At 40.1% G+C, this 72089-nt stretch overlaps 1 protein-coding gene across 1 annotated transcript; it reads left to right on the plus strand.

Annotated features, from left to right (window-relative positions):
- Positions 1-1760: 1760 nt before the first annotated feature.
- Hdac2 (histone deacetylase 2) lies at positions 1761-35818 on the plus strand. Its single transcript, XM_057762663.1, has 14 exons — positions 1761-2020; positions 16749-16861; positions 20463-20580; positions 22790-22864; positions 24130-24268; positions 26659-26800; positions 27899-27991; positions 28066-28174; positions 31153-31293; positions 31558-31666; positions 32209-32339; positions 32677-32832; positions 34784-34841; positions 35453-35818. Exons 1-14 carry the CDS (start codon positions 1969-1971, stop codon positions 35481-35483), a joined length of 1467 nt encoding a protein of 488 aa, XP_057618646.1. The 5' UTR covers positions 1761-1968; the 3' UTR covers positions 35484-35818.
- The last annotated feature ends 36271 nt before the right edge of the window (positions 35819-72089 follow it).

Consider the following 72089-nt stretch of genomic DNA (forward strand, 5'->3'; position numbering starts at 1 on the left):
CCTATGATTACTCTTATGAAAATGGTCGTTACAACATGGAACAGCTGTTTGTGTGCTTCAAAAACAATTCCACGTGGATTATCTTAAGAAGCTTCCCCATAGTCATGTAAAAGTCGCTCATTTTATGGGTAAAACTATTTATACAGAAAATTCACGTGGCTTGCGGCAAATTCACAGGCACTAGAGAAATAATTATATCCAGGACAGGCTTGGCTTGTCCGCCTGTGAAACTGTATCCTACTGATACAAGCAGACACGTTATGAGCAACTGTAACAGATTAAGAGTAGCATGTACAAGGCACATGGTATTAAAAGCACAGAAAACAGACATGGGAGAAGGGAGGGTGCTAGAAATCTCCCTGAAGAAACCAGGTCTTATTTCACACTCCACCTGTTAGGTCCGGGGAAGAACATTCGTATCTACAAAAGGATCTCATTCTGTTTTCATCCTTGATTGACTTTGGAACTGAAAACAAAACTCAGTGAGCAACACTGTAGGGAACATTCACATCGAAGCTTGTGTTTCTCCACTGTGGTTCCTGAACCAACCCTGTTAGTCTCCCAGGGTCTTGTTAAAAATAGAGGCTTGGGAAAAGGGGGATTGACAAGGATACCCTGAACTAATTCTAAATCTCTTAGGGTAAAGTCTAGGAGATTGGTGTTTTAAGCATGAGAGTCCTGGGGATCTGAAAGTACAACAATATTTTTGTTAGTGGCGTAGTGTGGTCTCATTTTAATATCACCTCTTTAGGGAGGAGCCAGTGTATGCATGTAGAAAGAATTGTAAGTGATAACAGTTAAGAAATGCGAGTGTTGTATTAGACTGTCAGCTTCCATCCTTTGACTGCGCCTTGCAGGTTGGCTTAAGACAGGCACTCAATAAATGTCACGCTATTAATCATAGGGACTCAATTGTTCGAATCCTTTCTTTGGATTTCTGCTCTCCTCTTAGTGCCCAGGGAGTAGTGCATCCAGTCTGATGCAGCAGGTCAAACATTTGGAGTCTGGAAAAGTCCCACACCCCTCGGGTCCTTGCACCGTTACTTAGAGCTTGACAGCACTGCGCTCCTCCAGCTACCGACACCTACGAAGAACAAACGGACACGGCACGTGCTTCCCGGCACTTTCGACTGCTTTACAAATAGGCATCGGTGCTGACAGTCGTACTTATAGACGGCTATTAAATGCCTATTTAACCCAGGAGGTACATACAGCCTGCCATTACCGCCTCTAAGTCAGTCATCAAGAGTAGATATCAGGAGCTGAGCAGGGAAAAAAGAGTACACGCGATTCGGAAAGCGTGTGAATCTCCAACCATCACATAGACGAGGATCAGCATCTTCTGAATCCCCGGGGAGGGCTCCAGCGGGTTCCCCTCGGGGTCCCCGCAGCGGCAGGTGGCGGGCTGGGGCCGGAGCGTCGCGGCGGTGGGGGAGGGGAGCGGCGTGGGACCCGGCGGAGGGGTCCAGACAGCCCGGGATACGTTTGAGCAGGCTCCGAGTGCGCAAGCTCGGTCCAGGCGCAACCAGTGCGCGCAGTTAGGAGGGGGAGCCCGACGGCTGCGGGTCCCGGGCTCCGAGCGCGGGGCCGAGGCCGGTTCCTTGTACCTCTGGAGTGCAAGCGACACAAGTGTGGGTACACTGCTCCCGCCCCAGCCGCCGGCGTCCTCTGCGAACCGGCCGCTGCGTCCGCCCGCAGCCGCGCTCCTCCCCCTGCAGCACCGCAGTGGTAGCGCCCGCCTCCCAGCCCCGCCACCCTGGGCCTCCCCCGCCGAGTGTCGCGCGTCGGCGCCGCTGCCACCCCCGCTCCCAGCTCTCAGCATTCCCAGCTCCGGCTCCCGTCCCGCTCCGGGCTGCCCTTGTGCGCCCGCCGTCTCCCTCAGTCCCCGTTGTCTGGCCGCCGGGCCGCGGCGGGCGGGAGCAGCCGGAGGAGGAGCCGCAGCCGGGAAGGAGGCGGCGGCCCGAGCCCATGGCGTACAGTCAAGGAGGCGGCAAGAAGAAAGTGTGCTACTACTATGACGGTGGGTGGCCGGGGAGCCTGCGGCGGGGCGGCGAGGAGGGGGCGGCGGGGCGGACGCGCGGCTCGGGGTGCTTAGGGTGGCTGTCTGCGGGGACAGGGACACGGCCTACCCGGCTTCGCGGCCGTGCCCCGGGATCGTCCGCCCTCGCTCCTCTCGGGTCCTCCGCACAGACACGCGCAGGTTTGGGGTCCACTGCCTCGGACCGGCCCCCGAGGAACCCCAGTTGGCACCCCGGGCCTGACTGCACAAAGCCGGCGGCCTGGAGCTCCGCCCCACGTCCCTGTCCCCTCCCCCGCTCGCCGGGTCCCCCTTCTCGCCGGCATTCAGTCTGCGCCGCGCTTCCAGCCTCACCCGGGACCCCGCGGCTCGGGTGGGGCTGCAGAGGAGTTACTGCTGGCGGGGGGCCAAGTTCGCAGAGCGGCGCTGTCTCGCTCGTGTTTCGCGTGGACTCCCATCCGTCGCCTTTGTTCGTCGGGTTCTTTGAGCGCCACTTTCTCAGGGTTCATATGGAAGGGCTGCACTTCCTCGGTGACAATTAGGGGTTTTGAGTTGGCGCTAGGTAGGCCTGTGGGGAAGTGGTAAGAGGAGGGAGGCAAGCTTGGAGTTGTTCCCACTTGATGGGTCTTAGCTTGCCTCGGTGGGAGGTTGTTACCACCCCCTTCTTTGTTGCTCTTTGTTCGCGTTGCAGTTATACCCTGCTCTGGGGATTTAGGAGAGCATCAAACCCAGTGTGGTGGGGACTCTGCTGCAGGAAACTTTGAGTGGTGGACTAAATAATCTATACAGGTAGAAGGTGTACTAGGTGGTGGTGAGGATTCTGTGGTTTGGAATATGAGCAGTAGTAATAGTCCCCGACTTCTGTTGGCTGAGATGGTCTCAGTTACACTAAGTAGTGCCCTGTTGTAAAGGTTTCACCAAGACACTAGTAGGTAACTCTTGGGAGGAGGAGTAATTTGACGGACCTAGCCTCATTGACCCGAAAGACCTGATTTCTACAGAGAGACACAAAATTGGGAGCTGTTTGCTGTATTTGTTGTGTTGAAGTCACAGTATCTTAGAGTAGATTAGAGCCCAGACAACGAGGCCGAATCAAACTGACTTTAAGTGGAAAAAGTTAAATAGTTGTACGTTTTCTTGGCTTGGCAGAGATTTTTAATGCCTGTTTTTGTTGTTGTTGTTTTGTTTTGTTTTGTTTTTTGGGCCGGGAGGGGGGTGGTTCAAGACAGCTCTGTAGACCAGGCTGGCCTTGAACTTCCATAAATCTTCCTTCCTTTGCCTCCCAAGTGCCCAGATGCCAAAGTGCATGGACTACCATGCCCAGTTGAATGTCAAATTTAAGAGGACTACATATGTGCTGAATGAATTTATTTGAAATTACACCATCATGGAGGGCAGAGACGCCAATTTAAACATGAATTATATTGTGAAGTTGGATTCGTGGTGAACACTTGTCCAGTATCCTCTTATCCATTGGAAAGGATGTAACCCTATAAATTAATTTGAAAACTTATAATTATAGCCCCCTTTTTTGTTTTTTCGAGACAGAGTTTCTTTGTGTAACAGTCCTGGCTATGCCAGAGCTCACTTTGTAGACCAGGCCTCGAACTCAACTGAGATCCACCTGCCTCTGCCTCCCAAAGTGCTGGGATTAAAGGCGTGCGCCACCACCGCCCAGCCAAGAGTTAAGGGAGAGGTTTCACGGTCAGAACTGGTGCTCAGGTGATGGAGAACGATGCAGTACTCTTGTTGTTTGCTGAGCAGCAATTTGTCCCTGGGTCCTTGTGTGGGCGTGAGCCTTTTTTGAGCGACGGGATAGGCCCTCTATGACCTCACAGAGATGGGCAGGATGGAGGGATTTTTTTTTTTCAGTCATGTGATTTTTTTTTAGAACCATGCATTACTCTGGTTGTTTGCTGGGCAGCGAATTGTCCCTGGGTCCTTGTGTGGACGTGAGCCTTTTTTGAGGGGCGGGATAGGCCCTCTGTGACCTCACAGAGATGAGCAGGATGGAGGGATTTTTTTCGTCATGTGATTTTTGATGTATGTCCATACAAACTGCCTTATCTAGTTGTAAGCATGCATCTGTATAACATATGGTGGAAATCTGCTGGGTTTCCAGTCTCTTGTCCAGCTCTTTGTTGGCATGTCTTTAGAATGGACTTAACTTACATACGTTCTGAATATTTGCTAACAAAATTGCAGAGATTATTAAATTGATGTCGTGATTATGCTAATTAACATGGGATGTCATGCTAGACTACACAGAATATTCTCTACACTTCTATCTTCATTACCAAAACCCTGTTCTTGTTTGTGTATAAAAAATAGCAGTGATTTTTAGTTGTCTTTTAAAATGTGAATAGAGGATTCAAGTAAAGTAATTTTTGTACCAAAAAAGTGTATGTGACTTTTAGATGCACGAAGGGTTGGATTGACAAAGGGCAATGCCAATAGAAATGGGACTTAAGTAATGTAGTAGTTGAAGCTAGCTGGGGTTTTTTGAGACATTGTCGTCTTCGCTGTCTTAGAACTTGATCTATAGACCAGGCTGGCTACAAACAGAGATTTGCCTGCCTCTGCCTCCTAAATGCTGGGTTTAAAGGTGTGTGCCAGCTGCTCTAAGCTAGCTGGTTTTAACTTGGTTGGTAGAGGAAGGAGAGGGAAGAAAAAAGAAAAGGAGTGAAGAAGCAAATTCTGAAACCATGTGTGTCCATCTTGAGGTTTAATCGGGCCAGTAGGCACAGCCTCTTAACAACTCAGAGTGTTTACTGCTGGCTCTGTGTGCTTACTGAGGAATACTTCTGAAGATACCGTTTTCTCTGTATATTCTGTAGTCTACAGAAGTGTGCCCTTTAGATCACTGAGCCACTGATACTCAGTGAGCCTTGGGATGAGTATATGAGCTATCCCTGTACCGCAGAAGGAAAGTAGAGTTGTTCTTAGTGGGCTGTGCCTATTTACTCATCCATACTTTCCAGAAACACTTCTCTGAATGTTGGGCATTCTTTGTGTCTCTTCTGGAACCCACTCCATAGACCAGGTTGACCTTGAACTCACAGAGATCCTCCTGTCTCTGCCCCCACCACTGCCCAGCACCACCACTGCCTGACAGTCATTCTTTTATATACTAAAAGATCAATACTTTGTAAAATGATATGTAGCAAATTATAGCTAATTAGATAAATACTAAGATCCTTTCTCACCATAAACTGATGTTATTTTTCTCTACTTAAGCCTAATTTAGCAGACTGAGTTACATTTGGTTCTAATTGCAATGCTCACATTTTTAGTATTTTATCTGGAAATGTAAATTATGCCTTGTTTTGAGTGAAGCTTGGGATCAATCATGAAGTGCCTTCTGATGTATACAATAAAGAGACTTGAATGTATGCATAATTTATATAATTAAGCACCAATTGCTTTATGCTTTGTTTATTTTTTTTCTCTGATGGAGATAATCATAATCAGAATGTTTGGAGACATGGTCCAGAGAAAAACATCACACTTATCAAAGGCATGCTTCCCACTGTCCTCCTAACTGACTAACAAATACAAGGCTTTACAGAGCAGCCAGCTCTTCTCATATTTGTTTCACTTTTGTTTAAAATGGTGGCATCAGTGTCTTTTGCCAGGTAACTTTTAGTACAGCTGCATTAGCCTTTAGCTGCTGTATAAATCTTTACTGTCCATGAAATGGATAATTGTTTTTTTGGTTACAGACCCATGCTAATGAAGTCTTGCAGCAGTTTGTGAATATTGGTGTTTGTCACACACAACATTTAAATTTGATAGGTAACTCTAAAGACATTTTCTGTGATTTTGAATGCCATTCCCACAGAATTCTTGATCCCTGACCTCCCTCACATTTCACCCCCCTCCCCCAGAGAGGGTTTCATTAGTCCTCAATTGCCATTTTTGTTTTTCTGTCTGTCATTTCTATGGCTCAAGTTTTTTTCTTTTTCCACTAGAATAAAAGCTTCATGAGGACTGTGTGTAAACTTGAACTTTGAATTATTGATGAAGAAATGACTAGTGAGTCTTTATGAATAGTGTAGGTAGAACTCATTCACATCATACACAGTTTTTATTTTTAAAACAATTTTGATTTATATCTGTGAGCATTTTGCCTACATGATATGCTCCATGGTGCCCTTGAAGGTTAGAAGAGAGTGTTGGGTCCCCTGGAGCTGGAGAAAAAGGGGTGGTTCTGAGCTGCCATATAGATGCTGGAAACCAAACCTGGGTCTTGAAGAGTGGTAAGTGCTTAATCACTGGACCAGCTCTCCATCCTCACCATGTTCTTTAGCTTTTCAGTTACAGGCAGGAGGGTGATGGGTCTACCTCTCACAGGGGAAAGCAGGTGACTACTCCCTTAGACCACCACTTTCCTTTCCCACACTGGTTCTTGTTTTATTGTCTAAGGAAAGGTTAGCATCTGAAATTCAAAGTTTTTTTCATTTGTAGAGTTTTGTTCTGCTGTCTCCCAAAAATATACTAATTGTTTCTTTTCCTTAACAAAATTAAATGTTAAGCAACTTCTTTAAGCAATTGGTGTTGGTGAAGAAAAGTGAAATTGCTCATGCTCGCAGATGAAATGTGGCGCCCTTACATTAGTGTTCTACTCTTCCCATGGTCACAGTCAGCCTCACAGTTCTGGTGGTTTTTATTCCAGTGCAGGAAGCCATTTTGGGGGCTCAGAAACATGAGAATGTTTTAAGTCCCTACTGTGTGCCATGTAGACTGAGATCACTTACAAAGGAAATGGATGTTTGTCATAGAGTAAGAGAGGAAAGGTACCCTTGGTGGAGTGACAGACAAGCATCTCAAGGAAGAAAATATAGCAGCCTTTAAGACGTCCTCCCCACGACACTGCAAAGGCCAAGACTTTAGCGTGTCATACCAAAGATGTCGTACCAGAAGCTAACATGAGGAGCTAGGGGGTGCAGGGCTAAGCCATAAAGGGCCAGACCACAACAAACTTGATTGGCAAAGATTTTGACATACTTAGGGAGTGTCTTGAAGCTTTTAGAGTGGAAGCCTGTCTTAATTTGCAAGAGTAGGATGTAGGCTGAAAACAAGAATTAAATATGTTTGTCTACATAATTTTGGATAGAAATGGGTACATTTGAAGAATGATTTATAGAGGAAAACGTGAAAAATGTTGGTAGCTAGGACGTGGGGTTAGAGCTGGGGAGTAGAGCGTTTGGATAGAGAAGAGACTACACATTGAGGTTGTTTAGACTCTATGTTGGCTGTCATGTATTTGAGATCTTTATTTAGAGCAAATGAAAATACTTAGGAAAGTGACCTCTGTGAGCCTGAAACCTAGGGAGGAGAAGCTACTGAGATTGTATTTCCCAGCGGACAAGCTCATAAATCATTGAGGTGTTGAAGGAGATAATATGGAGAGACACAGCACCAAGAGCCATTTCTGAGAAAAAGCACAGGACAGAACGTCATTCCTAGAGTACTTGGGCACCTCACTTTGTGCCTGCCTGACCAGTAGCCGGCTCTTGTTTAATGGACAAACTTGGAAGAGTGTTGGAGGAAATGTGCTTAGGGAAGGAACTGGAGGGAAGCAGTATTGTGAAAACCCAAACCCAGGATGTTTTCCAGCAGAGGGCCAGCTGTGTTAGAACCTTTTATAAGACCAGTGCTGTATGGCTGACAAAAAATACATAGTAGCCTTTTTATTTGTTTTTTTCTTGATTACTTTGGACAGCTTATCTGTGTGCAGGGGTGAAAATACTTTTCAGTCCTGAAATTAAAATGATCTGAAAAGTACAAGTTTTATCCTGAATTAATATAATTCCATTTATTATCTTTACTTCACTTACTGTGATAGTTATATATTTTTGCTTCAGAAATACATTTGATTATAGAATGTTGCCCCAGTTTTAGTACATTATGTATTTTTATCTTGAGTTGAGTTTTTCTGGATATTCTTGATTGGTAAAATGTATTTAAGTATTTGAACAAAAAAAAATGGGATAAGATTTAAATATGCCCAAATTATCTGACAGAGACCATACAGGTCTATAAATTAAGAAAAGAGAAGGGGGCTAGATGGCTCAGCAGTTTAGGGCACTGCTGCTCTTTTAGAGGACCTGGGTTCAATTCCCAGCACCCACTTGGTGGCTCACGTCAGTACTCCAGTACCAGGGAGTCTGATGCCTTCTGCTCTCCACAGGCACTGGGCACAGACAAACACCCATACACATTAAATACATTTTTTAAAGGATCAGTTCAGTTAACATTTTCTTAAAAGGAAAGGAGCAGGACTTTAAGAAGTAAATTCTACAGGATAGCCATATACAAAATTGATACTGAGCAGGACAAGTTAGAAATTATTTTCCCTTCCCCTCACTCTTGCAAGAATTACCTGTCCTCTGCCACTGGAGTGTTGTTGTTAAAGGCATGAGCTGCCATGCCTACAAAATGGTTCTTTTATTTTTTTGACATTATATTGTGATTGCTTCATTTTCTTTTTCCCCTTCTCCCTCCAAACTTTCCTGTATAGTACCCCATTGCTGTCTTTCAAATTCATGACCTCTTGTAGTAAGAGCGGCGGGCTGCATTCCTGGCGTCCGACCGCCCGCATGGCTAGCTTTATACACGGAAATAATTACAAGGAAACTGTATTCTTTTAAACACTGCCTGGCCCATTAGTTCCAGCCTCTTATTGGCTAATTCTCACATCTTGCCTTAACCCATATTTAATAATCTGTGTAGCACCACGAGGTATGGCTTACCAGAAAAGATCTTAACCTGCATCTGTGTCGGGTGGGAGAATCATGGCGACTGACTGACTCGGCTTCTTTCTCCCAGCATTCTGTTCTATTTTCTCCACCTACCTAATTTTCTGTCCTATCAAAGGCCAAGTAGTTTTCTTTATTAATTAACCAATGAAACAACAGATAGAAAAATGACCCTCCTCCATCAACCTCTTTTCTTTAATTGTTGTGTGTTACATACATACACATACACACACACACATTCTCCTAAAAACATAAATACAACCTGTTCAGCCTGTATAATGTAGATGTTTTCAGGGTTGACCATTGGTACTGGATAACCAGTTGGTCTGCTCTTCCCTGGGGAAGACTATTTTTCCTGCCCTCATTACTTAGTTGCCTATAGTTCTTTGTCTGGGCTTGAGGCCTCATGAGCATTCCCTGATCTACATTAGCATGTCTATTAGTGTCCTTATTCAGGTCATGTTTAGACAGTCTCACAGCAGACTCCCTGTTCCTCTAGCTCTTACAGTCTTTCTGCTCCTCCTTCCCCTGTGATCCCTGAGCCTTAAGTGCAGGGGTTATATGGTAGTCCTACCAGTTGGTGCTGGGCTCCACAACTCTGCATTTTCAGTTGGTTGTAGTTTTCTGTAATGTGTAAGAAAAAATATGTAGAATGTAGATAGGGATGGTGCTGGTTTAGTAAAATGGCAATTGTAAGTTCTATTCCAAGATCAGCCCTGGGGAGTTGGCTAGGTTTTCAGTATGAGGCATGATTTCCCTCGTGCTGAATTTGTCTTATTTACAATTAGAAAGCTGTTGGTTACTGCAAAGGTATGCATGCCACTAGCACACTAATGATGCCATGGTGGTTGTTATTGGGATTCATAGGTGTCAGAACTGGGTGAGACTGTTGGGAACTCCTTTCTGTAACGCAAAGGGTAGACCTAGAGGAGGCTTTCAGATCAGGTCTAGCTTAGGGGCCTCTGGGCCCAGCTTCTGAAATGCATGGTGTCTTCAGCAATAAGCAGTTACCTTCCACCTCTAGGGGAGTTTAGACTCTATAGGCCAATATACTATAAAGTTTTGGGAATCTCTTGGTCAACCCTGACCAACAACTCAAAAGAGGGCTTTTCATGCCTAGTATCGAGGATTTTGATGGCTAATGGCTCTGGAGGGGACATTTGTATATTTATACACTGACTTATGTGGATTGTAGGTATTTTAGGCTGATAGTATGGTTACTTTTGGCTTCTTGAGACATCCTTACTGTTATTTTACCCTCCTCCTTCTTTGCTCTTTTTCTCCCTCCCCCTACCTACTTAGAGCCTCCTCCCTATGTTCCCCTTATATTTCTTCTTTATCTGCTCCTTTTCTCCTCTCCCTTTCCCTTCTGTGCTGAGGAGCTAAACCAAAGGCCTGCATATACTAGAGGAAGGTTCCACCTCTGATCCTAAGTCTATGGAGGGATTCTGAAAAATATAATCATCATCTGTGGCTTGACTGCACTTGGAAGTATATGTCTTTAGACTGAGTGAATATTCCTAGTGAGAATAAGGCCTCAAAATTAAGATAGAAGTTTGTTGAAAGCTCTATGTACAGTAATGTAAATTTGAGGCTCTTGTAGTTACAAGTTACTTTCATAAATTAGGTAGGTCATTTATTTTGTTCATATTCTGTAAGTAACAAAGATCATGCTTTGATTAAAAACATTTATACTATGTTCTTTTCTCATTAGCCCTGGTTCTGACTTTCTTGTGACCCTGTCATTGCTCTGCAGAGACAAGACAAAAGAGTATTCAATTTACTCCTCTCTGTATCTGAATGTGGCGCCTGTCAGCTAGTTGTGTAACTTTGGCTATGTCACCTAACATTTTCGGATGCTACTTCACAATTATAGAATAGTAGCACATCCATGAGTTAAAAAGGCAAAAAAACTATTATAAAGTAGTAGATGAATGTTCTTTATATCACTTTTTTCCTCTAAACACTAGGATTTAAGGTTGGGTGGATAGGGAGAGGATCTGGAAGGACTTTGCAGAGGGAAAGGTATGTTCAAAATATTTTTAAATTTAATATTGTTTTAGATAATAAAAATATGTAACAAGTATTTCTCTGTCCTGTGATCCAACTCACAAATAATGACACAGAAACTTACTGTTAATTATGAAAACTCAGCCTTAGGTTAGGCATGTCCCACTAGCTCTTCTATCTTAAATTAATCCATGTTTTTATTAATCTATGTTTTACCACATGGCCTTTACCTCTCTTTCATCTTGCACCTCCTGTTTCCTCTCTGTCTGTCTGGCTTCTCTGCCTCTCTTTCCAGAGCCCTCTCTGCCTGGAAGTCCCACCTATACTCCCTGCCTACTTTTTGGCCGTTTAACTCTTTATTAAAACAATCAGAAGGCACCTTGACAAAGACACATAGTCACTGTGAATAAAGGTGATTTACCTCTTTTTGTCTAAATAAAAAGGAAAGATTTTAACTCTTAATGTAAAACTATAGATAAGAACAATTATCAAGTGAGAATTATATTCACAATGTTTAGTCCATATGTGTTTGGCAAATTTGGAGAAAGTACTGTATTCTCTATCATATCTTAGTGAGTTCAGTGTTTTATATCTAAACCATTTTCTGTCATAACTCATATTACCATCCTAAAAATATCTTTTTAGACCATAAAACACTTAGATAAACAACTTTAAACTTTTATGTTTCTCATTGTTATAAATTTTGCATCTCTTATGTAAGTTTCTTTTCTGAATTTGGTAACAAGGAATACTGTAACTATAACTGGTCTTCAACCCATCAAAGACCCGAGAAGAATATAATATTACCCGATTAAACCAGAAGTGTAAAACAAACAGCTTTCAAAACTGTAGAAATAACAGAAGCAGCTGGCTGCCTGGACAGTCTCTTCAAGGTTCATCTGTAACTTCGGGGTATCCATCTTTGACCTACAGGCCTAGAATGTCTGACAGACTTTTCTGCAAATCAGGAATTTTGAAGGGCTGCCCTACCGTTTCTTGGCAAAGTTCAGCAGTTGCCTTCTTTTATGTCCTATTCATTCAATTTGGACAGCATATTGTCAGCAATCTAGGCAAGAGAAGTTTCTTACCCATTGGCTAACTTTGCCACAGCAAAAGAGAACTCCATATGAAGGTTATTTGATGCCCATCATCATTTTTTTAAATTAAATTACTGCTGCCAGGAGCAGATGTGTCTCACTGTCATGAAAAACCTTAGGTTATTAAAACATCTTAAATGCCATATCTGTAGGTTTCTGAGTGTTTGAAAGCCACGTATCTAAATTATATCTCTATTTAATCTTGAAAACATGCCTAATGCGACAACATGTTTGCTTATTATAGATGACTAGCTACTAACCTATATTTCTTAATTATATTTCTAATTGGCTGTATGGGTATAATACCTTAGACAAGAGTAAAACCATATATATGGTATAGCAAAAAATAACCTTAATTTTGTATCAGTATATAAAAATTTATGCTCAATATAAAATGTTTGAGACTAGTGGTTGTTCAAAACTAGACTCAACATCCACCCTTTTATCTCATTACTTCTGTGCTATGTGCCCCCGTTTTTCCTTCAGAAAGATATCCCTGAATCCAATCTCCTTTGTTCAGTTTTTTTCTGACCATGACCAGTGATAACTTGTAACCAACCCCACTAAATATTGATAAATATCCATAACCCACCGTAAGACCAAAAGCCAAACACCCTACTTCTTGAAAATGTGGGCATTGTGTTGTCTGGTGGCAAAGGCATCTTTAGGAGACTCAGAAAATTGGGATAATGGTCAAGTCCTGGGAGAGCTAGCTGTTTTCTGGTCTTGTGAGGTAAAGTGTAAGGTTTGTCTGATGTCTAGGCTGGATATTCAGTGAGACTGGACCATCTCAGATAGTAGCTTTGAAGTTGTTCAAAGATTTTTGTAACATTTTGTAAGATTTTGAGGAAACTGCAACAGAGACATGCTGAGAGCCTGCATCATCTGGGCCACTTACCTTTATTGGTGTCTGGTCTGTTTTGTTTACAACATATAAACTTTTTAAAGGTATCATATAAATCTTCATTAACACAAGTATGGAATGTACAGTGTACACAAGTCAGTTAAAGATGATTTTGTGTTTTATGTTTGAGCAAATAAAAGACATCTCTCAACTTTTTAAGTTCGTTTGGACTGTATAACCAAGCTATAATATAAATCTCTGTATATGTCATATGAAAGGATGACACGCAATAATATTAGTCATGAGGATTCTCTAGCCAACAAGATTTATCATCTCTCATCCAGTCTCAGAGCTGTTCCCGTGTCGAGAGATCAGCTTGTACATCACCTATCTTGTAGTCTTTCTTGGCTTTTTTCCATATTGTCTGCAGCCAAGATCCTCAGGGCGTCTCCTCTGGTCAAATCTAATCTCCGTTAACTTTGAAGTAATCCATAGCTTTGCATTTCCTGTGGAAACAAAAGCATAACCTCTCCCCCCGCGTAACACATGGTTGGACTCCACTTTGAAGCCAAGACATCTCTAAAGTAGGTAGGCTGATTTAATTTAGCAGTCCCTTCCACAGCCCAGTGTCGATCTCAGCAGTTGGCATTCCCTGTTCATTAGCATTCAAAACTTCAAAGTCAACAAAGTATCATACAGGTCCAGATGCCCTGTGTATTTCCTATCTTTACTTGGCTTTTTAAAAAATACCGTGTACTCTGTCTTTAAAGACTTTATTAAACTATTTTTTCTATGACTATCTACAGTCATTTTCTTTTTTTTTCTTTTTTTTATTGAAAAAAAAAATTTCCGCCTCCCATTTCCCTCCCCCTCCTCCCGCCCCTCTCCCCCTCCCCCCACTCCTCTTCTCCCTCTCCAGCCCCAAGAGCAGTCAGGGTTTCCTGTCCTGTGGAAAGTCCAAGGTCCTCCCCACTCCATCCAGGTCTAGGAAGGTGAACATCCAAACTGTCTAGGCTCCCACAAAGCCAGAACATGAAGTAGGATCAAAACCCCGTGCCATTCTCCTTGGCCTCTCATCAGCTCTCATTGTCCTCCATGTTCAGAGAGTCCGGTTTTATCCCATGCTTTTTCAGTCACAGTCCAGCTGGCCTTGGTGAGCTTCCAATAGATCAGACCCACTGTCTCAGTGGGTGGGTGCACCCCTCGTGGTCCTGCCTTAGACCCATATCTATCACCATGCACAAAAATCAAGTCCAAATGGATCAAAGACCTCAATATCAATCTGAACACACTGAACCTGATAGAAGAGAAAATGGGAAGTACCCTACAACACATGGGCACAGGAGATTGCTTCCTATGTATAACCCCAACAGCACAGACATTAAGGGCAACATTGAATAAATGGGACCTCCTGAAACTGAGAAGCTTCTGTAAAGCAAAGTCATTTTCTTAAGTATCTAAGCACATTTTTAAATGTAGTATACCTTTTTAGAGGTTTTCAAGCACCTTCAGTGTTCTCTGACCATGTGTGACAAATCTTAAACTGCCGTGTCAGCATATGTGCAGCTTAGCTTAGCACATGGCACTGGTACTGACTTCAGCCCGCAGGCATGTCTGTATGCCACCAAGCTCCAGTCTGCCTGACTAGGACTAGGAATTCATACCTGACTCCTTGTCCAGAACTCCTTTTTAACTTTCTCAGACCCTGTATTTGGATATTTGAGCCCCATATTGTGTGCCATAAATAATGAGTCTTTCTCTGTTCCGCCAGCTCCCAAATGATAAGTAAATAAACGTGGAGACTTGCTGTAAATTATGAAAGCCCAGCTTTAGCTTAGGCTTGTCCTACTAGCTCTTATAACTTAACCCATGTTATTACTCTGTGTTCTACCTACCATGTGACTGTTACCTCTCTTTGATCTTGCACCTCCTGTTTCTTCTCCATATCTGACTGGTTTCTCTGCCTCTCTTTCTAAGAGTCCTCTCTGGGCCTTGAAGTCCTGCCTATACCTCCTGCCTAACTACTAGACATTTAGCTCTTTATTAAAACAGCCAGAAGGTTCCTTTGCAAAAACACATCTTCACAGTGTACATAAAGATTATTCCACAACAGAAATATAATTTACAAAAAAGTAATTGTCTACTTAGACCAACGAGATGTGCTGTTCCTCACTCTGCAGTTTGGATTCATCTTTGAAAAGATGGCCAGCATTCTAAGTAGTCCTGTATTTGTAAATAGTCTGCAGAAGATCGCTTGTGTTGAAAATGAAATTAAATAAATTGGAGGTACTATACCAGCAAATTCAGTTATACTGTTAGGAGACAGGTTTTACAAAATGAATGTTCAGCTGGGGGTCATGACAAAAGTCTATGGTCTCTAAATCGAATCATGAATTCAATGCCTGCCTGGAATACATGGCTAGAATTTTATCTTAAGGGGAAAAAAGCAAATGTTTCCTGTATTGTCAACTAGATAGTATGAAACATCATAATCTTTGGTTTCCATTGTACAAATGGAACAGTATTATTAGGGGAGTTTCTGAAGGGGGTTGTTTTGTTTTTGAGAAAGGTTGTTACTATGTGACTCTTGCTGGCTTGGAATACTGTGTATAGATAGATCAGGTTGGCCTTGAAGTTACAGAGATCCGCCCTGCTGCTTTCCCAATTACTGGATGTACACCCCTGCTCTGAGCTTAAGCTCTATTGTTTTAATGGCAGCTAGGAGAGGTTTGGTGTCTATCTTTTAGTGTATAAACCTGTATTGAAACAGTCATATTTGCAGGCCGCTAAAATCAATTCAGCTGTCCTAACAAGTGTTTGAATATGTTATGTAAACTCTAATATTACTGTTAATTTCTCATTTCTTGCTTGATACTGCTGTTGTTAGAAAGTATCCCTTATGGGGCTGAAGAGATGGCTTATCAGTTAAAAACACTGGAGGTACCTGCTGAGGACCCAAGGTTCTGTTCTCAGCACACATATGGTGGCTTATAGCCATTGTAACTCCAGTTCCGGGTATCTGATACCTTCTGATCTCCATGGGCACCAGGCATGTATGTGGTCTGCTTATGTACATGCAGGTAGACACTCAGATGCATACAAAAGAAATAAACAAACACATTTTTTAAATGGAATCCCTTACCTTAGAAAAGACATACATATTTTTTTCTAAGTCTGTTCACTTTCTCATTGTCAATATTTTATGATAAGGTAAGTACAACCTTACCTAAAAGTATTTTGTTGATGAAAACCAGATTTTAACTTTAAGACATTGGGATCTAAGACACTTTAACAGACAGGCTACAACTGTCTAGTCGAGATGACAAAACTGTTCTTACTACCCTGAAAATGCCATGAATGTGTCACATAGCAAAAATTCCTTTAGACCCTAAATTTCAGTTACCAATCTCCCTTAATAGACACTAATTATATAAGCCCTCCCCTAACACCAGCTCAACTGTAAGAGATTTCTGTGGGGTACTAGAAAGTCATTCGAGAAGCCAATACTAGCTGAACAAATTAAATGTACCCCAAACTTGAAGAAATACATTTTATGTATCTAAATTTATAAAATAACAAAAAAAAAACCACTAAAAATGGGTTTCACTTTAAAATTGGAAAACTAAAAGCCAGAAAAATTTTCCTTCCCCTACAAAGAAATTGAGTCCTCGGCATGTATAAGATCTGCATAATATATTAGGTTGCTAGTAAAATTTGTATGTTACAAAAGTAATTTTTAAGGGATTTTTTTGCTATGTACGTGAGTGGTCTGTTTTCCAGCATGGCTGCATGGCAGAAGGCGGCATCAGATCCCATTATGAATGATTGTAAGCCACCATGTGGTTTTTTGGGAATTGAACTCTGGACCTCTGGAAGAGCAACCAGTGCTCTTAACAATTAAGCCATTCTTCAGCCCAAATAATCTAATTTTTAACAACTCTTTAAGTGATAATTGTTTTAAGGTTGAACACACAAACATAAATATCTGTGTTATCTAATAGCCATATTTTGTCTTTTAGGTGATATTGGAAATTATTATTATGGCCAGGGTCATCCCATGAAACCACATAGAATCCGGATGACTCATAACTTGCTGCTAAATTATGGTTTATACCGAAAGATGGAAATATATGTAAGTACTCCTTTGGCACTGTTTCTCTAAACTAGTATTTGAAAGCTTCTTTGTACACTACTGTGGGAGATGCATTTAGTAAATGAAAAGATCTGAGAGAAGATGGCTCTTTTGGTTTTATTCATCAGAGAAAGTCTACATAGGAGTGATAATCTCTTCCCTCCTTGATCATCTCAAACCACCACCTCAGTCCACCCTGGTCTTGGGCCGTGTTTCTGAAGAATAGCTTTGCCCAATATACCAAATATTTTTGTGACAATATTGTTGTGTTTCCTGTACTGCTAAAAAGAATTGACCTGATGTTGGTGAGATAACTTAATAGATAAAGAAAGGCACTTACCACTAAGCCTAATGACCTGAGTTTAGTTGCCAGAACTCTCACAGTGGAAGGAGAGATCTAATTCCCCCAAGTTGTCTTTAGATTCCACCTGGATGCAATGAAACACACATCTCCAAAAATAAGTAAATATAATGTAATTTTAAAAAGAAAGAATTGATCTGGACTATTGCAAGATTTATGGAAAATTAATCTTAATTTATTTGGTTATCACATACATGTATATGATATATGTAATATATAAATATATAATTATATATATATTATATTACTGTTAATGATAGCCAGGTAAATAAAAAAAGTGTAAGATAGAATGATGCTTAACTGCTCAAGGAGAAGAGGATTTGAAACAGTTTACTAAGTCTGTAAGCTAAGACCTTTCAGCTGGTCTTGTTCCATCAGACCACATTCGCCTGGAAGGAATCCATAGGTCTCATCTTCTATGGAAACAAAGCAGAACCTCTTTTCCAAAGTAACATATCCTTAGACTCAAATTTTGAAGTCAAGATACTTTTAAAATATATATGTATGTGTGTGTTGGTGTGTTGGTTTAGCTTAGCAACCCATGCAATGAAATGTCTCTCTGTAATTAGCTCATTCACAGTCAAAAAAGTCAAAGAAAACACAATAATATACATAATCTAGTATTTTCCGTCTTTATGTGACTTATTTTTTTACTCTATTACTTTTTAATATTTAATTATCTTTATGACTTTAATCTATGACTTCCTTAGTTTTTCTTCTTTCTCATAAGCCCATGTACATTTATCCAACACTGTGACCCATTTAGAGGTGTTTTTTTTTTTTATCTGAACCTGTTTTTATTACATATCTGTAATCATTTTCTGACCAGGAGCACTTTTTTTTTATGATAAGCAGGCACGGCTAGGGCCAACTCTAGTTCCACTTGGTCCAACATGGCGGAGGTTTGTTCACCTTTTCTGTGAGCCATGCTTACCTCCCCAGCTCCAGGGACGTAGCAGGTCTATGTCACCATTAAGCAGGTAATAGCACACTGCTCACAAAACCACATTTAAGTGTAGGACCTCCCAAAAGAACCAGACTTCGTGAGGCAAGCATGAACCAGGAATCTGCCATTTCTTAAAGAAGCTGTGCAGGTTTTGCTGCTAATACTGCGTCAGGAAGCCTTTTCTTAAAGGAGTGTTATCTCTGCCAGCAAACAGAGCCTATCTGAAAAAAATGCAGCTACCAAGAAGCTGTACTTGGCTCCCATTTTTTTGGGTCTAGAAGGCCCCCTTTTTTTCTTAAGCTTTTTTAGGTCTTATGTGGATCCATGCCAGACAGTGGTCACCATTTTGTAACCAGAGACTGCTTGTTAGTTTCCCTGCCACCCAGATCGAAATAATAACACAAGCTATATTAATTTTAACACTGTTAGACTGATTTCTCAGGCGTATTTCTAGCTAGCTCTTATATCTTAAATTAACCCATTTCTATTATTTTACATTTTACCACAAGGCTCATGGTCACCTCCTGCTTCTTGGGCAACTATATGACGTCTGCCTCCTTTGGCAGCTACGTGGCATATCCTTGACTCCACCTATTTTGTGCTCTGGTTGTGATGGTACATGCCGGTAGGATTTGCTGAGGGAGGTGTGAAATCCGAACAGAGATATATAGAGAGAGTAGGCAGTCTAGGAGACGCCATGTAGCTGCAGAAGGAGAAAGATGCCCAGAACCTTTACCGTGAGACATGTCTGCTTCTGCCAGCACCAATTACTTCAGAGAGGTTGATAGGCATTGAAGAAACTGGTTATGGAATTTGCCTTCATTGTGATGAGGCTAGCCATTTGGGCAAAAAACTGCTCTTGCCTGGACTGCTTGATGGTGTGCTATATGAACTGGACATGCAGGACCCACATAAAAGTGACTGCTGAACTTTCCAAAAGACAGGATGGTCCTTCAGGGTTCCTGCTTCACAGAAGAAACTGTCAGACATTCTCCAGGACACAGAAGAAAATGACCGAGAAACTGCTAATATAGGCAAAATGGCCTTTCAAATTTTCTGCTTTGTGGAAAAGTCTGCCAGATATTATGGGCCTGTAGGCTGAAGGTGGATGCCCCAATGGTACAGACGAACTTTGGGTGACTATCCTGGCAGCGAGATATGTTTGTCAATTATAGAGTTTTGGAAGTTGCTTACAAGGTACTTTCTGTTTACTTAGGTAATATTATATCCGTCTGAAGTCTTTGAAGAGTTTAAGACAGACAGAGATATAGTTTTCTTTAGTTATGATAAAGGATAAATTAGATATAAAACTTTGGACTCACAAAGATAAAGTAGATTATAGAGTATTTTTCTTAAATTGTCAAATGTAAATGTTACGACTAAATATTTTAACTATAATTATTGCTTCATAGCTGTTTTGTACATGTAATTTTATTATGTTAAAGTTAAAACCTTCCTTTTTAATTAGACAGAAAAGAGAAGATGATGTGGGATGTCCTTCTGTAAATATATTGGTTGATGAATAATAATAATAATAATAATAATGAATAAAGCTGTTTTGGCCAATGACTTCGCCGAGTAAAGCCAGTCTCGAAGAGATAGCGTAGGTGGAGTCAAGGAGACGTCACATAGCTGCCAAAGGAGGCAGACACCATATAGCTGCCCAAGAAGCAAGAGGTAACAAACAACAAGCCTCGTGCTAAAATATAAGATAATAGAAATGGGTTAATTTAAGATGGAAGAGCTAATCAGAAATATGCCTGAGACATTGGCCAAACAATGTTGTGATTAATATGGTTTCTGTGATTATTTGGGTCTGGGTGGCCGGGAAATGAGCGAACAGTCTCTGGTTACAACAGTCCTAAACAGTGCTATGGGAATCATTTCTTTAGGTACAGATAATTTAGAGACGTGGGAAGTCCTGTGGAAGAAGAATGTCATAAGTGAAATTGAGCTCTTCAGAATGAAAATTAGAATAAATGAAAGGTCAAAGTAGATCTTAAGCTGATCCAAGCAAACTTTGATGACAGTCAGTGGCTAGAGAGCAGTAGGGTGGGTGCAGATGAGAGTCTGAACGTGTGAACTTTTCTACCAAGCAGGAGTGGGTTTGGCTTTCAGAGGGGCTAACTTCGTCCTGGAAGACAAATGTATGAGTTTGGATTGCCTTCATAATTAATGTCACTCAGGTGGATCTAATTCACTTGAACAGACTGATTGTGGGCACTCATACATCTCACTTGAGAATTCTGTTTTAATAACTAATAATTTCAATATCTTGGTGTTTTTCTTTTCAGAGGCCCCATAAAGCCACTGCTGAAGAAATGACAAAATACCACAGTGATGAGTATATCAAATTTCTGCGATCAATAAGACCAGACAACATGTCTGAGTATAGTAAGCAGATGCAGAGATGTACGTTGTAAATGACATATTTTAGTAGTGCTGAATGTAAATGAACCTTTTTGTTGTTGTTATTATTTTGCTTTTTGAGACAGGGTTTTTCTGTATAGCCCTTACTGTCTAGGATCTTACTCTGTAGTACAAGCTGACCTTGAACTCACCTGCCTCTACCTCCCATTTTCTGGGATTAAAGGTGTGCACCACCATTGCCCATCCCAGAATAAATCTTTTCAGCCACTTAAGTGTAGAGTTGCCTGATTAGGTATTTTTTTCCTATTAGTTTAAAATATTAATATAATTTTTAATTCAGATCATTGGACCAATATTAATGTTGCTTTAGAAAACAAACTTTTTTGAATGTCAGTTTAGTCTTTTACTTTTTATTTTGTTCCCATAATAACTTTGGGATTGGTCAGAGCACACTGTCTTACAAAAAAGAAAAATATGCTTACTTCATCCTTTTGTTGTTTGTTGTTTGTTTGTTTTGGTTTTTCGAGACAGGGTTTCTTTGTAGCTTTGGTGCCTGTCCCAGAACTAGCTCTTGTAGACCAGGCTGGCCTCGAACTCCCAGAGATCCGCCTGCCTCTGCCTCCCAAGTGCTGGGATTAAAGGCATACGCCACCACCACCCGGCTGTTTTTTAAGGTTTTGAGACAGGCTTTCCCTTTCTAAGTCTGGCTCTCCTGAATCTTACTAATGCAGACTAGGCTGGCCTCAAACTCACAGATGTTGTATGGAGGAGCAGGCTGCGTCCCTCCGCCTGGCTAGCTTACCCCTGAAATAATTACACAAAAACTATGTCCAGTTAAACACTGCCTGGCCCATTTTATCTAGCCTCTTATTGGCTAACTCTCACATCTTGATTAACCTATTTCTATTAATCTGTGTATCGCCACTTGACTGTGGTTTACCGGCATGAGTCTAACCAGCATCTGTCTTGGGCAGGAGAATAATGGCGTCTGCCACACTTCCCTTCTTCCCAGCATTCTGTTCTGTCTACTCCACCCACCTAAGGGCTGCCCTATCAAAAGACCAAGGCAGTCTCTTTATTCAACCAATGAAAGCAACACACAAACAGAAGACCCTCCTACACCACACAGAGGTCCACCTGCCTCTGCCTCCCATATACTTCAGTGGTCACATGCCTGCAGTTTGTCTGCTATTTGTATGCACTGTAACATGAAGACCGTTTCTCCTTTGGTGGATGGTTAGTGAAGTAATCTCCTACATGTTCTTTCTTATGGCTTAGAGATTTTGTTATTAGAAACTATAGTGAATTGAAGAAATATTGCAGAATATCCTAAAATGTTTGGAATGCTATCTTTTGATGCTTAGTACTGGAATCAGTTTTCTCAATGAAAAATGGACTTTTGATGATGTACTTCAGTGAAGATTAGATTTTAGATTTAGTTTAGTTGCTAAGAATTTCCTAGGTTCATAGAACTTCAAATGTTTCTCTACAACAGACTATCCCATTTGATCGAATCAGAGCTGTAATAGGACGATATTGCTCATCTACAGGGTTTTTGTTGTTTTCATTCCAGCACAAAAGGAACCAAGCATGTCACGATAGTGTGACTTATGTATCTATATGAGTTATTCTCTTAAGTACCCTTTCTTCTGTATCTTTGTTCCATTAACTTCTAAAGTCAGTGTTAGCTGCAGGAAAAATAAAATATTTTAATTTTTTTATACTAAAATACATTTCAAAGTTAGGGATACTCAATGTTTCTAAGGAGTTCTAAAGATGACTTAGAAAGAAGTTGAAGCTACTTGATTTTTAAAATTGTGACTAACTTGCTTTCATTTAAGGAGAAAACCAGATTTATGTCTGTTTTACTATATATATATATATATATATATATATATATAGGCTTTTGATTTTGTTGTTGTTGTTTCTTGATTAGGCAGAGATACTTCACAGGTATTCTGATAAGATTTAGTAATGGGGGAGAGGAAGGGAAGGGAGCAGAGAAAAATATATACCTCAATAAAAGCAATTTTTAAAAAAAGATTTAGTAATGGTATTCCAGACAACAATTTAATTATCTTGACCAAAATAATGAATTATATTTTAAAATTGCATATTTTATATTATTACCATAAAAGGGGGGGATATGTTCTATGCCTGCCTGAAACAAAAAAAATATTAATAGTTTTTAAGAAAAAGCTTTCAATCATTTGCATAATGGGTTAAACTTAATGAAATTCATTTTCCACAGTTAATGTTGGCGAAGACTGTCCAGTATTTGATGGACTCTTTGAATTTTGCCAGCTTTCTACCGGTGGTTCGGTTGGTAAGTGTCCTGAGTCACTGAGATTTAAACGTGATCTGGAGGGCGCTATGGTGTCTTTGTAGTTTTTGTCTAAAGCAGACGTTTTAATGGTTGTAAGTTTGCTAGACTGTGCTACGCTGGTAGGCCTCAAACTCATAGTCCTCATGCAGCTTGCTCCTGAACGATGAGCTTACAGACATGCGCTATCATAACAACTTAACAGTGAGAGGTTTGTTGTTTTATCTTGTGAGACAGTCTCGCTGCAGTGTTGCAGCTGGCCTTGAGTTTGTGGAGTGCCTCCTGCCTCAGCCTCGCAAGCACTGGGATTGCAGGCGTGTGCTGCATACTACTGTTATCCCGTCCTCCATTGGTAACAAAGGTGTGACAACTCGTAGCTATTGAGTGGAGACCGTTTCAAGGTCAGACCTCCAGTGAACCAAAGCCAGATCTCACCTCTTCCCTCACTTCCAGTGACACCACAGTAGTGACTGAGTGTTTCATGTCATTCTGGGCTATGGTTCAAATTTTCTTGGGGCTCCCAAATAAAGACTTGGAGACTTAATTATGAATCCTTGGTTTTAACTTGGGCTTGTCCCGCTAACTCTTTCAATTTAACTTGTTTCTATTTCTTTACATTTTGCCTCAGGGCTTTTTACCTTTCATTCTGTATCTTCTTTCTTGCCTCCTCCTTGTCTGGCTGACTGGCCCCAGGAGTCTCCCTGTAGTTATTCCTCCTACTTATTCTTTCTGCCTGCCCCCCCCCCCCCCCATTATTCCTCTACTGCCTAGCTATTAACCGTTTAGTTTCTTATTAGACCAATCAGCTGCCTTAGGCAGACAAGGTGAAAACAGCAACAACGTCTTTCCATAGTTAAACAACAGATGCATCGTATCTTTACATAGTTATACAGATCCATAGTTAAACAACAAATGCATCGTATCTTTACATAGTTATACGAACAGAACACAGCTTTGCATAATTAAATATTCTGCAACACTGGGGAGGCATTTCAGGTTCAAAATAGCACGTGATTGTCTTTTAAACCCCTGTGCTTAACAATTAAGACTTTAAAACTCCTCTGTTTAACAATCAAGAAAACAGTTTTTAAGTTGTATTTGCTTAGAGATTTTTTTCTGCCATTTTTACTACAACTTTCCATGTATACTGCCATTTAATTGGATAAACTGCAGGAAAATAGTTACTCTATGGAAAATGTAATTCTAAGTTATAATCCTTAGTTTTTTAATGTCAAAACTTTTTGCTTACACATGTTTCTACTTCCTAGCTGGGGCTGTGAAGTTAAACCGACAACAAACTGATATGGCTGTCAACTGGGCTGGAGGATTACATCATGCTAAAAAGTCCGAAGCATCGGGATTCTGCTATGTTAATGATATTGTGCTTGCCATACTCGAATTACTAAAGTAAGTTCATTTATAACTTTCCCTGTGATCAAACCTCTTAATTAAAATAAGAAATTATTTGAAAGAATATGAAATAAATTATAATAGATTAATGCTGAATCAATATGGATTTATCACAAGCCAATGCAGAGGTATGAGAAAATAGCAATTTTCTTAGTGTTGCTTTCTGGGCCTTGAGAACATAATGGGTGTCAGCTTACATTGTATTTTAGCCCAGCCATGGCTTCTTTGCTGTTGAGGACCAGCCTTGACCAAAATATTTCTGGCCAGGATAGGGACATGGGAATTTTAGAAATATAAGTAAAGAATATGAAGACACATAAAAAATAACAGGACAGAAACCATAGAAAGTATTGGGAGGGGGGCTGGAGAAATGGCTCAGAGGTTAAGAGCATTGCCTGCTCTTCCAAAGGTCCTGAGTTCAATTCCTAGCAACCACATGGTGGCTCACAACCATCTGTAATGGGGACCGGTGCCCTCTTCTGGCCTGCAGGCATACACACAGACAGAATATTGTATACATAATAAATAAATATTTTTTAAAAAAAGTATTGGGAGGGCATTCCAGTAACTGAAATCACACACGTTAATTTTTCCACAGCTTTTATATTCATTGTAAATGGGGGGGGGCAAAAAAATGGATTTAATTAACATGATACAAAGGGTAACTCACACAGTAACTTTATCACTCTGAGACATCAGACCATCCTTAGCATTCTGTTGTCTAGGTAGCGAGAAACTACTCTAGATCAAGTATGAAGGCCACCCCTCCCCAGGTGACCTCATAGTTACAAAAGAAGGGGCAGAAGTATGTTTGCTTGTCTTGACCATCTATCAGGATTGAATGGGGCTAATGTCAAAAGAACCAAGGTCACATCCTGAGTTGGGACTTGCAACTCAGCTTGTCAACCTCCAGACTCTGACCATCCGACAAGGTGGAAATTAGGCTCACATTTTGGGCCTCCACACTTTGGATAATAAATAAACTGTTGTGAATCACCTGCAGTGACAAGACAATCATTTTACTACTTTAATAATAGTGAATTTAATTTTTTTATTTATTTTTTATGTTTATTGGTGCTTTGTCTGCATATATGTCAGTGCCCACAGAGGCCAGGAAAGGCCAATAGGCCCCCAGGAACTATAGTTACAGACAGTTATAAGCTGTCATGTGGATGCTGGGAATTGAACCTGGATCCTCTGGAAGAGCAACCAGTGCTCTTTTTTTTTTTTTAAATTATTTTTGTTGTTCTAACCACTAGACCAACTTTCTACAACAATGGCTTTTCTTTTTTTTTTTTTTTTAACACCGTGTTTTTTCTAGTGGCACTTTGATGTAGGTATGGAACTAATGCCATGTCATTCTCCAGAAGTGAATTTGAGATGTTGTGACTGATCTGTAGTGTCCCGAGTGTAAGTGAAGCGATGAGAGTGCTTGTGCGTGCTCATAGTTAGCAGCTATCGATGGGGCCAAATGCAATCATCCTTTAGTAAAATGTTTTTATGGAAGTGGAAATTTGAGGTCACATGTTATAAAATATTATTGGTTTGATTTTATTTTTGAGCCTGTGAAGACTGGGGAGTGGTATTGGCACGATGAGACGTTGGAAACTGGGGAGGAGTGGAGACATGGCACACACTTCCAGCACTTTACAGGCAGCCAGGTGTGAGGTCAGCCGGGATGAGAGCACAACCATCAAAAAACCAGAAAGGAGAAGGGAACGATGTAAAATTCCACTCATTTCAAAACTCTTTAAGGAAATGAAAAAGAGTAACTGGATTACTTAAACCACGGTTGCCATGGATTGTTTTATAATATAAAATTTTGTTTTAATGATTTATTCTTTATTTTCTGTTCATTGATGTTATATCTACATATATGTCTGTATGAGGCTTCAGATCCCCTGGAACTATAGTTACAGACAGTTTTGAACTGCCATGTGGTGTTGGGCACTGAGACGGGGTTCTCTGGAAGAGCAGCCAGGGCTTCCAAGCAGTGAGCTCTCTGCAGTCCCCATCTTTCCTTTTCTTGGTTTTAGTTTTGGTTTATCTGTGTAGCCCTGGCTGTCCTGGAACTTGCTCTATAGACCAGGCTGGCCTAGAACTCAGAGATTCACCTTCCCAGTACAGGAGTAAAGGCGTGCACCACCACACCTAGCAATGCTGAAATTTTCTAATGTTGCTCTGGCATAATCTTTGGGGGTGAATATATAGAAATATATAGCTGTCTTTAATGTGTATAGAAGAGGGTAGACCTCAGAAAGTCCTGGATTTTCTTGGTTGCCCAAAGGTCTGTATGCTCTCTTAGATTGGCAGCAAGATTAAGGGTTGAACATTGTAAGATCAAGAACAAGTTCCTGAATCCTAGCTTCCTTCTGCTTTACTTCCAGGTATCATCAGAGAGTCTTGTATATTGACATAGACATCCATCATGGTGACGGTGTTGAGGAAGCTTTTTATACAACAGATCGCGTGATGACGGTTTCATTCCATAAGTATGGGGAATACTTTCCCGGGACAGGAGACCTAAGGGTAAGACCAAATCTGTTCGAGTTTGAGATGAATTTAGGAGGTTGCTAATTTATGGAGGAGCCCTGTTGTCTTGTTTTTGTTTTGTTTCTTTGTTCCTGTATTTGTGATGGGATCTGGGCATCTGGAGTTTCTTGGTATAGATACATGGCCTTGATTAGTTTAGCAATTGTTTGGGTCATTGTTCACTGTTAGGATTTGTCAGGTTGTGGGCCAGCTGAATGGTGTGTGGTGTTTAGTTTTGACCACTTCATTTATGTAGGAATGGGGTGTAGAAAACAGTTTCAAGTCAGCTAGGCATAAGTGCCAATCTGAAAAAGTTCTGTGGTCTCTCCAGGTTCTGCAGGTTGTCCTTGGGTAGCAAGGACTGTTGTGCAGTGGGAATAGGAGTGAGGTGCAGGATATCACACTCTTCAGTGCTGGTGGATTGGGGAGACCAGACAGGGTCTTTATCCAGGATCAAGGGCACAGAGGACCACATGGTCCCAGGATGTGTAGGTGGTGTTTCCAGAAGACTGATTTGGGGTCCCTGCCTGGAGTTGTGGTCACAGAGCTCCATGTACTCACAGTGGCTCAGTGGATGTGGTGGCTGCAAGACAGTTGGAGGTGTTGACTCTGGAGATCCCTACCAATGGTTCCGGGTCATAGGACTTCTCTCAGTTCAGGAATGATGAAATAAGTGGGGTCTCTATTTACATCTTATATAAATGTTTCATGCCTATTCAGATTGAGGTTTGTTCGAATTTTTTATTTATTTGTGTGGGGGAGGGACAGTGAGTGTGCCATCTTAAAGGACACCATGCAAGAGTCCTGCCTTGTGGGTGGGTCCTGGAGATGAAACTCAAGGAGTCTAACTCAGTGAGCTTTCACCAGCCCAAGCTACAGGCTTGTGTTTGTATTAACTGTATGCTACTGTTAAGTTTCTTCTTTAAAATCTGCCTTAGAGCTTAGTAAGTACTTCTACAAACACTGGAATATGTACTTGTTTATTTTATATTATTTCCTTTTCAAAATTGTGTGTTACTTGGTCTTCTAATCATTTAAAAAATGACAGACTTTTTGATAAGAAATAATCTCTTAAGATATATTTCTGTGTTATAGGATATTGGTGCTGGAAAAGGAAAATACTATGCTGTCAATTTTCCCATGAGAGATGGCATAGATGACGAGTCGTATGGACAGATTTTTAAGCCTGTAAGTACTGCTTTCAGAAATAAAGTGGAGTTGTAAAATATCCTGAGATACTAATGTGTCTTATTTTGTGCTAGATAATCTCTAAAGTGATGGAGATGTACCAGCCCAGTGCTGTGGTGCTGCAGTGTGGTGCAGACTCACTGTCTGGTGATAGACTTGGCTGCTTCAATCTCACTGTCAAAGGTGAGCACTACTTCCCATGAAAGTTCTCGTTGTTAATTGCTGGAGAGATGGTTAAGAACACGCCTGTTCCTTTTGCAGAGGACCTGGGTTCAATTCCCAGCTCCCACATGGTGACTCAAAAACAAATGTAATTCTAGTTCCAGGGGATCTAGCACTCCTGATTTCCACTGCACCGGGCATTGTACATACACAGTATATATACTCATATATATATACTCATAAATATATACTCATATATTTCATATATATATTATATATATGAGGAAAAAATTCTTTTGTTATCTTTTGCTTGCCAACTTGATGTGAAACTTTGTACTTGTGTTTTCATGGATTTTTTTTTTCTTTTCTGGGAGTGGGGTATGTGGCTGACTGGTTAGTTAATCTTGTTTCTCAGCAAGTACTTTCCATGTCACCATATTTATGTATAATTATGCACTTATCCGTGAATAGTTTGTTGCCATCCTAGCTGGGGCAGGAGTAGCAGTAGTCAATGTTCTTATCACTTATATCAATTTTTCCAGAAAATCTGTCTTTGTTATCTGACTAAATTATTTATTTGCTGTTACAGAGGCAAGGATTTTTTCTGATCTGCATGCACCCTTCCCAAATCTGTTCTTAGTTGTATGAATGGGGCTGGGGAGGTCATTGCTTAACAGCAGCAGGGTTTTTTAGCTTAGCAGTTTTCCCTCTTGTACAAGTCATCTTTTTGCTGAGTTTTTGTTTGTTTGTTTGCTTGCTTGCTTGCTTGCTTGTTTCGTTTTCTCTTTGCTCATTTCTGAACTGAATTTCTAAATATATTATGCTCAGCTATATTGGGTGCTGTCGCTGATCTAAGAATGGTATTCTGATCTCCTGTTTGGACTAAGTGTCCTCACAGGTCTAGTGGGCATGGAACTCTGCTTCTGTTTATTGCTTCTCCCTGATCAGTGTGCCCTCCATTTCCTGCTTTGTTGTTACCTCACATTATGGTGGAACACTTTGTTTGTTTTTGTTTTTCAAGACAGGGTTTCTTTGTGTAGCTCTGGCTGTACCGGAATTTTCTTTCTTTATAGACCAGGCTGGCCTTGAACTCAGAGATCGGTGGGACTCTGCCTCCCAAGTGCTGGAATTAGAGGCATGTGCCACCCACGCCTGGCTTAGAATAAATATTTTTAAAGAATAAGCCTTCATTTATCGTTAATGTTTGGATTAGAAATGACTTACCATGCACATTGCATATATTATGGTAGCGTCTTTTTTTCCATGTGAATTTTGGGGTAGCAAGTAACTTTAAATGAAGACATCTTGTTTTGAATTCTTTTATAAGATATAAACAATTCTTAAATAGAACTTTTAACGTAACTAAATCTAGATACTAACAACTACTTAAGCTTGCACGCTGCAGACCAGTCTTAGGAATGTGGTATAGTCTGTTATTCTACTTTGTATTGAGTTGGGCAACACAAAATTAGTTGCTTGCTTTCTTGGTAGGTCAGTAATCAGTTAACAGCACTGTTATGATGTTGCCTCTCAAGTGTTATAAAAAACTGTCTAGTGTCAAAGCAGATATGAGTTTCCTGAAGTGACCAATCTGATGTACCCTTCTTTCTTGGTGCTAGGGACTTATACTCTATCAATGAGCAGTAATCCCAATTCTAGTGGACACTGTCAGTGTTTGCCGACGTGATGGAAATTTTCGGTGTTTGTATTTATTTAATACCTTTCATTATAAACTGCATTTGACTCACACAGTGTATCTTGTATTTCAGCAGGTAAGCAGTTCATTTGTGTAAAGCACGTAAGGATATTTGTAATTGCATTTTCAGAATTAGAATACAGTTTTCTGAGCTTCAACTACATACTCCCAGGCCTAGTGAAATCAGTCAGCCACTGATGTCCAACTCACCCCACCTTAATTGTGTTCTTTTCCATGCTTCCTCTTAGGGGTTCTAGCCTTCACTTTATAAAATAGTCGCCACCAGCCTGGGCTGGATGGTAGGAACGGATGCTGGGTGTTACCTGCTCTTTCCTGTAGACTGTAAAGTAACTTCTGTCCTTACTGTTGTCCACGTGGTTCTATCTGAAACACTTGTTCCAGCAGGAGAGGCGTGGTTGACAATTACATGAAGAAAACAGATAACTAAACATTAAAAATAAACTTCTTTAGATAATAGGGATTTTTATGCCATTTTAATTTTTTTCAATGTTTTAAACTTTGTTATAGAAAAATTGCAAAAACAAAACAGAAAAACCATCATACACTGAAATTAACCAGACCCAAAGACTATAACTTACTGATCATCTATGCCTAGAGTAGCCACCATCCAAGTACCAGGCAAAAGTCATGCAAAGGGATTTTTTTTTTTAATTAAGGCTAAAACCAATAAGGAGTGGGGAAAATATTCCTTAACAACCATGAATTTCTGTTGTCATCACTAAGGGGTTTTCTTTCTTTAATGATTGAGTTAACGTGCCTGAATGCTAATGGCCTCAGAAGTTACTGGTAACTCATAACTTGTGCCTATGTTAGGGTTGTAGTCTTGGGCAAGTTAAGAAAATGATCCCTAATACAGCACATAAAGACAGTCTGTAGTCACACTGTATGGTGTAACTTTCCATAATTCAGCCACACGTACTGGTGTGGGAGAGGGAAACAGTTCAGATTTGTCTCATGTTTCATTGCTATGATTTTTCTCTCCCTTATGCCATCTCTCAGGAATATTCTGTGCGCATGTTCTAGCACTAATGCAGTTATTTGTTGCATAGAGTCCTGTCATCACCCCCCTTCCCCCCACCTTGTAGCCAGACTGGCTTCCAACTTCTGATCCCCCTACCTCAGCCTCTAGATATGTTTTCACTGGCATGAGGCACTGTGCCTCGCTGTCTAGAAATCCTATTTTGGTTGAGTAAAATTTTGTTTGTTTTTATCATTTTAAGGTTATTTTTTAAGTTGCTACAAAATATATATTTTGTTGTTACACAAATCTTCTTTGTTTTAGGTCATGCTAAATGTGTAGAAGTAGTAAAAACTTTTAACTTGCCATTGCTGATGCTTGGTGGAGGTGGCTACACAATCCGAAATGTTGCTCGATGTTGGACGTATGAGACCGCAGTTGCCCTTGACTGTGAAATTCCCAATGGTAAGTGTTCAAGTTGTAGTGCCCACTAGAACATCCGGTATGTAGAAATCGAGGAATGGGAGCGTCTGCAGCCATACCCCAGGATGTGCAGTCTCCTCTGATGGATGAACGGTTAGGATGCAAATCTACGAGACAGCATTTCCTGTGTGTTCACTCTTAAGCTTTCCTATGGGAATAGCTCTCTATCTGGATCTGGATTGTGTTTGTTAGCTCACAGTAGAAACCAAGCTTTTGATATGTAACTTTTTTCATTGTTTTCAATAGAGTTGCCATATAATGATTACTTCGAGTATTTCGGACCGGACTTCAAACTGCATATTAGTCCATCAAACATGACAAACCAGAACACTCCAGAATATATGGAAAAGATAAAGTAAGAAGTCATTTCATGTTAATGAAAGTTTAGGAAACTTTAGAAGGTCAAATAGAGGATGTTATTTTAGGTGTGTGCATCAGTGTTTTAAAAGTATTTAAGAATATTGATGCTTTTGATCTACTGTATGAACACAAATGTACAACCTTTATAAATAAATATTTTTATTCAAATGCATTTCAAAATTGCCAAGGGCACTAAATTTTCCCCTTTCTTGCTTTGCTTGTATTATTTGAAATATTTTGTTAGAGCTTTGTCTCTAAAAAATGTAGAAACATACATCAGTATGGGCTGTGTCCTCTCTTCCCTAGACTAGTTGTATGAGAGTGGACATTTGTACTTGTTGCCTTATCACTAAATAAGTGAATTAGTATTTATCTCTTAGCCGTGGGTTCAGTTAGTGAGTATATGCAAAGAATTGATGTTTATTGTTCATTCAGTAGTTAACTAAATGAAAGGTGATGGTTTTTGTTTAATTTTCCACCTGTTTATAACAGGAACTTTACATAAAATGGTTTTGTGTAATAAATTGTGTCATTTAGACAGCGTTTATTTGAAAATCTTCGAATGTTACCACATGCACCTGGTGTTCAGATGCAAGCTATTCCAGAAGATGCTGTTCACGAAGAAAGTGGGGATGAGGATGGAGAAGACCCAGACAAGAGGATTTCTAGTAAGAAAACCCTTGATACCTATTTTTGCACTTTTTTGGTTCGTCATCATAAGACTTAGAACTGAAGGTACACAGGCATGTTTCACTAACACATGTTGTGATTGTCCTTTTCTCCATTTTAATTACATGAAGATTTAGTTTCCTGATATCTCAAAGCCGAGTTAATATTAACAATTTTATTGTGTGTGAATACACAGATATGGCTATGTTCAGAACTTCGGCACTTGGTATATTTGGAAAATATTCCATTTGCTCAGTGGGCTGACTTGAATGTTGTAACTGCTTATATATGTATAATGTATGGAATGATTGTTGAACCTGTGCTGTTGTTTATCAGTTCGTGCATCTGACAAGCGGATAGCTTGCGATGAAGAATTCTCAGATTCGGAGGATGAAGGCGAAGGAGGTCGTAGAAATGTTGCTGATCATAAGAAGGGAGCAAAGAAAGCTAGGATTGAAGAAGACAAGAAGGAGACAGAGGACAAAAAGACAGGTCAGTTTATAGTTTGGTGAATATTTCGTTGTCACTGCTTAAGAGTTGCACTATAGCTTTTAGGAGATCCCATAGTCACACAAGGGTCAGGGTGGATGCACTCATGAGGTACCTTCTCCATGTGTAAATGATGTTTACTTCTAATGTTTGCTGTCTATTGCTTTCAGAATTCTTTTTAAAGTTTTATCATGTGTGTGTGCTCATATTTTCTTTGTGATATAGAAACTTTTATCTCCTTGTTAACACAAACCCATGTCGCAGAATGGCGAATGCATGGGGTGAAGGGAAAGATGGAGTAGTTGTAAACATTGGTCCTCTGAGCAGAACTGCATCTTATTTTTTGTAGCTCAGGGTAGGCTTGAATTCACAGTGATCCTCCTGCCTCATTTTATGTTCTGGGATTAGAGGCATATGCCAGTACACCTGGTTCAGAGCAAAAATTCTAAGATAATTTTGAGCTATTCAAAGTTGTCTTAATGAAGCAAAGGTTAAGTTCCATTGTCTTTTAAAAAGTCACTTTAAACTTGGAAAACTCTTTAGGAACTGAAGAAGATAAAGCAAGAAATATAGGAAGGGACCAAGGAGCTGGGGTGCGGAGGACGGTTCTGATGTCTTCGTGTGTTCAATGTTTTACTTAGCATGCCATTATAGCACCTCCTTACGGGATATTCCTTCTCTGGTTACTGTGCAAAACTCTGCAGGGTTAAGGAGTGGGAAGGAGCCTCTTCAACGCGTTTCCTCATACTGACAGTGGTAATGAGTGCGAGGTGTGGGTGCCCTGTTGATCATCAGGGCTCAGCATGTAGGCCTGGCTGTCTGGTCACTTACTGTGCTAGCCTCAAACTCCCCCATTGCCCTTCCCCAGATTCCTGAGTGCTAGCATTACAGTTGTGTGCCACCACTTCCAACTCAGTTTCTCTATTTTAAAATATCTTCTGCATTTTCTCTTTCTTCCAAATAGGAAAGTGATAGGGTAAATTGTCTCTTACTATTTTAGACAAAATTAGTGTTATTTTAAACAAAAAAGAGACAAAAATGTATAAGCCAAAATCTAGAAGAACCTGCCATGGCTTTGGTACTAGGAGTAAAAGTTTAGTAGCCAAAATTAACCAAAAACTAAAATGTAGTAAAATTCTCTTTCAGCACTCACATGTGTATGAAAGTTGCATGAGCCCCCACATGGTGTCTGTAATACCTGAGATGCTGATGTCCCTACACCTTGTCCTTAGGCCATTGCTTCATAACTGTTGCCCGTAGAGAAAACACTCCACACATCTGGCAAAGTACTTTTATTACTATATTTTAACTTGGGAAATTCAATTTAGTGGTAGCTGAAAATTATAGGTCAGAACAATGGGATGTAGTTTTTGTGGGCCAGCAGGACAGTTCAGCAGAAGTGTTTGCTGCCAGCCAGGCTCTGACGTTGGAGGACGATAGCTGACTTCTGCAAGCTGTCTTCTCAGCCCTGTGCATGCCATGCACACCCTCTAAATAAACCAGTGTTTAAAACAGTGAGTTGGCTTCTGCTTGCCTTTAGGATCACGTGTCTTCTTACGGCAGACACATTCGTCTTCAACTCCTGCTGTCTTAACCACTGACTTCTTGCCTTCGGAAGATACACTGCACTCTTACCCATGGAGAGTTGTGCTTATCCTTTGAGATCTCATTTTAGTGTCCTTCCCTATTGGCAGCTCTCCTAACCAGTGCTCTACTCTACTCTGAAGGTCTTCACAGTACTTGCAATGCTGTGCTGCTTCAGAACCAGAAGTTAGAGTGGGTGCAAGCACATCATCCCTTTAACAGTGCCATCACTCAGCTCAGAACCTTAGGACACTTTCTAGTCATGGGATGCATGAGTAGGGAGCTTAGTGCAGCTGTTTATATTTTAATATAAAGTGAATATATTTTATGTATTTCAAATTAGGTTTTAATCTTTTCCTTCTGTCTTTAGATGTTAAGGAAGAAGACAAATCCAAGGACAGCAGTGGTGAAAAAGCAGATACCAAAGGGTGAGCGATGCCTCTTCCCTCAGAGACTATAGCGGGAATACGTGTGTTTGGGGGAGCCATGTATGCTTTACATGCTGGGATAACCCAGAGAACATCATCCTACAAGAGACCTTGTCTTCTGAGTGGGGGTATTGTGTCCTAGACTATTTTTCCTCAGCCTTTATGTTTGTGATCATGGTTTGCAGAGCGCTCAAATTCCTGTGCTTGGAAGATTTGGTGTTGGGAGATTTAACACGAAGCCTGCTGGAGAATTTCATTGTCAGAATGCATGATTGGCTAGGTGTGGAGGCTGAGGCTGGGGAATTGCCATGAATTTAAATCCAGACTAAGCTACATAGTGAATTTTAAAACATCAATCTAAGCTGAAGAGTGAGCTTCTGTGTCAAAAGCAAGCATGCATGCTTGCCCGCACATGTTTGCATGCTAAGTTTTAAGGATAACTTGGAATGCTTAGTTGTAAAGCTAAAAAAAGATTAGGAGATTGAGACTTCCGTAGCTCAGAAACAACACTAATGTACTTGCATAAATCTACAAGGCTTGATCAGCAGCTAGGTCAGTACTCTTAAACCAAGAGTGCTATTTTTAAAATTTTACATTACTTCTTTCGACAGAGCCAAGTCAGAACAACTCAGCAATCCTTGAATTTGACTCCCCAACTTAAGGATCCTCTTGAAAAGTGAGACGATACTGGGCTAAGAAACCTTTGCTGTTTGAGGACTCCTGGCTTAATTTTATACTGTTTTGGCATGGACTGTATTTATTTTCAAAATGGCTTGTTTTTGTTTTCCTTGGCAAGTTTTATTGTGAGTTTTTCTAATTATGAAGCAAAATTTCTTTTTTCCACCATGCTTTATGTGATTGTATTTAAATTGATGTGTTATGTCAAAACACGGGATCTATTAAACAAAAGCAATTGGTCTTTCTGAGCTGATTTTTCCATCTTTTGTAATTATCTTTATTAAAAAATTGTACTTGGATCGTCTTCTGTCTGTTCATTGCAAAGACTTGTTATAAAGCTAGTGACTTGATGTTGTTTGTAGGACTGGAATATACCAAAGGTGATTTCAGCTTGAGTGATGAACCTGGGTTGTCAAGGCACTCACTGGTTCACTCTAACAGACGTTTCTCACTACAGTAGAAGTAACACTGCTCAACCCTTGTCATGAAGATGAATTGCATAATTAACTCCAAAATTTATAACCTATGTAGCTGTGGTGAAGGAATCATTTTTAAACTGAACCCCAGACTCAAAAATTAGAAATGGAAATTGAGAATTGAAAGAGAAATAAGTCTCTGCCAAACCATCTCTAAGGGTTATTTCTTCCCGGACATACACCCTGCACATGTACATGAGGGCTATTTAATCAGAATGTCCTCGTGTTGTATTGTCTGTGTAAAATGAACTCTGCTAGCAAAATCTGGTTCGTGTCGTATAGATCACAGCCAGGGTTTCTAATCAGAGTAAGCAGCACAATTTGTCATTCAGCAGCTCTTCATTGAGGTCTACTCATTCTAAGATTTTGGGAATTTCTGCAGCTGAATCAAATTCAAAAAGTGCTTTCATTGTTCTGATCGAAGGCAAATCAATGAAGCAGTTTCTGTTCCATCACACAGAAGACGAAAACACATATCTTTAGGAATTTGACCAAGTTGGTGTAATCATCCTACTCAGTAGAACCAGGGTGCTTATTCTGAGATTAGGATAGGTTGGTAGGCAGTGTCGTGGAGAATGTACCACCACTGCTCTGATAATTGGAGGATTCACATCCATGATCTTGCTCCTCCCTCTCGTGGTGAGTTTTTGTCAACAGTCGATAAATTTTATGACATTAGGAACTAAGATGGCAGAGACAATTCAGTGTGTAGTGTTTATGCAACAAGGTGCATTACTTGGGACACATCTGGTATTGCCATCTGATGTGTAGCATAATAATCACCATGTATTAGGTTCTGTCCTATGAATCTACTGAAATCTTGAAGATACCACAGTGAATCTTGGGTACATCTGGGAGAGTTGTTTTCATATTTATAAGCCTGTAAAGCTAAAGCAGCTTCAGGACAGGTGACTTGGGAAAACATAAATATACTGATACCAGTAATTTAAACCACAGCCCACTTTCTTTGGAAGAGCAAAGACTGAATTTACCTAACAATAATCATGGTTTCTACAAATGTGTAAGACTGATTCTGTACATAATGAAGATCACTGTTAACAGTAGACTGTCAATACAAAGGCTAAAACTTCAACACTGAAGAAATAATGGTTAAAAATATTAAAGGTTAAAATAATTCAAAACAATGAATAATGAGAACCAAGTGAAGGGAGAATGAGTGCCATCACAAGAGTGAGATTTAAGTAGGAAAGTTGTAAAAGCCATGGAAAATTTACAAAGTGAAGGAAAAGCTTGACACCAAATCCCAAATAGGTTGGTTACACACTTAAAAGTTCTCCAGGCCAGCAAGCACACAAGTAAAATTATGTGTGGGGAGCATAACTCTGTCTTGTTCTGGTGGTGCAAGCCTAATCCCAGCACTCAGGCAGGCAGGTGGATCTCTCAACTTGAGGCCAGCCTGCTCTATAGAGTGTGAGTTCCAGGATAGCCAGGGCTCTCAAAAAAACAAAACAAAAACCCAACCAAACAAAAACTTGCTTTTAAAAATTAAATTGATTTTTTTTTCTAATTTTAATCTGGCAAGGGGCTCGAGAAATAATTTAGGGCTTAGAAGTATTTGCTGTTCTTACAGAGGATCTGAGTTTGATTACCAGCACCCACCTGGTAATCTTGAAGCCAGTTCCCAAGGATCTTAACACTCTTTTTCTGGTGTAGAGTACCAAGCACACACAAGTGCAAAGCATACATGTTAACTAAAAATAGTTTTAAAAATTTGACAGAAGTTTATGAAATCCATGAAAGTAGACTAATGGAATCCCTTGTGCTTAATTTGACATTATCAGGATTACTAATGGGATTCGGCACTTCATGGGTAGAAACTGAATTCCAAAGATATAGCATTAAAACAATTTAAATTTTCTGTAAAGGACAGTTAAATGATACTTGAGAAAGAAAACTGTGAATGCAGCCAAAGTGTATGAGGTAGTGGAATATTGTCAAGTTCATGTCAGCACCTGGAGAGTAGATGTGAATGAAACTCACCTTTAATACCCCCTCCCCCGCACAGGGGCAGAGGCAGATGGATCTTTGTGAGTTCAAGGTCAGCCTGGTCTATGTAGCAAACTCCAGGACAGCCAGAACTACATACATGAAAAAACCCTATCTCAAAAACAAAAGAGGGAAGACATGAGGCATATGACATACTTTTCTATAAAAACACTCCAGTTATTTGATTAAATTCCATCCTGGGAATGGGATTCAAGAAACACAGTACACTGACTACCTTCATGGGGATTTGAGCCATGTGGAGAAAAGTAGTTTCTGATAACGTACAGATAATCCCCAAACAGCAATGTTTTACACTCCTTTAGTGTTGATTGAGGTTTCTGTACTACCCAATCCCGCAGCCATTCAGTCCCAAAGAAACACACAGAGGTCCACATTAATAATAAACTGGCTGCCTGGCCTATTAGCTCAGACTTCTTATTAACTCTTACATCTTAAGTTAGCCCATAAATCTTGTCTGTGTTAGCTATGTGGCTTGGTACCTTTTATCAGCGAGGCATTCTCATCTTGCTTCCTCTGTGTCTGGGTTATGGCTGCAGACTGACCTTTCCTCTTTCCCAGAATTCTGTTCTGATTGCCCTGCCTATACTTCCTGCCTGCCTACTGCCCATTCAGCATTTTATTAAAGCAATACAACTGGCAAACCTTTACAGATTATAAGACCATTGATCCATAGCACTTTAGAACCATCCTACTCATATAATTCAGGAACCGTAGTTGATTAGTTTCATTTCTTTTTATAAGGCTAAAAGCCTCACTGCCAAGGACCAAGGATCATCTGGAAGAGTCATGTGGCAAGGAAAAGTCACAATCACCTATATCCTTGCCTCATTAAAAATTACATTTGACTCATTCAGAAATGGTTTTTAAAGCAAAAAAATAAAAAATAAAATAAATAAAAACAGCCTGCAAATCACAATTCCAGAGAACCTAGACAATGATGAGGACCCCAAGAGAGACATACATAGATCTAATCTACATGGGAAGTAGAAAAAGACAAGATCTCCTGAGTAAATTGAAAGCATGGGGACCATGGAAGAGGGTTGAAGGGGAGGGGAAAGGCAAGGAGGGGAGCAGAGAAAATCGTAGAGCTCAATAAGAATCAATAAAAAAAATTATATTTGAAGACAAGACTTCAGTTTGGAAATCCAATCATTTATGTAGATGTTACTGCTTTGCCCAAGTGTTTATCTTTTCTCCAGGGTATGCTGCCTAAATCAGCTTTGGTACTATTCAAGATAAGCTTGAAACCCTTTGTCCTAGCAAAGCCACCAGCATTCTCCTAGTAGCTAATCACAGTAAAATAGTTTCCGTATGAGTGTGTATATGCACACTTTTATGTACTTGGGCACACACACCTGTGCAAGTGTACATAGGTGTGCAGGCATACAATCATTTGTGTGCAGGTATACATTCATATGTGTGCAGGTACATGTGGAGACCAAAAGTTGACATTGAGTTTCTTGTTTGCTCTCCACTGTAGGTACTAACTGAGGCAAGCTCTCACTCTAACCCAGAGCTCACCAGTTTGACTGTAGATGGCAAGTTTACCTATCCCTGTCTCTTCTCCCCAAGTGGTTGAACTACAGGCAAACTACCATATCTGCCTAGTGTTTCCATGGGAACTGGGGATGTGATCTCTGATCCTAATGGTGGGTACTTTACTCACTGAGCCATCACCTCCTCAGCCCTGGGGCCCTTCAGTGTTCTCTCATGTGAATTGTCATCTTTGTGCCCAAATTTGTGTCATTTAAAAGGAGAAAAAAATAAAATGTTTCCTGTTGGATTCATTGTGAGTGAAGTTCCAGTAAGTGAATATGTAGTGTTGGCAATCACTGTAACAAGATAAAGGGCAGTGGAATGGTTCAGGAAGGAAGCTTTACACTGCCCCGTGTTTTTATAGATAACAGATGGGCTGCGTTTGAGTTGTTGTGATTTGATGCCTTCTCATTTCAAACCAATAGCTATTGGTAAATACAGAAGCAATCTTCCAAGACTTGGTTTCCTAGAGGAAAACTAATAAAATTCAGCAAAGTTCTAGGAATATTAATCTCTCCGTAATTCACTAAAATGTAACCCCAAGGAAAATGATGGCCAAATGGGTCGAAGCACAACTAGGGCTATTAGTACTGTTTACTGCCACAGTGATGTAAATGGAAAGCCACAGCATTTAGAAACTGTTCCATTGCTTTTTCGTGCCACAAGATGGCAGTGTCTCCATTCAAAAAGAAAATGGCATGTGTGTGAGCGTGTGTGTGTGTGTGTGTGTGTGGTGTGCATGTCCCTGCAGTTGATTGTTCTGTTTAACAAGCTGAAGACCCTTACTAACATATTCCTTCTTTTCTGAGTTTGAGGACCTAAACCCAGAGCTTGGCAGGCAAGTGCCTACCACTCAGCTAAATCCCCAAGTTCCAGATTCTTTTGAATGTAATATTGGGCTAAAATCTATTCAAATTAAATTAGAATTTGGAGATTGAGGTTTTCCTGTAAATAGAACAATTGTTATACTAATTTCGAAGCTTTATATCCATAAAATGCTGTATCTGATAGCAGTTGGTTATTGTGGTTTTTCTGGTTGGAAGTAGAATGGGGCTGAGTACTGCAGTCAGAATAATTTTATTTTGGCCGGATAGAGAGCTTGTTCATAATGTAATAGACATAAAGGAGAACCAAGAGTTTTTTCCAGGGATTCAAGTTAATCTGGTGAAACCGATATTGAAGGTTATTGGAATGTAGTCCCCCAGCTGCGGTTCCTCAGTCTTTGAGTAGAACTGAGAGTGAGATCGTCGTGTGGTAGAGTGCTTGCTCAAGGCCTGCTTTCTGTCTACAAAGTCTTGGCTGAGTAAATCAGAGTGGATTCCTCAATGACATTCTATTTGTTCATAATAAACTAAGGATATTTCATTATAAAATATCAAAAAGAAGTATATGTTGTCATGTTTTCTAAAAATAGAGCTATGAACAGGTGAGATGCTGTGGTTAGTTTACCTGGCATCCAGCAGTTCACATTGAGGAGGGAGGGGAACAGTTATGGCTGAAATCTAAGGCTATATTTTTAAGGTTGTGACATTTTGGGTCTATTGATAAGCTAGATGTTCCCAACCTCAGTCATCTTTTTCTTCCTCTAGAAATCAACATTTCAGGGGTTCTTTCCAGATGTGCGGTACTCAGTGCACTGAGATCAAACCCTCACTGTTCATTACACAGGCAAGAGCAGAGAGGCAACCATCGCCATCAAAACTAAACTGGATGTGGTGTCTCACACTTGTAGCCAGCGCTCAGGAGGTCGAGGCACCTAGGAAACAGACCTAACCCAAAACAAAACAAAGTAAAAAACTAAATAAATAAATAAATAAATAATGCACCCTGCTTCCACCTAACAAGACCAGCAAGGGGGTGCCACTGGGAGCCAGTGAAACAAGCCACGAATTTAAAGACATGAGAAGCTGTGTCTCGAACTCACGATCCTCCTGTCTCAGCCTCTTGCACTTCCACATCCAGCTCCTCTTTTCCTTTTAAAGGGCACTTAACGCTATGTCCTGTGTGAGAAGGTCAAGCTTAATACTCTAGCTGGAGCTGGCATGGAGCCTCAGGCCTTTAATCCCAGCACCTGGGAGGCAGAGAGGGTGGATCTCTATGAGTTCAAGGCCACCCTAGTCTACAGAGCCAGTTCCAGGCCAGCTAGAGATACATAGAGAGACCCCCATCTCGAAATCAATAAGCAAGTACATTAATTAATTAATTATTAATACAAAAGACTGGATTTCTCATTTCCATAGAATCTAATATGATATTTCCCACTAAATGTCTAAAGAAGGGATTTCAGACCCATAAGAGAAGAATGCCAGCTGTGAATCTATGACGTGGACTTACCATTTCTTCTATGGTGAAGTTTTGTGCTGCGCCAACTGGCAAAGTGGGAATAGTTAACAAGTTTAACTCTTAACATTGTAGCACAGACAATGAAGGATGCATTTCTAGTTGAAAGCAGTAAATGGACAACTGGACCGTTATCCTGTCCTACCTCCCAGCATCATTGCATTGAGGATGGAGTTTCTAAAGCATGGATTTTGGAGGCCATAGAATAAGATAACCCCTGTGCCTGTACAGTTGGCTAGACCCAAACCACCTTTGCATGCTCTCCACTCTGAGAAAGTCCTTCAACATTCTCAGCCACTGTCTCCACCTTCCTCTCTTACTCTCTTTTTGAACCTTTGCTCACAATCTTTCAGTAGAGATGTTTGTTTGTAAAGGGAGACTGGAATTCCAATAATGGAGCTGGGTGCTCCTGTAGTGCAATTAGTAAGAAGATGAGTTTGCTGCTTTTATCATAGAAAGAGGGAACTCTGAGATTGGGCTGTTTCAGGGCTAGTGAAATGTCTCTATAGATAAAGGCACCGGCTTCCAAATCTCACAACCTGAGTTCAGTACCCAGGATCCTCCTGATGGAAAGAGAGACCTGATTCCCACAAATTGTCTGCTGACCTCCACGTAAGCACTGTGACATATGCCTCCATACACACACACACACACACACACACAATAAATAAACAAAATGTAATCGAATAAAATGCTTGTTTCAGAACACTTGCTGAAGCCAACTGACATTAGAAAATATGTGTAACATTACATTTAATAACGCTACCTTGGCAGCATGTAGACCATTAATCTGGACTCTATCATGTACTGTCTCTGTCATGACATTGGACATATTTCCTAAGTCTAGGTCTAGTTTCCTTCTCCAAAAGTGGAAATAATACCAACTTCGTATAGACCAAGATTAAATGAGAGATTAATTTATCTCCAGGTCTTCCAAAAGCTCCATTAATACAGAAAAAAGATTTTTTTTTGTTAGAGAGATCCAAAGATAAAAAAAACAAATACCTCACAAAGAAAAAAGCAGATGATCATTCTGCAAAGTTACTGAGTGGTAACCGAAACCACCTGCAAGGTAGAAGCTTGGAAGGAATCCATATTTGTGCCTCCAGGATGGTTTAACATGATAGAGAACACTTTTTCCTTTAGCTAGGAAAGTATATACTTCCATAATCATTGTTTATAGTTGTATTGGAAGTTCCAACAACGCAATTTGGCCAGAAGAGAGAAGACAAGCAAACTGGGAAGAAATGAGAAAAAGAATTTGCAGATGAAATGATCCTACAGAGAAAATGTCAGAAAACACTACTAGAGGATTCCAAAGCCCCCCAAAACAATATAGCTATTGCCATTGGTCTTGGCTGCCCACGGGAACTTCATAGTAAAAACCCATGAAGACATTGCATGCCTTGGTAACAGGACACAGAAAAATCAAACCAGTATTGATCTAGAAGCTCCCTCCCTGTTGACCAACTCTCTTTGTACTAGAAGCTTTCATGAAGGCTCCTGGAGGGTCAGTCATCAATGGTCTTACCAAGAAGTAAACCCTGCAAGCTACAATAATCATTGGGTCGACGAGATAGACCCATTTGGTTCAATAATACCATGAATGTCATGGGAGTTGCCAATCACTTTCTGATTGGATTACGGCCTATCACACAGTAGAAAATGCACATCTGGTCCTATAAATCTGACCAAGAATCCATGACTGGGAATTCATAGGCTCTAGGGAAGAACTACTATTATGATCGACTAAATGAACACAGTATCAAGCTATCTTGTAACTACTTAACTAATAGCCACATATTAGCACAACTCTCACCTCGCATCGTAAACTCTTCTCTTTTGTAGTGGACATAAAGAGCCACAACTGGTCAAAGTGGGGAGAATAAGAGACTGAGGAATTCTCAGCCCTAAGTGGGACATCTGTATCAAGCCCCTACCCTCAAAGGCCCACGGATTCTCCCAGAAGAGGGGGCAGGAAGAGTGTAAGAACCAGAGGTGGGAGGACTATTGAGTAATGATGTGTTCTGGATAATACAGAGCTGTTGCACCATGAACTCACAACAGCCACAGCTGCTGTCACAAGGCCTGTACAAAACCAAGTCATCCAACATTCAAACATGAACAGAGCAGAGGTTCACAAAGACCCACCCTTAACTGAGGGATTATTGGCAGTTGATATTTTCTTTGGAATAGACAGACAGTTTTCTTCAGAGGTATGGCCCCAAAAATGTTGCTGCCTATCTCCATTGGGTTGGTCCTACACCCATGCACAGATCCAGAGAATGAAAATTGAACTAAACGGGGAATAAAAAAAAAAAAAGACAAAGAACAGGAAGTTGGGACATGTAGGCAGAGACCACTTGTTCATTCCTGGCCATACATACCCAGAACAATCACACAGAAATGAAATTTTGTTAATTAAAACACTGCTTGGCTTTAGCTTCTAATTAACTAACTCTTACATCTGGCCAACCAATAAAGTTCTGGCTGGGAACACATCTTTCCCCTTGGGCAAATACATGGCTTCTCTTTGACTCCACCTACTCTCTGCTCCTCTCTGTACTTGGAATTCCTGTCTTGCCCTATTCTGTGCAGTAATAGGCACAAAGCAGATTTGTTATTAACCAATAGTATTCACACCACACAGAGGGGAATCCACATCAGGACAGAGATGTAAGGGAATGGATTTAAAAGGAATAGGAGCAGGGAGAAACAGTGGATATGATCAAAACACATTTGTACACCTGTATAAATTTCCAGAAGAATAAATACATTAAGTATACTACTAGAGCTAATAAATGAACTGATTGTTGTACAGTAATCTATAAAACATGTTGACACAACAATTCCATATGCTATACATACAAAAATAAAATATTTACGATCAATTTGTAGATTTAGTCAAGGAAGTCAATGACATACTAAAACTATAAAAAAAAGTTGAAAGAAATTAGATAGACTGAAATAAATGGCAAAACTAAGAAGACCCTCTATTTGTGGACTAGAGGATATTAACCCTGCTACTACTCAAAGCAATCTGCAGATTCAGGACAATCCCTATAAATTAGGAAAGCCAACCATCAAATTTTATATCCACAGGGTCTTGATAGCTAAAAAATAAATAATCTTAGTGTTGAGGAGTTCTGATTTCAAAGCTAACTGCAATGCTACAACTGTCACAACGTGATACTTCCATAAGTTTAGATCAAATGAATAAAACCATCTACCAATAAATCATGCATCTCTGAGCAAAAAAAGTTTGTTAATTTGTTTCTTTCTCTCTTCTTTTCTTTCTTTCTTTCAGACACATGCATAGCCCTGGATGTCCTGGAGTTTCTAGTGTACACTAGGGTGGTCTCAAACTCACAGAGATCTTCCTGCATCTGCCTGAACAAGTGCTGGGGTTAGGTTTTAATAGGGAGCATATATTATATATAACAAAACATATAATTCCTCAAGTTTTTCAACATTTGCTTTGTCTTACTGAGAGAATGGTGGTGAAAAGTCATGAACCTTCCCTGTTTATCAGACCTGAGACAGAGTGACTAGGATGGGGGAAGCCGTCTCTTTTTTTTTTCTCATTTGACTATGAGTTTATGACAAAGTTGCTAACAAAGAAAAGAACCTTAAAATCTATTTAGCTCAGATTTAAGAAAAATTCTATTTAGACACAACAAATCTATTCACAAATATTCATCTTGTACTAAAGTTTAGACAGTGTTCAATTCAGATTTATGCCTGGGAGTTACAGTGTTTCCATATCACATCTGATTCTTGGACTATACAACCCCATTTCCCTGATAACAGGAAAGGTGTGTGTGTGTGTGTGTGAGAGAGAGGGGGGGGGGAGACAGAGTCGAGAGCTGATATTCTTTACTTGAGTAGTAAAACACTGAGAAAACGAGTTTTCTACATCCTATGCCCATTAGCAACCTTGTGATGTCCGTGATTAAAGGACCAGGCATGGTAACCAATAGCCCATGGAGGTCAGGACATCAGATCCTGATGTGGGATTCCCTTCTGTAAGCTGTGAATATGTTTTATTATCATTATTTAATAAAGAAGCAGCTTTGGCCTGTGGCATGGCAGAATAGAGCTAAGTGGAAAAACTAAACTGAATGCTGGGAGAAAAGAAGGCAGAGTCAGATAGACACCATGTAGCCGCTGAAGGAGATAGATACTGGAACCTTACCAGTAAACCACAAGCCTCATGGCAATTCATAGAATAATAAACATGGGTTAAATTAATATGTAAGAGCTAGCCAAGAGCTAATAGGCCAATCAGTGTTTTAATTAATACAGTTTCTGTGTGATTATTTTGGGTCTGGGTAGCCAGGAAAGAACAGTCTCCATCTACAATATCCCTTGGAACTGGAGTTAAAGATACTTGCGAGCTATTATGCAGGTGCTGGGAATAAAACCTAGGTCATCTAAAAGAGCAACAAATGTTTTCAACCACTGACCATCTCTCCAGCACCTTATTTTCATTTTAATTAAATAAAATTATTTTATTTTAGTAAACTAACAAATAAAAAACATCACACAGCAAGAGCAAGGTAGTCACTTAGAAAACAAAAACCAAAAAACCCTTGCCGAGTCTCAAATTCCTGGCATCTCAGTGACTTCTATACAATTGGAAGCCAGGAGCTTCACTCTGAGTTTTATACTTTTATTTTCAACTACATTTTAATGAACTTATCTACCACACACACACACACACACACACACACACACATACACACACACACACACACAAGACTGTTTGAGTCAAAACTACAATGAAAATAGCATGGCATCTTCTTTCGTGCCTCAGCATCCTATTAACTTCATTCCACTCATCCCCCTCACCTCACATTATCCTTTACTGCTTTCCTTTCTAAACATTACAACACTACAGCCATTCTTAATCTGTTTACATACATCCGCATGCACATTACAGGCTAGATTTCACATATGAGGAAGAACATCTGGATTTTGTTTATCTGAATTTGGATCTCCTTGCTTAATATTAAGCTTTCCAAGTTTGTCGGTTTTCCTGCAATTTTTCTTCATACCAGGGTCATATTCCATTGTGTATATTACCAGATATTCATCTTCCAACCACCTGTTGATGGCCCTCTCTTAAAAGGGAGAAGTGGGTTATGGAATAAGACTGGCCTTTAGGTCTTACTCCCCCATCATCTTCCTTTGCATTTCTGTTTGTATTCCACTCGTATTTCAGTTGTCTATATTCATAATGATCACTCTCTTGATGAAGATAATTGTGTTAGTTTGTAGTGAATCATGCCAAAAGTTGGGGTCTTTATATGACAGCACCCCCTTTACCATTATCTCTTCTGGTTCCGGATGTTGGCAGCATCTGATTCTGGGTCCCTCAAGTATTTGCAGGTGGATGAATTTGGAAGTCTATTGGAAGCTTCCTGTCTTAGTTAGGGTTTTATTGCTGTAAAGAGACACTGTAACCATGGCAACTCTTATATAGGAAAACATTTAACTGGGGCTGGCTCCCAGCTCAGAGGTGTAGTACATTATCATCATGGTAGGAGTAAGCATGGTGGCACATAGGCAAACATGGTGCTAGAGAGGCAGCTGAGAGTTCTACATCTGGATCTACTGGCAGCAGGAAGTCAATGTCATACTGCACCTGACTTGAGCATTCTTAGACCTCAAAGCCCACCACCTAGAGATATGCTTTCTCCAACAAAGCCACACCTATTCCAACAAGGTCACACCTCCCAATAGGGCCAGTCCTTAGATCCCTATGGGGCCGTTTCTATTCAAACCATCAGACTTTCCATCAGCTTGGGATCAGTGCTGGTCTCCACTGAGCATCAGGCTACTGGCTAGGACACCTGTGGAAGGTCTCTCCCTGTGACCTGATTTTCATCATGCCTTGGTTGGGTTTGAAGATCAAGGAATCCAGCATAAACACCCAGCAAGAAGATACACAGCCTTTACCAATGCAGTCTCAAGTCTCATAACTCTCATTCCACTGTGTTTTGTCAATAGGTGAGTCACAAACGTCTGCCAGATTTGAAAGGTAGAGATGCAGATTGCATTTCCTAATGAAATGAGTGGCATAATTCTGGAGTAATATTGTAAAAATGTCATAGTTTGTAATGTGAAATCAGATTTCCTAAGGCTCCGCTTGTGCTGGCTTTATATATTTCATTGGTATGGCTCTAAACATCACCTTCTTTTTCTGCTAGTGGAATATCAAGTTACCCACATTGTAATGAGTTCCAAAGGGACGAGGGCATTGTCTCACCCTCCACTGCAGATGAATCTTCAGTGCTTAGCACAGAGCTGAGCACACAAGCCCTCAGTGCTATCTGTGGAAGTGGATAGAACAGAGCAGGCCAGATGTGCAAGGCTGAATAAATGGGTCCAATCTTACTTCTGCCGCTAAGGTAAAAGTTATCTGATACTCTGGGTTCATAGAGCATCATTCAGTGTGGGAGCATCTGATTCATCTTCACGGTTAGAGCCCGCTTAACCCTTTAGAGGAGAATCCCAGGAGCTCTGCCAGTTCCCAGGGCAGCTGGCAGCTGGTCTCTCTTGCCTAAGTCTGGATGTGTTCTTTTACATAGCTTGGTGATGGTGATGTGAGAAGGTTCCTTGCTGTGAAGTTATTCTTCCTATGTAGAAATTGTTTTGAGGAGAATGACTCTGAACCAAGTTCCTCATCAAACTTTGTTCTCTGTATTAGTGTGGACTTGTAAGTTTCCATTTTACCAATTACCGCCATTATTCTAATGTTTAAACTCTACCAGATTTGGTCATTTGGAACCTCATTGGCTTCTGTATCTTTGTATGTAACCAGTCATGCTTCAAGCACTTCCACACACTCTATTCCAAAAGAATTTTTTGAATTTTTCCGTTCTTGACTCAGAATCAGTCATAACTTGAGAGAGAGAGCTTGGGTTTCTGTTAGCTGAGGATAATATTTAAAATGTACTGTTTGCAAGTTGATATTTACAAATTCTTAGTGCGTACTCTTTGCTATTAAAATTGCAATTCCTTCCAAACTCCATTTGTGGACAGAACTTGGGAACACACACACAGATATACACAGACACACACATACAGACACACACACACACACAAACACTATATTCTAAATTTACATGTACTGAACATCTCGAGTACACACTGATACCTTAAATTTTATTCTTACACAAGTTTTATTCTACAGCTATTTCTTTTTTACATCTTAATTCCTTATCTACAAGTATTAAATGAATCTCCAATTAGGCCCAACATTTCTAATAAACTCTAAGTATGGCCTGTATGAAACCAACCTCAATCCCAACATGGGGGGTTTGCTTCTTTCCCCATGCTAAGGCTTTGGTACCAATGAGGTACTCTTTTCATGTGTGGCAAGCTTTCTTATAGGACTATCGTTGGATTGCCTGTCCCCAAATAGTGACATGGAGAGTTACTAATAATTACGGAAGCTTGGCCTTTAGCTTAGGCATATTTACAACTATTACAATTTATGAAGCCATAATTTTAATCTATGTTCTGCCACATGACTTGGCACATCTACTTTGCTCCAAGTCTGCCAGTGAAATCTGTGCACTTAGATTCTTCCTCTTTTTCCTCTCTCTCCCCAGAAATCCTGCCTGTTCTCTCCTCTCTAACTATTGGTCATTTGGTGCTTTATTAACCAATTGGAAGGTGCCGTGGCAAAGACACATCTTCACAAGGTTAACAAATATTCCACAACACGTGACTGACTTAGGGCTATCATTACTCTCTAGATGACTAACTTGTAAAATAAGGTTGATGACATGAAAATGTTGACCTCACAGGTTTGTTATGGGATTGCCAGGGGATAAGGTGCACAAAGTGTTCAGCACATGCCTGCAACATCTTATATGTTTATGTAACATTACTTATTAACCTAATTATAAACTATTATTATGGCAAGGGTTGATGTTGGATGTTCATTTAAGATTTTTAATTTGGTCTAAGTTTTCCTAAACCCATGGAAGAAGTCAACGCAACTAAAGCAACTTTATCTCTAAATAGTTGGGCCTCCAATAGGGCCAAGTAGATCTTCCCCGTGAAGTCAAAGAGTTGGTGGGTGGGAACTGAAACCACTTTAAAAATCAACCCCCAAGGTTGTGCTGGTGGCACTCTATTGCTGTGTATGATTTCCACTCAGGATAAAAGCACTAGAGTGCTAAAGACATTTATGGAAAGCACACAGGAAAGAAAAACTCGTCTCTTTTCTCTCTTCAGTCACAAGTGTAAAAACTGGTCAATGCTTCCCATTGCTGTGTGACCACTGAAAGAAAAGAAAGGGACATTTAGATTCATGGAACTGGAAATTTATAAGTATTTTAAAGCATGATTCTTAAATACTGATATCCATACAAAATAATCTTTAAGGTGCCCACTTTAGTCCTTAAATGGCAATCTAGACATACACTCTCGACTAGATTTAAAGGAATTATATTTTTAATTAACTCAAGAAATACTAACTTTCCCACATTTTGATATAGATCTGTATTCTTGACATGGAAATCTATATATAGAAATCACGTTAAAGTGGATTATATGACAAATATACCACGTGATTAGTGTCTGGTGCAAAAAAAAACTTCATCAATATGTTTAAACTGATGACATGAACACTTTATGGTATGGCTAAAGGGAAGGCATTTGTGGTTGATAGGATAGAGAGAGAGAAGAAACAGCCCAAGGCATCTGAAAGAGTCTACATCAGAGAGAGTTAATAGTAAACTAAATATGGCTGGCAGACTGGACCTGGTCATGAGAGAAGCAGGAGTGGAGGGAGATAAAGACAGACAGAGAAGCAAAGAGGGAGCAAAACTGAAATAGCAGGGTTATAAGGAAATGAATAACTGAGGGAGGGAACCTACTGAGCTGGAGGGAATTTAGGGTAGGGGTGGAGGTGAGAAGGGTTAGGACCTTGAGATGTGCAACAGGTACTTGTAATACGGAAGAAACCTGAAGGTTAGCTTGCACTGTGATGCTAATAGGCACCACAGATAGTCATTCGTCCCTTCTGTCTTTTGAAATTTAGGAAATTGAGTTTCCTTTGCACTTGACATGCCAGTCTTTTGTTGGGGGTAAGATGCAATGTAATCGCTTCTGTAACTACCTCTTGACTAAATTAGGGCATCATTGTCAGGGCTCAGGAAAGTGGAATGATGGTCAAAGGCTGGGATAAGAGAATTCAGGAAATGTTAGGAGACCTCTGGTTTGCCACCCAGCCTGAAGAGACAGGAAGCAATCACGTTGGCTAGACTGGTTTACATCAGTTCTCATCAAATCCAGAGCTTGCTGGTTCCACAAACCCACCTGGGAATGGTGTGTTGCATAATATTTTGGTGCAGTTTTCATGCCACAGTTGATTCCTGGATGGTGTCTGTCAGCTGAGTCAAAATCTGCTAGGACAAATGTGGACTAGGGTGATGTGGGAGTGATTTCTTTCTAATCTGCTGCTTTCATTGGTTAATTAATAAAGAAACTGCCTTGGCCCATTTGATAGGCCAACCCTTAGGTGGGCGGAGTAGACAGAACAGAATGCTAGGAGAAAGAAGCCGATTCAGGCAGTTGCCATGATTCTCCCACTCCAGACAGACTCAAGTTAAGATCTTTCCTGGTAAGCCAGCTCGTGGTGCTACACAGAATATCAGAAATGGGTTAGATCAATATGTAAGAGCTAGCCAATAAGAGGTTATAACTAATGGGCCAGGCAGTGATTTAAAGAATACAGTTTCCGTGTAATTATTTCGGGTATAAAGCTAGGCATGCAGGCGGTCGGGTGCCAGGAACTTAGCCCGCCGCTCCTATTACTACACTAGGGACACAAGGTAAAATTAATGAGCTTCAAAAAAAATATTTATCTTGGGTACATTAGAAACTTCCAAACCCGTGGTCCTGGTAGTTGGAGGTGGGTCAAAGAAAAGAACTCACCCTCAGGGATAGGCAGTAGGTAGGGGAAACTTAAGTTGTTGGCTGACAGAATGGGAAGTTCATTTGATCTGTGACAGGTAGATCCAAGTTACAATTCCCTGAAGCTTACGTGATTTTTATTGTTGTTTTGAGACAGGGTTTCTCTGTGCAGCTTTAGAGTCTGTCCTGGAACCTACTTTGTAACCCAAGATGGCCTCAAACTCACAGAGATCCACCTACTTCTGTCTCTCAAGTGTTGGGATTAAAGGTGTGCATGAATCTTTTTAAAGTTTACAAAAAAAAGTAATCTGCGTTGAACTCATGTTCATATTAAAAAAAAAAAACAGTTAACAAGTGTCTGTAAACACCTGGAGTAGATTCATGCTTTTGAACCATACTAAAAGCTTGGGGATCCAAAAAGACGGTTTTGGGTTAAAATCATGAATGTTCTTTCCTCTGTCCAGAGTGCTAGAGATTTCTATCTGTCTGTCTGTCCGTCTGTCCAACTGTCTATCTGTCTGTCTAATCTATCTTTATATGTAACCAAAGGAAATTTAAAATTTGGAGACTGTGACTATGATAATAGTAGTCAGTTCTTTACCAAAGCTAGATCAATAGATTATCAGAACTCTCTTGTTTAATGTTTAAACTCTGAACTTTTGAAGCCTTAATGTAACTATAGTATAGTAAGAGGGAAAGACATCTGAAGCCTTTCTCATTTTTACATACCATAATCGACTGCCTTACACCTTCACAACTTACATAAACTTCCCTCCAACCATTTACTGTGACACATATGTGGTTGAGTACTGAGAGCAGTCACTGAAAAGCAAGTTTTTTTTATTAATTTATTTATTTAATTATTAAAGATTTCTGCCTCTTCCCCGCCACCTTAAATATAGGAACAGTAAAAAGTAGCATTATCATGATAGCTTACTTTTTTTTTTTTCACTGAAACCTGTTCTGTTCTGTGAGTTTATTTCTTTCAGTGTGGAGCCTGTCAGAAAGGTAAACCCTTGGCTTCTCTTGGCAGGAGCCCCAGTAGCTCTAGAAAAAGCAAGGCCTAATTTTTACAGATGAGATGGACTGACGAGGCCACTGTAGCTTTGTGGGGAAGAGCTGGCTGCTTACTGCTGCTAGACTGATAAAGCTGCAGCTTGCAACCAACATTATCAGATTGGAGCAAAAAGTATAATATAAATTGCCTTTGTATCAACTAAATTGACAGAGGAGATTTCCTCACTAGGTTCCTCCATGGTAATACCAATTGTTTCACTGGGGGCAGAGGTCCCAAGGCAGAGTCGCTCCTTCCTAGGCCAAGAAGATGTCAGAGCACAAACAAACTGTACCAGGACTTTGCTTTGAATGTGGCAAATCTGGCCACTGGGTGAACTGCCTTTAGCCTTGTCCTCCACCAGCTCCTGCTTGAACTGCAGACAAACAGAACACTGGCAAATTGGCTGCTTCTCTTTGCTTTGCCCAGGTAGGTCAATCTCTCAAATTCTTCATCCACAGAAAAGTCTCTCAGATCATCTTAATCAAGATGGTGATGACATTACATAACATGCTCTCTCTCTCTTTAGTAAAGACAGCTGCCAGTCACATGGTTGCTTCCACCCTGATGAGGTTATCAGCTAGTATGCCAGTAAACCACATGGTTACTATTTATTTCAAGTATGGGCTGCTAAACTAAACCAACACACACACACACACATTATATATTTGTTAATGGTATCTTGGATCTAATATTTGGGTCTAAGGATTTGTTTCTTTGGAAAAGAGGTTCTTCTTTTGTTTCCACAGAGGATGAGAACCTGTGGATTCCTTCCATACTAATGTGGTTTGATGGACCAATACCTCCCCCCAAAAGGTCACTGTGAATACCCCCCAAAATTACTTCACCCAACAAAAAGCAGGAAGCAGTTTGGAGAGAACTATGCCCAAAATCCCAAATAATGTTTATTATCATTTTTTTTTATATTTAAATAGGGATATGCTATAGATATGAATACTTTGCATTGGTATGGATCTTGGTCTATTGATACAAATTTTAGGTCAATGTTGTTATATGTATATCTCTGTTCCTGGCCTTTAAACAAGAAACTGCCCATACCTTAACCACTGACAAAATGTGTGGTGTCCAGACAGGACAAGTAAGATACAAGAAAAAGACTGCCAAACCTTGCCAAGACAGGATAAGACAGTTCTGAAAATTTTCCTGCCTCCAAAAATGGTCTGTTAGTTACTCTAGGTCTTAGCCAAAGTTGGTTGCTCCAACATTGCAAATGAGACTTTGGGTGATTGCCCAAGTAGCTGGTTGTCTCTGTCATTTATTGCACATTTTAGAAGTTGCTTGATTGCACTTCCTGTCTACTCAAGTAATATTATTTATTTTCTCGGGTTGTTGATGGGGTTGAAGACTAGACAGTTGTAGTTACTTTCCTCTCACGACTTGGCCAAGCTATTTCTAATACAAGAGTTAGACTCCTTAGAACAAGACAATTATTGAAACATTTAGCGTATGTTTCTTGCTTGATATCATTTATTCTGGTTATAATTCTAATTTTTATACTTGATATGTGTTCTTATTGTATATAGTTATGTATTAGGCTTAGAACTCCTTTATTTAAACAAAACAGGGAGTGTTATGGGAACTCCTTCAGGTCCTTTAAGACACCAGCCCACTTGGGCGTGGCCTCTTATTCTGTAAATGCTGGTGCAAAGCTCATGTTTGCTCTCTCTTCTGGCTTCTGGATTCGGTTTGTATTCCCTGTTCATGCATATGACTGTGATCTGTGAGTCCACCCCTATATAAATAACCCTTTATTATACTCAACTCTGAACTTCTGTGGGATTATTTTATAGTGTCCATCATCAGGTTATAAGGAGAATGAGTAGCTGGGGGAGGGAATCCCGTGAGCTGGAGATGTTTGGGATTGGGGAGGAGATGAGATGAGCTGGAATGGTATCATGGACTTTGAAATGTGACAGGTACTTGTGATATTGAGGGTGCCTTGGAGGTCAGCAAGTGCTGGTATGCTAATAGGCACCAAAGATAGTCATATGTCTCTTTCCTTTTGGACCTTGAGGAAATGACATTTACCTTAGACCTAACAATCACATTTTTGCTCATATAGAAGAACACAGAGAAAATCTGGAGGGACAAATAAATAGACAAACAAAATCTGGAGGGATAAACAGAATATTTACATAAGATGGGATTGATATAATCTTTTATTTCTTATGTGCATTTCTGTTTCTATCTATATGCAATGAAATATATTTCAATTATTTTTTAGACTTTCTATGTGTATGAATGCTTTGTCTACATTTACATATGTATACCACATGCATACCTGGTGCCCTTGGAGGCCAATATATGCATTGTTTTAAGTCCTGGGAACTAAACTCAGGTCTTCTTGAAGAGCAATAAGTGTTCTGATCTGCTAAGGCATCTCCCCAGATGTGAATATATGCATTCGATTTTTTAAAAGTGGATTTCTTTGTGTAACCTTGGCTATCCTGGAACTCACTTTATAGACCAAACTGTTCTTGAACTCAGAGTTCACCTGCCTCTGCCTCCTAAGTGCTGGGATGTAACATGAGGGCCTGCTTGTTGAGGTTTCTGTCCTGCCCAGTTTCCACAGTTGGTAAATCCCAAAGAAAGTCACAGAGGTCGACATAAGTTATAAATTGATTGGCCCATTAGCTTAGGTTTCTTATTAACTCTTATAACTTATATTAACCCATTATTCTTATCTATGTTAGCCACATGGCTCAGTATCTTTTTCAGCGGGTCAGGTCATATCCTGCTTCTTCTGTGTCTGGACAGGACTGGGGAGGAATGGGCTTCCTCCTTCCTAGAATTCTCCTGTTCTTTTACCTGCCTCTACTTCCTGTCTGGTTGTCTTGCCTATACTTCCTGCCTGGCTACTAACCAATCAGCATTTATTTAAAATGTAATTGACAGAATACAGAATTGTCCCACACCACTGAGATTAAAGGTAGTTTGCTACTATTGTTGTATAGACAGTGTAGTAATATAGGTTAATTTATGTCCTCTCACCTCAGTCTCCCAAATACCCAGTTTAAAATATCAAAACAGTCCACTGACTGAAAAATGTGATTAACTTAACTTTCACAAAACTGTGATTTACAGTTTCTAGCTTCCTTTCAATGAAAGAAAGCAGAAGTTCATAAAAATCTCACTGAGGAGAAAATTGGGAAAACCTCCCTGTGTTTTTTTTTTTTAATCTGAGATTGTTACCAGAAAACACGCCCACTCCACTGCCTGATGTTTCTCTGCCACCACATTAATTTCTCTTAACCATGTCTCCCAAATATCTAGGCCTGAAACAGTTTTTAATGATACCAGAGACAGAAAGGTGGTGTCCAGAGTAGGGTGGTGTCTAGAGTAGGGTGGTGTCTAGAGTAGGGTGGTGTCCAGAGCAGGGTGGTTTCCAGAGCAGGGTGGTGTCTAGAGTAGGGTGGTGTTTAGAGTAAGGTGGTGCCTAGGGTAGGGTGGTGTCTAGAGTATGGTGTTGTCTAGAGTAGGGTGGTGTCCGGAGTAGGGTGGTGTCTAAATTAGGGTGGTGTCCACAAAGGGTGGTCTCCAGAGCGGGGTGGTCTCCACAAAGGGTGGTGTCCACAAAGGGTGATCTCCACAAAGGGTGGTGTCTACAAAAGATGGCGTGAGTTTCCAGTGCCTTTGCAGATCTTTGCCGGAGGGGAAACGTTTTCTTTCATTTGTTTATCTGATTTTTTCCTGTACTCATCAAATTTTTCAAAGATAGGTTGGGGATGTTGCTCAATTGAGAGAGCTCTTGCCTAGCATGCACAAAAGCCCTAGGTTCAATCATCCCCATCACAGGTAGGTAGCATGTATGTATCACATACCATGCATGTAGTACATACTTATCATCCTAGCACACAAGAAGTGAAGGTAGGATCAAGAGTCAAAGGTTATTCTTGGCTATATAACAAGTGGGATGGGCGTGGAATCATCTGTAGAAAGTCTTGATGAGGAATTGCCTGGATTAGGTTGGCCTAGGGAAATGCCTGCGAGGAATGTTTTTTCTTAAGGATTCATTGAGATGAACAGATCCAGGTAGGTAGTGCCTCAGTCTGAGTTTGAGTCTTGCCTGAACTGTTTGAAGAGGAGAGAAAGTGTATTGAATTCTGAGAGTGCATGCATTTATTGCTCCTTGCAGTGGGGGTGATGTGACCAGCTGCTTCAAGTTGCTCCTCGTTTGACTTCCCTGAAATAACGAACTGAGCTTGGAATTGTAAGCTAAAATCATTTTTTTCTCTCCCAAATCACCTGCTGTTGGGATATTTTTTCACAGTCAAGACAATGAGTTTGGAGCCAGCGTGGACTACATGAGACCCTGTGTTAAAAAAACAAAACAGAAACTATTTCTTCAAAAGAAAAAAAAATGGGGTAAATTTCAAATGATCAAAAAGATGAAACTGAAAATTTAAAAATGACCAAAAACACACAAAGGAGCCTGCAAGTCGGGTGTCATCTGGAAAAGAATGGGTTATGGGGAAGAGTTGAGCAAGTCGTCCGGATATTGCCTGCTTCCCCATCTGTTCCCTCCTACACACCAAGGGGAGGGTCCCTCCCTGGAGCACAAGAAAGCAGGACTGGGAAACCTACCAACAATCTATGATGGAAACTGGAAAAGGAGACTAATGTTTTGATTCAGCGAATATTTGAAATGATTTCATCCTAAAGAAAACTATCCCAATTAAAGTGCCAAGCATTCAAAATTCCCAAACAGAAAACAGATGCAATGTGTGTTCAGTTCGGAACTGGCTTGGGAATAACTCTCCTGAAATTGAGTGAGGATACACTTAAACGTTGTAATTCAGACCAGAGCTTTGGAGAGGGTCTTTCGAACAGACAAAGGGGTATTATATACACATTTTGTTATCCTCTGGCATGTGCATGCACCGAATACAATAAATATGACTGCTATTTGGTCCTGGAGTTTTCACAGACTTTTTAAGTGACTGAATCACTGATTACATGAGACACTTAAACAGCTTTTAGATAGATATGACTGGTAATGTTTTTAGTCCAAAATTTTTAAAATAATTAACCAATGGGTTAAAAAAAATCTACTTCCAGGCTTCAAGGCTTTTCAGAAAAAAAAATCTGCTTCCTGATTTGGAAAATTAATTTGGAGTCAAAGTTTACTTTCTCTTTGAACAGAACCCTCCACAGAAGTTTTTATGATTTATTCTTTTTAGGAAAAATGAAGGTTATTGTGAGGAGAAGGCCTCTGATTGATATTTTTTCACAAAAATTATGCATTGAAGAAAAATGTTTGGGATGAAAATAAGATCATAGTTTAGAAAAAAATGGCACTGGAATGGCTACATTTTAGCTAACCCTCCATCTAAGAGTATCAAAAACTTTCATCATCAGTTCCAAAGATCACTTCCACATGTTTTTAACCAGAGCACCAATGGTGGGTTCCAAATTGTGACATTTTGCAGCTAATACTGTCGTCAGTATTTTGTATGTATTATATTTATTGTTGCTGCTATGTTTTGTTTCAACAAGTAGGATTTTCCACATCTTGAACATGTTTTGTAACAGTTCTCACATTCAAAACAAATCCTCACAGACTTCACCCAACAAATGTGTATTGAGTCTTTGCAATGTAGAAGACACTATGAAATTTTCACTCGAATTAAACTTTTGTATTGTTTAATTTGTATGCTAATTTGATTGACTGATATTCAGAAGCACATTTTCAATATGATTTTTGCATTTATTCTATTCCTCACTACCTATGATAGTCAACTCCAGTTGTCAACCTGATGAGATCTAGAACCACAAGGGAGACAGACCTCTGGGTGCACCTGTGGGGTTGTCTTCATTAGATCAACTAAGAAAAAAAGACCTGCCCACAGTAGGTGGCACTACTCCCTAAGCTATGATCCTCTACTGAATAAAATGGAGAAAGAGAAACGAGCACAGATATTCATCTTCCTGTCTGTGGGTACAATGTCTCCAGCTGCCTTCGGCTCTGCTCCCTTGGCTTCTTCAGCATGTGGGACTGTCCCAAGGAACCATGGTCGAAATAAACCCTTCCTCTGTAAATTGCTTTTGTTGGGGTGTTTTATCACTGAAATAGAGAAGAAATGTAGATACTAGTCTACATAATTAAAAATGTACCACTCTAGTCCCAATTCATAAGGGGGATGGATATAATATGTATGTTATACAACCAATAAAATAAAAATTATGAATCCTATTTTAAAATATAAAGAACATCAAGTGCTTAACTGAAAATGTAGAGATACAGTGTATAGCTTGAACATATGCATAACCATCTAAAGTCTTATGAGAGAGGACATTGTTGGTCCCAATTCCCCCACCCCAACTAACCCATCTCCATAGGCATAACACTGCTTTACAACGTTCTCCAACAGTAGTTAGGACAGAATTTTCTAGCTTGGGCTCAGTCATGTGAATTGTTATGATCAATAAATGGCATAAGCCAGCAGCCACTGATGCTCTGGTTGAATGAGGTAAGCACGTTTCCACCTTCTCTCTTATGTCTCCACTAGCCAGTAGAAGGACCTGCCAGGGATAGTTCACAGGTACCAGAAGAAGGAATTTAAACATTGAAAGGTTTTTTTTCTAGCCTGAGCTGAAATACTTACATAAACCCAGTCAAGAGCAGAACTCCAGCCAGCAGATAGCTTGAGCACAGATGAGCGTCTTTATGTTAATGTATCAAGGAAACAACAGCTAAGCACTGCACACTATGCAAATTAATCAACAGAAATCCCTTCCTCACTCCTCTAGAGGTCACAAGTCTGAGATCAAGATATAAGAATATTCGGTTCTTTCTGAGACCTGTTTCTCTTGGCTCTAGGTAACTGTCTTTTTCTTCACACGGGATTATCACATTATGCATGTCTGTATCCAAAACTGCTGTTTCCTTACCAGAACTGTAAGTGTATTAGGGCCATCATAATGCCTTCATTTAACTTAAAGACCCCTTTACAAATTTTGTTTTCAGTTATACTCACATTTCAAGGTTAGGGATGTGTGTTGCAGTCTAGCACAAAGCATCAGCCAACAACAGTACAGATTCATCAAACATTAGGCATTCCATGGACTTGTGGGTGTTGTATTGAGGGGTGGGCTGCGTTCCCACCCAGCTCTGCACGGCTAGCTTTACCCGAAATAATTACACGGAAACTGTATTCTTTTAAACACTGCCTGGTTCATTATATCTACCCTCTTCTTGGCTAACTCTCATATCTTGCTTAACCCATATTTAGTAATCTGTGTCTTGGTGTCTTACGGGGAAAGATTCAGCATGTCTGACCTGGTGGCTTGCTCCATCATGTCTGACAAGAGAGGAGCGGCATGGCGTCTGGCTCACTTCTCTTCTTCCCGGCATTCTGTTCTGTCTACTGCACCTACCTAATTTTCTGACCTATCAGGCCAAGCAGTTTTCTTTATTGATTAACCAATGAAACAACAGATTGACAAATGACCTTTCCACATCATGTGGGTCATAACAATAAATTAATGCTTGAGAACTAAAGAGATGACTCAGAGGTAATCAGCACTTACATCTCTTGCGGAAGACCTGGGATCAGTTTTTGTTTGAAGCACAGCTTTCTGTCTTAAGTACTGCCCAGCCATCCTCGAACTTCAGAACTGGCTTTCTGCTTTCTGCCATTCCACGTCTGTTGACCACAGCAGGAAATAGACACTGACCACTGCTGCCTTCATGGATGCTGTCACTGATCTGACAGTGAGGGAACACCCCTGAGTTGTGGCTTCTGGCCAGCTTTCCCTCTGGAAACCGTGGTGACATTTCTGTGTAATTTCTCCTCCAGAATGCAAGGTCTCTCCTCGTGTCGACTAACACACCAGAGGGATTATTTTTCCTGCCAAACTGGAAACCTCCAGGGAGGAAACAAAATTTTGATCCAAGCACACAATGAATTTAAGTTAGTGTGTTCCAGAAATTATGCAATCTCATTCCAACCTAGTTTCTTCATTTCTATCAGCAAATTTAGAAATGTAGTGCAGCTCTGTGGAACCATCATTTCGTGTCAAGCTGTTAGCCACGCTACGGGTTTCCAGGATCCATTCCCAGGAATGCAGATGCTGTAGGATCATGTGGAAGAGGAGTGTTTTCACAGACTTACATTGCAACACACACTGAAAATCTGAGATGTGAGAGAAAGAGGCAGTGGACCAATAAGTACATTATTCCCAATCAAGATCTCAAAGGTCTGGGCCAAGGATGGGAACCAGTTTTTATGTGGAAGGATTATTTTTAACAAACTAAATAAAGGAAGTAGCAAAAGGTTGGTTTTGGGGGGGTATAGATGGTTGTTATACCTATTACAGATATTTCTACATTTCCTTTCTTAGATCTTCCTAAACTGGTGGTGAGAACATATTTTCTTTTAATTGCCTTGAAACTTTTGCAAAGACTCCCATCAACCAAAGATACCCTGAGTGTGGGGAAGATACTGTACAATACAGGCCCTGGACTGCTCTATGGGATGTCCTTGCCACAGGCAAGAAGATAGCCAATGAAGAAGAAAGGGGAGGAGGAGAAGGAGAAAAAGGACTAGAAAGAAGGAAGAAGGAAAAAGAAGGAAGGGAGAAAGGGAGAGAGGGAGGGAGGGAGGGAGGGAGGGAGGGAGGGAGGAAGGAAGGAAGGAAGGAAGGAAGGAAGGAAGGAAGGAAGGAAGGAAGGAAGGAAGGAAGGAAGGAAGTGAGAACCAGTTTTACACCTTTGACATAATAGCTCCATTCACACTCTCTTCCTAGGCCTGTCTCCCTTTCCTCCCTATCTCCACTGAGCTCATTCATCTACAGAAATCACTGATGCTAGCAATTGACATTGCTCACTCTGGGCAGGTGTGGTGATGTCACCTTCTGTCTACACAAAGCAAATATGCATCAGTGAGCCAGAGCCAAAGAGCAAAAGGCTTGTTATTGGTTTATCTGCTCTCCATCAGGGCAGCAGAAGCCATGCTCTTAGGAGCCCAACAAGCTACCCGACAGTCATGAGGCAGCTTATAGTTTCTGCTAACATCTCTGATGACTCTTCAGATAAACGAACAGCTTCAGCACTTCTTACCTGTGCTGTGCCCTCGCTCACCTGGGCTCACACGGATTATTCTGCATGTGAATCTAACAGAGCATGTGCTATGTTAGCCACATAATAGAATTCCCCTCAGCCTCATCAAGGCTGGAGCGGTTAGTCACATCCTGAATTCCCATTGGTTACAGAGGATTTTTTTTTGAAAGTGCAGTGCTACACAACCTACTACACATTGAAACTTCATAGCCTGTAGGGGTGGTTCATGCCTATCATCTCCATATGCTTGAATTTGAGGCAGAAGGGCATCTAGTTCAGAGGCCTGTCTGGACAGTAAGTTGCAGATGAGCCTGTGTTATATAGTGAGATCATACAATATTTTTTCTTTTTTCATGTGGCTTTTCTCATTGCATAACATCTTTTCAAATTTTAATTACATATATGTGTGTGGGGGTGTGCTTGGGCGTGCATGTGCCTTCAGAGTCTATAGGCATCAGATGAGAGTTGCCCGATGTGGACCAAATTCAGGTCCTACTTTGCTTTCTTAGCTGCTGAGTCATCTCTCCAGCCCCAGAGCTATGTCTTTAAAGTATATCTATGATGTAGAAAATTGCAAAATCTCTTTTTTAGGACTGAACAACATCCACACACATAGCCTCATTCACCCCCTTCTCCTCCCACTCTTTGTCCCTCTCTACGTCTCCATCTTTGTCTGCTCTGATTTCTTTACTTCAAAATCCAATGACAATCATTGTGAGCAATAATACAATGAGATGAACATGCAAATATGTTTATGAAGCAGAGATTTTATTTCCTTGGGTATATACTCAGAAGGGTACTGAATTGTAATTATATGTTTAATTTCTTTAGAAACCTCTGTACTGTTTTCCACAGTGACTGCACAAAGCTCAACTATCACCAGCATATAAGCGTTCTGTACAGCCTTGCCAACAAATGCTATCTTCCTGCTATGGATGCTGCTGCTTTGAGACATCGTCTCACAATGTAATCTGAACTGACCTTCAACTAATGATCCTGTTACCTCTCAGCCTTTCTCATGCTGTGTATATAAACATGTTCCCCCATGTCTGTCTAGGTATGTTTTGACCTTTTGATGACATCATTCCAGTGAATGTAATGTCATCCTTGTCTGGCATTTTTGATTTTTCTGTTCTTGTTTATTAATGACATTGAACAGATGTCCAAACCATTCAATATCTGTGTTGGCCATTTTTAATGTCTTCTTTGAAGAAATGACTTTTCTACTCACTTGATCATTTTTAAGCCAGGCTATTTATTTTTCTATGTAATTGTATGAATTCTTTGTACATTTTGGATATTCCCCATTAACAGATGTGTGCCTTGCAACTATTTCCCCAGTCCTCTGGTATTTTCATTCATGTATCTCAGTGTAGTTTGTTCATGTTCACCTCTATTACCTTCCTAGGCCCTCTTGTCTGGCCAGTTTCTTTTGTTTTGTTGATACAGGGTTTCTCTGTGTAGCCCTGGTTGTTCTGGAATTAATTCTGTAGACCTCAAAATCAGAGACCGTCTTGCTTCTGCCTCCTGAATCATGGGATTAAAGGCATGCCTATTGTATCTATCTTGATCTTATAATTATGGCTTTGAATTCGACTTGCAAATATTTTATTGAAAATTTTTGCATCCATGTTCATCAAATAAATTGGTGTGAAGCTTTAGCTTTTATTTCTTTTCTTTCTTTCTTTCTTATTTCTTTTTTTGAGTGTATTTAGTTGGTTTGGTATCAACACTAGTCTCATAAAATGAATTTGGTAATGTTCTTCACTTTCTGTTTGTGGAACAAATTAAGAAGAGTTACTGTGAGGTCTTCCTTGATAGAATTCTTGATAGGATTCAGCAGTGATTCCATCTGGACTTTTTTGGTTTTGGAGGAGGTGAGGGTGGCTTGTAATGATAGCTCCAAGCTCGTTGCTTGTAATGGGTCTGGAAAAGCTGCTTACATCTTCAGGGCTTAGTTTTGGCAGATGATATGATTTTAGAAATTCTTCTAGCTCTTCTGGATATACAGTTTTTCAGAGAATAGACTTCCACAGTGATGTCTAATGATGTTCTGACCCCCATTTGAGTGAGTTCTGACACCCTTTGTTCTCTAATTTTATTAATTTGTGTTTTCTTCCTCTTTCCGTTCGTCAGATTGACTAAAGAAGGGCTTGTCTATCACATTAACTTTTTCAAATAACAACTCTTTGATTTTTGTGTTGTTATTTTACTCTCAATTTTATTAATATATTCTCTAATCTTTATTGGTTTTTCCACCTACTGTTTTTGGGGCTAGCTGCTTGTTGATTTCTTAAGTACTCTGAGGTGCATCATTGTAGTAAGGAGACTGCTTATTGATTCCTGGCTGCTTAACTCAGAAATAATTAAACAGAAACTGCATTAATTAAATTATGGTTTGGCCCATTAGCTCTAACTTCTTATTGGCTAACTCTTACATATTAATTTAACCCATTTCTATTAATCTGTGTATCACCATGTGGCTGTGGCTTACCGACTAAAGTTCCATCTATCTCCAGCAGGGCTACATGGCTTCTCTCTCGACTCTGCCTCCTTTCTCCCAGCATTCAGTTTAGTTTTCCTCGCCTACCTCTATTTCCTGACAGGCCCAAGACAGTTTCTTTATTAACCAATGATAATCAAAGCATACAGAGGGGAATCCCACATCGCATCATTGAGTATTTATTTGATATCTGACTGACTTTTAATTTGAGTGCTTATTGCTATAAACTTTCCTCTTAGGACTGCCTTGGCTGCATCCCAGAGGCTCTGATAGGATGTATTTTTGCTCTCATTTGTCTCTAGGAAGTTTTTTAAATTTCCTCTATAATTTCTTGTTTGGCTAACTGCTCATTTAAAAATGTGTTCTTTAATCACCTAGATTCTTTGTGACTTCTGTAGTTTCTCTTGTTGATTTCAAATTTTGTTGAAAATGTGGTCTGATAAGAGACAAGGATTTTTTTTGTTGTTGTTAATTGAGATTTGGCTTGTGTCTTGTGTGGTCAGTTTTGGAAAAGGTTCAATGTGTTTCAGGGGAAATATGCATTTACTGACTGTTGAATGAAATATTTTGTATATCTCTATTAATACCAGTTCATAATTTATTTTAGCTTTGAAATTCTTTATTTGCTTTTGGTTTGAAAAACCTTTCTAAATGTAAAAATGGGGTATTGAATTTCCCTGCTATTAACATCTTCAGTGCTTGTTTTATAAAATTAGAAGCCCCAATATCATGTGCATAAAGGTTTACAATTGTTTCATCTTCATAATGAATTGCTCCTCTTAATAATATTTACTCTTCCCCTTTATCTCTTCTAATTAGCTTTAGTTTGACATTTACTTGGTCTGCTCTACAGACTCCAGCTTGTTTACATTTTCCATTGCCTTGGTAGTTTGTTTCTCATTTTTTGGTACTAAGTTTTTAGCTATCTTTACTGCTAAAGTGTGTTTCTGATGAGTTTGAACTCGGTCTATGCCTTTATAGTGATTCACCAAGACCGTTGACATTCAAGGTTATTATAGACAGAGGTTTACTATATCCTATAAATTTGTTAGGTGATATTCTACTTTGCTAGGCTGTTTATATTTCTTTTCTTGCTCCCATATTAGTTCTGAGAGTTTGTTGAGCTGCTATGGTTGACATAATGGTTTTCATTTCAAGGGTGGTGACTTAAATGAGAGTGGCCCTCATAGGGCCTACCCAGGTGTGGTATATCTCGTTCACACAACACCTCTGTATTAAGGTTTGTGAGAAAATTCTACAATGATTTCCATAGTAGCTATATGTGCTTGCATTCCCACCAGCTCACTATAGGGGTTTCTCTGTCCCCACTCATTACCTTCCCTACATGTTATTGATTTTCTCAATCATAGCCATTCTGATGGATGACATTGATTCTCAATGCACTTTTTAATTAGCATTTTTCTGGTGTCCAAGGATTCCAAATACTTTTAAATATATTAGTTGACCATTTTGCATTTCTTCTATTGAGATCTGCCCATTAAACTTATTTCCATGTTTATTCATTAGATGATTTGGGATTGGGATTTAAGTTCTTCACATATTCTACATATCAATCCTCTTTTAAATACATAGCTGGCTGAGACTTTTCTTCCATTCTATAGGCTGTCCCATCACTCTGATGATTGTTTCTGGGGTTGTTTGTTTGTCTACCAGAGCTTTTCACTTTCATGCGATAATTCTTGGGATCAGTTTCCTCATTATTATAATCCTTTCAGACCATCCTCACCTGTGCCTATATTGCACAGTGATGTGCATATGTTTTTTCCAGAAATTTCAGAGTTTCAGGTCTTATGTTAAAGTCTTTCATCCATTTTGAATCAAAATGTTTACAGGGTAATGGATAAACTTCCTTTTCGTGGGTATTTGGTTTCCTAGAACCATTTGTTAAAGGGACTGACCTTGTCCAATGTAGGATTTCCCTGTGGGGGGGGGGTATTTCTGGGTTCCATCCCATTTGTCCATATTTGCTGTATAGTTGGATATCAGTTTTTGCTTTGTTTTTTTGAAGCAAGGTCTCTTTCTCTTTCTCTCTCTCTCTCTCTCTCTCTCTCTCTCTCTCTCTCTCTCTGTCAATGTCTCTGTCTCTGTCTGTCTGTCTCTCTCTCTCTCTGTAACCCTGACTGGCCAGGAACTCACTATGCAGACCCGACTGGCCACAGATTCATAGAGCCTCTGCCTGCCTCTGCCTCTGGAGTGGTGGAATTAAAAGCATATTCCACCGTACCCATCTGATATCAGGTACTTTCATGTCCCTATGCTTCGTTAGCCTTTTATGCTTCTGCAGAAATTTTAAGGGTTTTATTTTTTTTTTTTTTTGGTTCTTCCCAGAAAGCAATTAGAATTCTGATAATAATTGTATTACATATATAGTTTACCTTTTTAAATGTAGTCATTTTTATAATATTGATTCTGTTAATCCATGGGCAAGGAAAGTCTTCTCTCTTCCTGTGTCTTCTTCAATATCTGTCTTCAGTGTTTCAATGTTTTCATTGTAACAGTCTTTCACCTTTGTGATTAGCTTTACTCCCACAAATTTTTATTTCTTTCTATTTTTAAAGGTTTTGGAGCTTTTGTAAATGATTGATTTCTTTCTTGACATAGTCATTATTACTATAAAGAAAAGCTGCTCATTTTTCTATGTTCATTTGTATTCTGCTACTTCGCTGAAAATATTTATATTGTCTAAGGCTTTTCTGTTGCTTTTTAGGGTCTTTGGGGTATAAGATGCATAAAGATCCGGGAGTCATCATCTCCAGTGAGAGTGGAAGGAGGAAGGGAGGGAAGGAAGAAGAGAAGGAGGGAGATAGGAAGGGAGGGACGGAAAAATGAAAACAATTTAAATGGTTATCAATTGCTAAGTCCGCATATTGTTCTAGACTTTGAAAACAAAGCCCATAAAAAGGGTGAACAGTGAAACTATTCCAGAGGCAGCTCAGTTACTGAAGGTGCTTTCCACCAAGCCTGACAACCTGAGTTGGGTCCCTAGGATCCAACAGGGTGGGAGAAGAGAACCCCTCTGGCATTCACACATCCACTATGGCACATGCCAGACACACACACACACACACACACACACACACACTAAATAATCAATGTTTAAGTGTAATAAATCTCTAGAATGTTTTTAATAAAAGGATCCATATAAAAAGACTACCTTAAGACAAAAATAAAAAGACTACTTACTGTGTGATTCTTCTTACATGAAATTCTACAAAGGCTAAAACTATAGCAGCAGAGAGAATACTGTGGGAAGGCGATCTTAGTACTCTGGATACTGAGGCAAGAGCATCACCAAGAACAGCCTAGCAAGAGGAGATTCCTTCTCAAAAGAGAGTAACGGATAAGATAAAGTTATCTCTTGCAGCTGGGAATGTGCAAGAGATTTTAAGGTCCTTTAAAGGTTAGATCTTTGGAGACCTATGAAGTTAACACCTTAGAGTTTCCTAAAATGCCTATGAGAAAATGACTTGGAACAAAGACTGGACGCCCAGAGGGAATTTGGCCTTGTGAAGGACTGGAATGACACTTCTTGGTACGAGGCTAAAAGACACAGGAGCCAGTTCCTTCCTTGAACACTAGAGGGAGCCAGTTCTCTCCTTGAACACAAGAGGGAACCAGTTCTTCCCTTGAACACCAGAGACACCATACATAACCCAAACTTGTGGCTACAGATCTGTGTGAGACAAGCAGCTTCTGGCTTAGCTCACAGTCACGGTTACAGCAACTAAGACAGAAGCTATGCCTATATTCATTCTCATTGGCGTGAAATTAGTTCTTTCTCACCAACTAGCAAATTCAAACTCTGTACCTTTTAAAATTAAGAACATACAAGAGTAGCCAGGAATATGACACCGGATCAAAGGAAAACAAAAGAAGGCTCAGCAATGGAGTCTTACACTATGCCCACGCGTTAATGATAGGCTTGCATATCAGAGTCAAGGGAAAAGAAGATGGTCTTGGTTCTTACTTAAATAAGAAAACAAAATTGTAAACTTTTAAAAATTATGAAACACCTTAACATAAGAAAAGCTAGAAAAAGGTAGTAAATTTTACTCTTAAAAAAGCCACAATTTTCTGCTTTTAATTAAGATGGCGTAACAAGTTACCAATTTGTCTCCCTCCTGAGTCAACTAAAAAATAGGCAAAAAATGTGAAAGAGCTGAGATACTGGGAGTCAGAATAGTGATTCGCAAGAGACTGGAGGAGGGGAGAAACCCCACTGCCGAAGGCTGAGTTCTCTCTCTCTAAATTCTTTTTTAAACTTTATTTTTTATTCATGTGGATATGTGTATGTGTACATATATGCAGATGCCTGTAGAGGCCACACAGAGCTATAGTTACAGGCAGTTGTGTGGAAGAGTAACTGTAACCACATTTCTAGGCTAAGCCAGTACAGGAAAGACTGAACATAGCATCAAGGACATGAAGAAGACCCAACTAGTACTTCAAAAAAGGAAAAACTCATCTGAGAAAAATAAATATATGGGACTAAGGCAAGTTCTGACTGCAGAAAGAAGATGAATAATTTGGTGAGTGTGAAGACCATTCTTGGCTGTCAACTTGACTATGTCTGGAGTTAACCAAAACCCAGGAGGATGGACACACCTGGAAGGAAGTTTTTCTTGCTTAAATCATTTGAAGTAAAAAGACCCACTTTTAACTCAGATCTTTGAAGTGGAAAGATTCACCTTTAATCTGGACCAAACCTTCTGTTGGCATCTATAAAACGGACATGGAAGAAGGAAGTCTCTCTCTTTGCCTGTGTGCCATCACTCTGGCTGCAAGTCCATTCCTTCACTGGCATTAGAGCCGACTTCTTCAGAACTCCAGAGTATACTGAAGATCAGCTAAGACATCCAACTCATGGACTGAACAACCACTGGATTCTTGGACTTTTCATTGGTAGACAGTCATTGTTGAACTATCTGGACCACTGCCTTTAAGCCACACTAATATATCCACTGTATATATGTATACATAGATTCACTCTATAAGTTCTGCTCCTCTGGAGAACACTGACTATTACAATGGTAGCTATTGAAATTATTCAAAATGTACAAGAAGGAGATAATATTTGGGAAATAAAGAGGAGAAACTGAGACAGACAGACAAAGATCACTGTGCTTTGGGAAGTCAGAAGCTTAGTAAACTTATTGTTCTGGTCCTCAAAAGAGAGGGAAGAAAGAGAAAATAACTGGAGAAGTAACTGCTAAAGTTAGGAGAACTATAAGTCTACAGACCCAAGAAGTTTAAGGTATCCCTAAATATGAAATGGGAGGCAGGTTGGAGAGATGGCCCAGCAGTTAATAGTGCTTGCTGCTCTTCCAGAGACCAAAGTTTAGTTCCCAGCTCACACCCAGCTCTAGGTGATTGGCATACTCTTCTGGCCTTTGTGGACAAGTGCGTATATGTAAATACTATTTTACAAAAAGAAAATCTTACAGGGAACACAATGATTCAGCTAGTGAATATGAATGACAAAGATAAAAATTGTGAAAGCAGAGCAGGGGATACCTCATGCAGAGAGAAAGAAAGTCAAGAGTGAAGCTAGATAGCGTCTGAGAAGCCAGTGGAGAAAGGTGATCCCGAAGCAGCGTCTTTACACTGGGACCGAAACAAAATAACAAAGAAGCAAAGCCAGGTCCAAGGTTGAGCATGGTGGCAATGGCTGTAGGTCACACTTGGCAGCGGAGACAGAGGCAGGGGAATCAAGAGTTTAGGTCATCCTTCTGAAATAGGGAGTTGCAGGGCAGCCTGGGCTACATGATCCCTGTAAGAATTATCATACAACCAGACAAATAAACCAAAATACTGAAACCTGTCCAGCTATAATTCTGTTTCCAGAAAAACAAAAATCAAATAACAAAACCTTTCAAACTCAAGGCCTCTTTTCAGGCATCAGATAAAAATATCTTACTCTTAAAAAAATGAAGCAAGCAAAATTGTGAAAACTTTATTTTTGTAAATATAGAACCCAAACCACCAGTCCCCCTATAACCCAAGCCACCAGTCCCCCCCAACCGTATAAACTAGCCCATGACTAACAAAACACCCAGCTCATCTGAAGAGGGACTGCTAGGAAATATTCAGAAGGTACAAATTTAAGTTTCTTTGTTTTGAGATGAAGCTTGATGTAGCCTAGGCTAGCTGGAAATGCCAGTCCTCCTGCCTCCACTCCTGGAAACTGGGATTATAGGTGTGTACTTCTATGCCTGGCTCAAAAACCTCATAACTAGAAAACTGCAAAGAGCAACCATACCACTAGGCACTTATCTTATTAAAAGCCATAGCTTACCATTGCTTTGGAGATTTGTGAAAAGAGAGCTATCCTTTTATATATTTCTGTCCAGTGAAATTGATGCCCCTTTCTCCCCATACAGTGATGGCATAATACTGAAATGGCTGGAACAGTTTACACACAAATATCTACAAACGAGATTCCATATTAATGAGTCGTCAGGCATCCTAAATTGGAACAGAACACTTGATAAATTAAGTTATATTAATGTTATTAATGTTAGCCATTAAGAAGACAGAGTATCTGCAAGAATATCTTTACGCTGGTGAGTAAGCTGGAAGGAATTGCTAAGGAAGTGCTTTTGTATTCTTCCAAGTAATTAATGAGAAGAGAGAAACAGATTGTAGTTTTACTGTAAGGGTTCATCTTATTAAAAATAACTGTTGCCATTTTCAACAGGGGGAACATGAGAAACCTTACGCCACGGAATAAGGGTAACTGCTGTCCATCTCTCTGAGTTGTGCTTGTGTCTGGGACCATCTCTCTGGACTGTGCTTGTCTCTGGAACTGTTTCAGATATAGAAAGTATTCATCAGTGTTTGTTGGACAGAATTCTGATATTCCAGGACATCTTAGGTACCTTTAGAAAAGATACCTTTAAAAAGAAAAGGATTGCCGGGCGGTGGTGGCGCACGCCTTTAATCCCAGCACTTGGGAGGCAGAGGCAGGTGAATCTCTGTGAGTTCGAGACCAGCCTGGTCTACAAGAGCTAGTTCCAGGACAGTCTCCAAAGCCACAGAGAAACCCTGTCTCAAAAAACCAAAAAAAAAAAAAAAAGAAAAAGAAAAGGATTAAACCCCCGCTACAAAGTCAGATGAACTGTCCTTTCCTTACTTCATCTGACATCTTCATCCACTTAGATCATTAAATGACTACCCTTAAAATTCAAAGAAGTCGGGTACAGAATGACGGATAAAGACACTTGCAGCCAAGTCTGGCCATCTGAGTTCAATGTGTGGAGCAGAACTCACATGGTGGAAAAGAGAACTCCCTCAAGAGGTCCTCTGACCTCTGCACAGGCTCCATGCCATGGGTGTGCCCACACACATGCACAATAAATAAGTGAATGTTATAAAAAGGTTAATTCAAAGAAGTAAAATTAAAGGCCATTGTGAGCACTCTGAGCTTCCGCCTCATCTTAGAAGGTCCAGATGAATGCTCTTTTACCTGAAGGGACTCTGGCCTGCTCAAGCACAGCAAGCCTGGCTCTGGCAGGTCTTGCCCTTCTCCTCCATTCCCTTTGCCTTGCTACAAACCATTAGAATACATTCATAAAGCTAGCCCCCAAGATCCATTCCC

This window comes from Chionomys nivalis, chromosome 2, assembly GCF_950005125.1.
Source record: "Chionomys nivalis chromosome 2, mChiNiv1.1, whole genome shotgun sequence".
NCBI classification, from domain to species: Eukaryota; Metazoa; Chordata; class Mammalia; order Rodentia; family Cricetidae; genus Chionomys; species Chionomys nivalis.

Bases quoted from the DNA above. Each gene is read 5' to 3' on its own strand.
- Hdac2 (XM_057762663.1), top strand. From the start codon at position 1,969: ATGGCGTACAGTCAAGGAGGCGGCAAGAAGAAAGTGTGCTACTACTAT. The intron at 2,021-16,748 runs GTGGGTGGCCGG...TTTGTCTTTTAG, and splicing joins AGTGTGCTACTACTATGACG to GTGATATTGGAAATTATTAT. The intron at 16,862-20,462 runs GTAAGTACTCCT...TTTTCTTTTCAG, and splicing joins ACCGAAAGATGGAAATATAT to AGGCCCCATAAAGCCACTGC.